Source organism: Haemaphysalis longicornis, unplaced genomic scaffold (assembly GCF_048455015.1).
Source record: "Haemaphysalis longicornis isolate Haplotype H1 unplaced genomic scaffold, Haemaphysalis longicornis Haplotype H1 scaffold_2, whole genome shotgun sequence".
Lineage (NCBI taxonomy): Eukaryota > Metazoa > Arthropoda > Arachnida > Ixodida > Ixodidae > Haemaphysalis > Haemaphysalis longicornis.
The window spans coordinates 74,161,331-74,233,419 of NW_027526295.1; the positions used below are offsets into that span (position 1 = coordinate 74,161,331).

At 47.1% G+C, this 72,089-nt stretch overlaps 1 protein-coding gene across 1 annotated transcript; it reads left to right on the plus strand.

The window, feature by feature from the left end:
• Positions 1–17,243: 17,243 nt before the first annotated feature.
• On the plus strand, positions 17,244–37,844 carry LOC144167188 (longicornsin-like). Its single transcript, XM_077696537.1, has 3 exons — positions 17,244–17,321; positions 28,542–28,586; positions 37,657–37,844. Exons 1-3 carry the CDS (start codon positions 17,279–17,281, stop codon positions 37,806–37,808), a joined length of 240 nt encoding a protein of 79 aa, XP_077552663.1. The 5' UTR covers positions 17,244–17,278; the 3' UTR covers positions 37,809–37,844.
• Positions 37,845–72,089: the final 34,245 nt, after the last annotated feature.

Genomic DNA, 72,089 nt, shown 5'->3' on the forward strand with positions numbered 1-72,089 from the left:
AGGTCGCACTATTGGAAAAATCAAGGCGAAGTACTACTGGCCCCGCCTTGCATCCGACGTCACCCACTACGTCCGGAGCTGCCGTGACTGCCAACGGCGAAAAACGCCCCCACGAGACCCGCCGGAATTTCCAGCAAATCGCCGTCCCATCGAGGCCCTTCCAACAGATTGGAATGGACCTTCTGGGCCGTTCCCTACGTCACGATCCGAGAACAAGTAGATTGTTGTAGCGACAGACTACATGACGCGTTACGCCGAGACGGCCGCTCTTCTGAGGAGGACAGCACAAGAAGTCGCGAAGTTCTTCATAAACCAGGTTGCGCTGCGACAAGGAGCCCCTGCAGTCCTAATCACGGACCGCGGAACGGCCTTCACTGCGGAGCTTATGCAAGGAATCTCATGCAACAGCAACACGGATCACCGAACAACGACGGTGTACCACACCCAAACGAACGGACTTACGGAACGTTTAAACAAGACGATCGCGGATATGCTGTCTATGTACGTTGACGTTGAACATAAGATTGGGGACAAAGTCCTCCCGTATGTCACGTTTGCGTACAACACGGCTATCCAGAAAACTACGCAGATGACTCCGTTCGAGCTTGTCTACGGAAGACGGCCGACTACGATGCTCGACGCCATGCTTCCGCACGTAGAAGACGACGACCTCAACGCCGACGTCCAAGGATGCCTTCAACGTGCGGAGGAGGCCCGCCAGCTCGCTCGAGTCCGTATAACCCTTAAACGCCCGCAGGGAAGCTAACTCCCACTTCATTTAAATGTCTCCATAGCCCGTATGGTTGCATATTCCATCACAGTATTACGGCGGCATACAGTGCTATGCTTTCCAAACATCAGAGGGAAAAACGTTATTTTTTGTTCATTCGACTAGGTGCTGCTGCAGTTTTTATGAATGCATGTAGCATTTTTCTATCCGTCCGCCTTGCGCGCATTTAACACCATAACGGCTACGAGATATAGATTACGAAGTAATCCACTGCGAGAAAAGTAAGTAACTACTATTGGTATGATAGTTTCATGGTATATCTAGGGAACTATGGTGGTTTTAGATGCGACTGCATCTCATTCACTCGCCTTGTCCATGCAGCGTCGTCGGCGTCGTTGTCGTCCGTCCCTCCCTCATTCTCCTCGCCGCGCGAGCTGCGCTCTCCGCCGCTCACCCCCTCTCCTCTCCGATGCCCCTCTCTCGCGAGGGGCATTGGATTGGATTCGAATGGATTGGCTTGGCTTGGCTTGGATTGGATTGGATTAAAGTGGATTGTGTTGGATTGTGTTGCGTCATAGCCGCGGCAGACGCACTGGCGGCGGCGCGTCCCCTCACCGTTATGCGCGCTATAAAACGCGGTGCCTGCCCCGCTCCGCTCCATCGTTCCAGCGCCGTTCCTCCGCTGTCCAACGCTGCAACGTGGGCCCCCTATGCGTCGCAACTACACAGGGGTTTCCGCGAGGGGAGGTGGGAGCTTTTGGTCTAATTTTTTGCTGTTATGTACTATGAGTAAGGCTTGAATCAAATCTACCACATGGGAACATATTTCCCTAGGGGCTTTCACCGCATTTCAATTTCAGAGTCTGACCTTCATTGTGACTGCACAATGGCTTCAGACAATGACAAGAGCGACAATGATCATGATGCACTGGGTAATGCTTGTGACTCACTATACTTAAGCAATAGAAGCCTACTGCTTTCTTTTTGTTTAGTGTTCAGAAAGCTTTGAGGCAAAGCTGTCCTTCATAGCAGCTTTTTCTTCACAATTTTTTAATCAATGGCAACCCGAAACCCACCTTTTCAAAGAAAGCAAAAAAAAATTATTGGGGAAAATTTTACAAATTGAACGTTTTTCTATAGATAATGTGGAAGATAAAAGACAAGATGCAAATTTCGGAATGGGGAAAAGCGATACAAAGGTAAAGCCTTATGAGGTTTGAATGCGACCTTTGTGGCAGAGAAGGTGAGGCTTGGAATAGTTTGGGCGATGCAGTTTTTTCCTAGTGGACAAGTCAGGGACAGTGCTGTACAGCTGGTCAAAGTCGTCAAGAAAGAATCATTATGGGTAGAAAGATGGAGCAAGGGCCAAATCTTGAATGGTTTGATAGGCAAGTTGTAGTTGGGTCAACCGCTATGACAGGTGTGATGTTGTGGAGGTTACTGCAATGAGATCTGGCTGGTTGTATCCTATGCCACTGCCCCTTCCATGGTGTCACCTAAAAAACACATGGAAGGTTTTGTGACTGGCAGCATCAAGTACAACACCAGGGCCTAACGTAGTAACTATACTGGATTTGTTGCAGCACTTCCTGCCTCACCATCTCATCACAAGTGTGCACGTAGCACAAGAAAACAAAAATGCGCTGTGTTGCAGTATTGCATCAAAATTCTGCGCTGACACTTGCAATACTTGCTGATACTTGCAATACATGCAAATTAGATCAGAACACTAAAGAAACCAACGTAATTGTGTGCCTGTGATTATGTGCATGCAGGGGGATGTCCCCTCTCGATTTCAAACATTTCAACAAAGACAAAAAAATTAAATTGTGGTGCAGGAGCGGTCTCCCTTTCTTGCTGGTTTACCACTTCCCCTATCCCTTCGTAGATATCCACAAACATAATAGTCATGTGCATAAAGTACATAAATACGTTAGCTCCAGTTGGTTCTATCATATGGAACACAAGGAGACGACAGCGGTGCCTTCTTGGCGAAAACAACCTGCCAAATTCTAACCTCCGTTCATAAAAGTATTTTCCAGTTCCTATTACTTACCGACATAATACTTATGTGGATTTAGCAAGCTGACACCAAAACCACACAATTTTGATCCATCTTTCACATTCCATTTTCTTCTATTTAACCTTACCTAATTGTGGCTTTAAAATGTTTCCCAAAAGTTCATAATGCTCTGCAGCATTTTCTGGCACGCATTACGCCTTTCTAAACAAACATATGGTAAACACGCAACACCCATAGAACGTAAAGTCAATACGTACCACTGCTTTTCTTCACCACAGTATCTCGTACATGCCTGCTATACTCACCTGAAGTATCAAGTGATCTATTTCTAGAAGTATGCATATTTCAATGAGCAGCACTTACCGCTGAACACAATGGTTCTCCGAGAACTGTTTATCGGTCACACATATGATAGAGCGCAAAAAACTACAGGAGTAGAGCTTTCCCCGGTGGAGCAACATTAGAATATCTACCGGAATTACAAATAAAAAAAGATAAGTCAGCTTCAACACTGAACTTCCCAAAACCCAATTCAAGCATTCTACCAGGAACAACTCGACGTGTGGGCCCGCGGATCTAGCATGTTGGCTAACATGCTTATCGAATTTATCGCTGCAACTAACAAACTACTTAGCTACTTACTACCACAGATTAGCAAACAGCTATACGGGCAGCTCGACAATGCTAAGCTTGTGGTACACTGTATTTGGGGTATGCCAGCAGGGAGTAGAGTGGTTGGAAAAAGACAGCGCAAGCCTCGCTCGTCGCGAAGCAGGCGAAGCAGCGGAAGGATCTAAGTCGTGCAAACAATTTTTATTTTTTGTAGGCACGCGGCGTGCGAACTACAATAAAAAATTGTTCCCACGTGGCGTGCGAACTCAAAAATGAAAATTGCTTCCACGGGACGGCTGCACGGCTTAAACTGCTCCCGCCTTCGGTGGCACTTTCTTGATAGAAACAAGTTGCTGGTAATTATACCCTCAATTGTTGCTACAGAACAAAGCCGGCGTGAGAGTCATAATTGCAGCCCTTACGGGAGTCCGTATCGCTGAAGCTATCTGCCCATCTAACGATTGTTAGATCCTCATTTGATGTCCACCGTTCCTATCGCAATGCGCACGGGGGGGACGAGTTTTTCTTCTCACGGATAAAAGTTGGCCCAATACCCCTCTGGCTTGTTCCAATCGTTGCGAATCAGTTTGCTTCAATGTTTCACTCCCTGACGGCAAACATATCGTATTTGGTTTCTTCTACCGTAGCCCTAGCAACACTTCTTTCATGCCGTTTAACATATTATCCCAAGAAGTTCAGAACTTGAAAACGAAGTTTTTTCTTGGCGGCAACTTCAATATGCCCGAGATCACCTGGGTAGATGTGTCCCCCGTACCATCGTCTAACTCGGCACTTTCCCTAGAATTCACCAATCTGATAGCTACGAACGGAATGTACCAATATGTGGACATCCCGACAAGACGATGCGGGGATTGCGCTTCAATGCTTGATCTCTTCTTTTCGAACTCGGACGATTCAGTGCAATCCATATGTCCTGTGCCTGGTATAAGTGACCATGATGCGGTGTTAGCAACTGTCGCATGTGTGTGTTCGTTACCTGTTATCGGACGTCCGCGTAAAGTGTTCATGTACCCAAGAGGTAACTACGATCTAATGATACGGGCCCTGGAAGACTAGTTTCAGGTGTTTGTCGAATTTAGTTTAACATATAAGGTAGTTCAGCTTTGGAAATGTTTCACGGGCAAGGTATTGGACCTCATTGATTCTTATATCCCTTCTAAAACGATTTCTAATACACCTAAAAAACCAATCCCAGGTTCACCAGGGAAGTTAAAGTTCTACTAAATAAAAAGCGCCGACTTTCTCGCAGGTATAGAGCTGACAGGAACGAAGACTTCTTTTGCCCTCTTGATGCCATAGGAAAAGAAATTAAGCTAAAGATCAAGGTAGCAAAAGATGCATTTTTTCATCGTTGGATAACAAGCTCAAGTAAAGTCCTAAAGAGATGTGGAAGTCTGTGAAATCTGATGGCAAGGGGGAAGGTTCAATACCGCCAATATCAAGTCCCCAGGGTGAATCATTGACTATTTTCCGCCCCTATCCCTGACGTCCATGCTTTGCCGATCCCAACTATATCGAAGTAATGCCTGAAATCTCAGTCTCCTAAGAGGGCCTGTGTAAACTCTTGTCTAAGCTAAAGTTAAACCCAGCCACTGGACCAGACCATATCCCGTGCTATGTTCTCAAAACATGTGCTTCCGTGATTTCTAGATACATTGTTGTTTTAGATGCGACTGCATCTCATTCACTCGCCTTGTCCCTCCATACGGCGTTGTTGTTGTCCGTCCACACCCCTCTCCCATTCTCCTCGCCGCGCGAGCTGCGCTCTCCGCCGCTCACCACCTCCCTCTCCTCTCCGATAGCGAACACTTTCCCGCGAGGAGCATTGGATTGTATTCGATTGGGTTGGCTTAGCTTGGATTGGATTGGCTTGAATTGGATTGGATTAAAGTGGATTGTGTTGGATTGTGTTGCGTCATAGCCGCGCCACGTTGCGTCATAGCCGCGGTCGTTCCAGCACCGGCGTTCCGATTTCTGGCACGTGCATAGACTTGATCTTCGCTGCAAATTGCACGGTGGTCCCGTTACTTCCCCATCCACTACCCGTACACTTCAGCGACCACAAGGCCGGCATCGTTAACGTTACGCCGCGTGTTAAATAAAGAATACATCATACGCGTTCCTCACACGTTTCACGCAATTAGAGAATCAACCCAACGGAAACACCAAGTGAACCCCCAAGATGCGTCGCATCTCCACACGGTTCCCCTCGCGGGAAGGTGGGGTAATTTTTGTTTAGACTGTCTCTTGGTTCTAGTGAACTTCCTCGGAACTGGAAAACTCCGAATGTCACTCAGTTGATAAAGCGGGTCTCCGTAAACATGCACAAAATTACAGACCCATATCGCGAACTAGTGTGTTGCAAAACATTACAGCATGTGTTATACTCAGCCATTTTTCACCACTTAGAGGCGAACAGTTTTTTGAACCTTGCCCAGCACGGCTTTCGTGCGGGTTTTTCGTGTGTCACCCAGTTGGCTGAATACTCTCACGATATCTTTTTTTCATTTGACGCTGGCAAACAAGTTCACTGCATTTTATTAGACTTTAAAAAAGCCTTTGACACTGTCCCACATTCTCTATTGCTCCTTAAGACGTCCTACCTTGGCCTTCCTGATTCCGTGCTTGGCTGGGCGCGAAATTCTGTCGGGTCGCTCACAAAAAGTGGTTATCAACGGCTCTGAATCAGATTTTCCGGCTGTCGCTTCGGGGGTGCCACAAGGATCTGCTTTAAGACCACTTTTATTTCTCATCACATCCAAAATAAGGTTATACGCGGATGATTTCGTGCTTTATAGGGACATAGAGAATGACGTTGATCCTTCCTCCCTGCAGTGAGACCTTGACTGAATCCTTGCCTGGGGCCATAAGTGGCCCATGAACCTTAATCCCAAAAAATGTAGTCATATTAACTTCAGCAGAAAGCGGGCTATCATTATCCAAAACTAGCACTTAGGCAGCGTTACAATTGAAAACGTAGATCACGCTAAATATCTTGGTGCATTCTTTTCATCAGACCTTTCATGGAGTAAACATGTTGAGTACATCACCTTAAAAGCTGGACGTGTTCTTAACTTCATGAAAAGAAATTTTAGTACTGCTTCTGAAGACGTCAAACAAATATTGTACTCTTTCAACGTATGTTCGATTTTAGAGTATGCTATTGTGGCACGGGACCCAAACACTAAGATCCTGATAAATAAACTGGAGGCAATTAAAAATCGCGCTGTACGATTTGTTACTAACTCTTACACTTACGAAATTAGCGTTTACAGACCTTAACGGCCTATTTCATGTGGCACTCTACAACTGCCACGAGCCTTTTGTAGGTGTTTATTTTTGAAACAGATTGTGTGTCAGGAGGTGGCAATAGATCGATATCTGTACCTTCATCCGCCCACGTATGTATCTAGACAAAGGAACAACAGTAAAAAAATTGCCGAATGTCATTGCCATGCATCTACATTCCAAGCGTCATTTTCCCCCGGTCTATTAAAGACTGGAACGCCCTACCCGACACTGTTGTTGCAGCCCCCACTGAACTGTTTTCCGCTGCACCCTGGCAACACTTCGCATGAGCAGAACATGACTTGAAGAATTTTTTGCTCTTTTTTGCATTTCTCCGCTCTTTACGCTACAATCTCCGTATGTGAAGCCCTGGCAGCACTTCAGCATCGTCACATGATCTGAAACGTGTTTCTCTCTCTCTCTCTCTCTCTCTCTCTCTCTTGACTGTGTCGCTGTCGTCTGTTGTTCGCGCTGTTATTCTTTGCGCTTTCTTTCCTCGTAACCATTATGTCGCGCCTGTGATTCTTTGTGTTTATTTTCCTGTATCACACCCCCTACAACAATGCCTCTTGGAGAATGTACGTATGTTAATAAATAAATAAATAAATAAATAATAAGTACATAAATAAATAAACATATAAATAAATAAATAAATAAATAAATAAACTGAAACTGAAACTAAATAAATAAACATTAAGGTACGTAGCATTACCTGGGATCCGTATCATAAAGTAATAATTGCCAAGCTTGAAAAACTGCACAGAAAGGCGGCTTGGTTTACATTAACACGTTACTCGCGCACTGAATATGCTTCAAATATTCTTGAAATTCTCTACATGCCAACCTTAGCAGATCGCCGTACTCATGCGGGGCCGAAGTTTTTCTTTTCACTCACCCAGAATGCCTTCAACATTACAACTGCACAACACCTAATTCGAGGATAAGGTAGAGACATCCGAGTTACAAATAGCCGCGCTTACAGAGTACCATGAACACAGGCATTTTCTTTTTTTTACGCACAATACATCACCGGAATGCAATACCAGAACCTGCCGTCCAATCTCGAAATGGTTCGGAATTCGAGCACCGCATTCATGCAGTCCCAAGAACAGATCAATGCTAACTATCTTGTTAATAGTTTTAATGCATGTTTGCGTACATGCGGGTGCAGTTTGTCATTATATTTGTATCTCAAGCCTATATTTCATTCAATTGTTTGCTCTATATTTGCGTGCGTAGTTTGTGAACAAATTATGCGTGCACGACTATGTAAGTGCTTTTATGTTCGTATATTAATACAAGTATTTTGTAACCCCACCCTGCATCGGCCTCACAAGCCAACGGTATGAGTAAATAAAAAAACTGATTTACAGTAAACAATTATTTCTTCAGACTTTTGCATATTTATCTTACATGTTATATTAACATATTTGACATAGTTACAGGCATATGGTGACGCGGCCTTTTATATAGTGAGGTTATTTCTGGCCTATTAACCCCAAGAAACGAAGGTCGCTGGGGTGATAAAAAAAGAAAAGTGTTCGTAAAACAAAAAGGCGGTGACTTTAAGAGCTCCTTTTACAGTCCGGCAATATGGCTGACTACAAAGCAATCCACAACCCCCCCTACCCCCCTACCCCGCCCCCCAGGAAATGAAAAGACAAATATAGGACAATGCCAAAAAAAATGTCCTCAGCGCCTTCCACTGGCTCGGCTTCCCTTTTATTTGCTGGGCATTACGTGCGGACTGCTGTTGTTCGAAGCATGATTTTTGTTTTGTATAAAAATTAACAAGGCACTTTAAAATGATTGGATAATTTCTGTTGTTGTGCCCACAAAATGCAATGGTGATTAGACAATTGCAGCACTATAGTTCTGTTGCCGAATAGCATGTGATTTATAATGTGCGCACATTCACTACGCGTTCGCCAAGCTGGTGTAAAAATGTTTTTACTAAATAAAAGCGCATTCTGCTAACTTATTTTGGGGAACGGTGTGCTTCTCTCTCGCGCGCAGCTCGGCAACAGGAGAGCGAAATAGCGATGCTCTGCCGTCGTTTCCTCTGTAGCCAGATCGGCAGGCAGGAACGCAGTAACAGCATGACCGTTCACACGAAATTTTTTGGCACTCAGAAAATGCCAAGTTAATTTTAGCGGCACACGACAAGTAAAGCGAACGCGGTGAACGTCCGTTGTCTGCCGAACGCCCTCCGACCGCGTCCCCGGTGGCCCTCCGATCAACGCTTGCGCCGCGGTGCGGTCTTTTCGAGCAGCTCATGAAGCTCTCCCATAGCGTGACGGCGTGGATGGCGGATGCCCGTGGTAGCCGTTCCTTAAGGTCCAGGCTCTTCAGTTGCGTTTGCGACGAGCTTTCCTCTTCCGCGGAACGTTCTTCCCTAGCAGGTGGTAGAGCTTTTCGGCCACTGGGACGCACGCCGTTTTCCAGAAGCCGACCATAAAAGCAAATAGTTCCGAGGAACCACAAAAACGTTGCATTTCACGTCTGTCTTTGACGTTTCCGGAAAGATGCTGAGTGCTCGGAGTTTTTTTACATGGCCTGGTTGCCTCTTACGTCTATTAACGACCAATATAGACAACCTCTGAAATTCCGGAATGACGGTTGTCCATTTTTAGCTCACAGCCCAATGCCTTCCAGCCTGTACAGAACGGAGTTAAAAGAAAACGCTCGTTGTGCTATGCTGGTGTAGTACCTGAGAATGGCAAATTTGTCGAGTTACGCCAGGCACCAGAGATTCCAGCCCTCATTGTGTCCAAGCATCGTTGGAAAGCGGTTACTTCTGTAGAAACCCCAAGAAGCAGGACCCTAGCCCTTGGATGTATTGATGGTTTGTACCGGCGACGTCTTTTCATATACTTTCAGCTGTTGCAATCTGGCATCAGATCCAAGTTGAAAAAGGCCTCCGCCTTCATTCTGCCAAAGAACTTTGTAAACTGGGAATGGAGGGTACTATATATTTTGGCAGACTCAGCATTCAGGGTGCTGGGGTGGTCCCAAAATAGTTTGATCAAATCGTCGCATTTCGAGTTTGTAAAAGAAGCTCGTATTGAGAGGCTCTAAGAGGTATTCGCCGGTGGGCTTATCAACATCGTGTCCAACGGGTGTCTTCAAGCCAAAGGCACCGATGAGCCAGCAGAAACTTTGGCAGCACTGCAGGTAGTAGCACGAGAGGTATTCCAAACTTAGTGTCCAATTACCTGTCAAAACACGTTCATGCGCGTCCAGAAGGATCTAAATGCTTCGGTCGCTCATGCGTTTGTTGATCCCACTGACAGAAATTTCGAGGGCTTCAAGCGTCGCCCCCTGTACTTTTACTATGCCAAACGCATCAGGCCGCACCGGCCAACCAAGCCCTCTCCTCCTACTCCAACCACTCTCCCCCAATCGCTAGCCTTCCCAGCGCTTTAGTCATGTGACCGGTTCATCTTGGGCGACGCATGGGGGAAAGCGGCAACATTAGCTAAACGTGCTCCGCCGCGGGCCTGAGTTTTCTAACGCTAGCGAGAGCGTCGTTACTCCGACAACCTCAAACATCGGTTGCCTTGGCAACCAGGCGCATGCCTTTCTCGAATTTAGTTACAGTCGGGTGATCCCGGTTCAGCTGGGGGCCCCACCTTGCGACATATGGAAAATGCAGGCGTACCATTCACTCCCATTGGAAAGCGGGCGATGCGTCTGGCATTGTAAAATACAGGAGGCGATGCTTCAAGCCAATTCCAAAATAGCGAATTCCGCATTGCTCTCCTCATGACCAGTCAAGGTATCGTCTGCTCGGTTCTCTTGCGCTGCACCTCAACAAGGTCTCTACCAGATGGCTGAAATTCCTCTCCCTACCACTTCCTTAGACAAGGCGTGTTGGTTCATTCACGGAACGCGGTTATATGTTAGTCTGGCAAGAGCGCAAAAGCAGCAGTAGAGTCTACTCCAGAAACGAAATCCGCGTCTTTAACTCTCAAGCACACCGCGAGCGTCTGGGCTAGGGTTGGGATGATTAATGTTTTGGCCACGAACGCGCACTCTGCGGACTGCCTCATTTTAATTTGTCTCGAAGTAACACGGCGCCGTCTCGCGGTGTCGACACCCTGGCACGTTCCCGTCTATCCTTTTTTTCGTCATTCTTTAGCTATGTGGCTGACCTTTTGGCACCACCAACGATTTGCTGCACGTTGTAGCCAGTTCTGAGAATTGCCTAAGACGGTCTCAGCTGCTCCTAACAGGGTTGGCATGGCTTTGTTGACTTGCCGCGTTTACCCGCATATAGCTTCGGTAATGTTTGGAAAACCTCAAAATAACATCCTTGGGTTCTCTGGTGATACTGTTTTTGCATTTTCCTTGCATATTTGAATGACTAGCGCCTCTTAAATTGTGAGATTTTTTAGAGACCGAGGCCTGTTGCAAGGTTCCATCCTGCAAGCCACAGATGAAACAGTTGTGCAGCATCAATCCGAGTAAAAGTAATGTTCCTTGTAACACAGTGTGCCCCACTTGCGGCAGTATCAATAAGACTGTGGAGCGGCAGCTCCAGTCTGCCATCACATTGTTAACGCCAGAACAAAATCAGTGATAGCATGGCCTCGTAGTTCATCCAGGCACTGAAAGAAACAACGACTAAGAGGTCGAATGGCTGTGGATGTCAGTGTTCCTCGCGCCTTCGGGGACATGCGTGCATTGCCGGCCTCATACGTGGACGGACGACCCAACGCGAGCAGAGCGGCGTGCTTCCGTGCGCTCGCTTCAGAGGCATTGGCCTCCCAGTCGAAGTTGAGCCATTCGGAGTACGAAGCTGGTTTTGTAGCGAAAAACTCAGTCGCGCTATAAAATGTCGCGGTGTCGACAACTGTGCCAGCCTACATCGCCAGAAAAGTCGTTTCCTTGGGGCCAGTTTAAATATTTGGCCTTATTGCGGCATGTCATTTTTTGCTGAGGCACAAAAACGTGGCTCTCCAAGACGTATATTTTCTCATTCTCTGCAAAACCGTGATACGTCTTCATCGTATGGGACCCACACCAGCAATGCAATACCGTAGTGAAGCCATCCAACAAGAAGCCGTCCAATTCACCTCTCGTCGACATGGCTAACTTTTCACGAACCTGAGTCCTTCACCCATAATGATAACCACGCTTTCTCCAAGCCGACACGTAAAATCACTCAACTTTTTGTATCACGCCTTTCACCTTACGAATCGCCTGTCAGCTACCAATACGTAGCATTCGCTGAGCTGTCATTACAAAACTCCAAGCTCTCATCGCAAGGGTGTCCCTGGCGAATTGAATTAGTTTTTTCTGCACACAAAAAGGCCACGAAATTTTTGTTAGGCCATCTGCGTACCTTCGGATCAAATACATTCTTGCAGCATTTGCGAAGGACTAGGTGAACGTTTCTATGTTGGTCATTATATAGACGTTCTCGTGCATTTCGCATTCATCTGGGCATATGATATTATGTGCGCGTGTGTGCATGCTTGTGTGGGTATTGAGGTATATAGGCCTCCTGTGCTGCTCAGGGGGCGCTGCGCAAGCGGCTTCCGGCGTAGTACAAAGCTGCGTAGATCCCATAGGATCACGTGTTGACAGAAGCAAAATGAACTCAATGTTCCCGATTGTTTTGCGACATGGCCATCATCCCCTCCCCGACGAGTCTTGTCTCTTCCGGCGATTAACTTGGCATTAGTGGGAAAAGCTTTGCAGCGCTAATTACGTTTACCGCACCGACGAAAGTGCCGGGACGGTGATGGCGCTCTCCAACTCGCATGTTCACTGACCATTTGAAGTAAAACTTCTAGTTTAAACTAGTACTCTAGGTGACAAGAACTTTTCAGCAACAGCCGATCAAAAAATAAGAGGGACGCAATCGGCAATGATCGAGCTTTAAAAAGCTAGCGAGTCCGGCGGACCGATGGCTCCGCTGCTGCGGTGCGCCGCTCTTTTGCGTACCTGCGCACTAGGCGTGCACTTTCATTAAACAGTGCTCGTTTGCGTCGCCGTTACGAATACATGGTGCAGCGTTAGCTTGCTGTTTTCTTGCGTGTCTCAGTGACAAAATGCAGTGAGCGTCAGAAGCGTGAAATCTGTTTTGCGATTCCGAAATTAGTGGCGGTAAAACAAAGTGGTCGGGCGAACAGAGAGGCCGCTCGCTTTCCTTGTTTGCTCTCACTTTACTTAATTAAGCTCTTGCATCATATATTCCCAGTTCACACTTAATAGGCTAGAATGAGGGTCAGCAACGTTTTGAAGTGTAGGGCCGAGTTGCATGCAGCCGACACGGCGGAAGGCTGGACGGCAAATCGGGTGGGAGGGGGGGCTTTGAACGCAAAAAAAAAAGAAATAGCAAATTGCCGATAAAATTTGACAATAATCTGGTGAAGTGTGAAGATGAGGGACAATTCAACTGGAAGCGACCAATTCGCTGTTCTTGTCTAGCTGCCTATCTCCATTTGAGGACAAAACTGGCGTGTCGGCGTTCAGAATGTTAGCGACGACCCCTGCTCTAGAAGATAACCAACAGAGTCAGTGATGATCGTATGTAAATATTCGGGGCCGCGCGCCGTGTATGCGGCTGTGATATTATGAAAATACAATAGACGTACACATCTTTGCAGGCAGCGGGCGTGGGATTTGGTGCTTATTTTGCATCCTTCAATAGTGCTTAATTTGTTTATTTGACGCTATTGCCTCCCCTACTCGCTGCCGTTGTACCCTGCCGTTCGTACATCGTGCGACGTAAAACGTTACGCAAGAATAATTTAGTTTGCGAAAATATGAAACAAAATGTCCACTCGTTTCAAAGGCGGTGCCAGGCCAGCAGTGTCAGCTGAGTCGGCTGCGCAATTCTTGCGTTCGCTTGCATGCTCCCGCTGAAGCAACCTTTTGCAGCTACCTCAGGATATAGGATGAGCAGCGTTCCGTGTTTATGCTACTCGTGAACTTTCCTTTGTCGACCGCACGCAAGAAGAAAGAAGGGTAATGGTCGTCAAGAAGTTAGACCACCCGACCTGGCGATACTTTCCCACGCCGCGACGACCGCGCCAGCTCGCTCAAAAGAAAGCCCATAAATCGGCTTATTTTAGCGGATATAATTCGTTTAGCCTCCTCAACTACTGTAAGGGCTATATCATACAGTATGCAGTCATTTAAAGGCGCCACAAAGCGATTAAACTAAGTACAACCAACTTTCACTCTGGCTTGTAAATGAAAACGCATGGAGGGTGGCGAGGGCCGTCTGCTTTTTTACTACCCAGAGGCGTCGGCCACTACGGGCGCTGCATGTCGCCAAAACTCCAGCGCAGGAGGCCTATACGTACATACACAGCGTTGAAGTGTTCGCCCTATTCATGTACCAGAATTTGAATATAGGCGTGCTTCTTTCTTTCTGTTCGCGCTCACAGTAAATGCCGTTGCATCAAATTGTTTCCTTCCTTTTTCATGCACGACTTGCTACACCAATGCCTGTTTTATGACTTGTATTTAGAACGTACTCCCTACTCCTGATTTGGGCGCACAAGGGTTGTAGCAGTGCCGTCTAATTATTAAAGGGACACTGAAGTGAATTTGTCAAGCTCCCGGTTTTGCGTGCACTGCGTAGACTGCCTCAAATTACCACACTTTTCATCGTTTATCCGGTTGATTATTTTATAAAGCGGGAAATAAGAAAAACTACCATGCGCAGTCTGTGGCGGCCCCACCAAGTAAAGGCTGTGACGACAGGAGGAGATGCACCTTGATTGGACGCGGTCCAAGGTTAGCATTCAAACAATTTTCGGTTTCGGTTCTGTAAAACAACATGCCTGACATCCGACAGCATCGTTGGATGGGCATTCTTGATATCTCAATAATCGCCATACCGCGCTTCTGCCATGTTGTCGGCTGTAAAATGCCTAAGATAAACCTCCCAGGACGGCTTGGAATCGTAGCAATCACTAGCCGAGACCTACGCAGCGGATAAACGCCCTCCGCGTCACCACAGACGCTCAAATGCCATGTGCTTTTCCCGCATATTCGGAGCTTGCCTCGCTCATGCCTGTATCGTAAAAAGCGTGTTCGCACCAAGCCAAGGGTCTGCTGATTCTGGCCTGTCCCCACTGCCCGCAAGGAGTCGGTGCTTGTGGAAACAGCACGCCAACGAGAACTCGCTAGCGCGTCAGTGTCAGCCTGCGCGCGTTCTGCGAACTCGCTCGTGGAGGAGTGAACGTTATGGCCCAAAAAAAGGTGAACTCAGTTTAGAAAACATTGGCCCCAAACGAAAAAATCACCTTACAAAAAAGAAGTATGTACCCTCGGGGATACGAAGTTGCCACTTGCAAAAGTGGCAATCTTAGCACTTCAGACCACTCGGCCCCGAGCCAGCGCTGCCGAGGTTGGATATGTATAAGGTATATAATGTCCAATCAGTTTACACTTTTATTTATTTTTAGCATTTGAAGTACCTTACGTGACTATTTGTTGTATAGCGCTCATGCAGTAAGCGTCCCCCAACCTTCCACAATATTTCACGTCTAGCAATTACATTTCTTAGACTGAAAAGCGTTAGCAGATGAGATGTGCGGTCGTGCTGTTGACCGCTGTGCTTGCTCACCCAGCGCAAGAAAGTGCTTCCTGCTCCCTAGGTTTGCGCTGTGCGGTAAAAGTTTCAGTTGATTTTATTTCTTTAGTACCTATATTGATTTCGCTGACTCTTCTCCTGCCTTCAAGTTGCCTTAGGTTTTCCTACTAGCGTACCAGTCAGCGAAGCGTCGCATGTGCACTTGTGCAGCGCTTGTGTGGAGCGACCAGGACTCGGAGCTTGAGACACTGTACAAACTAACAAACAAAAGAAAGGCACATTCTTCCATTCACAAACGTGTTGTGGCTCAGTTTCAACTGAGCGAACGAATTGCGACGACCCGTCGGCGGCCTGTGGACTAAACGCTGGGCCGACTGACTCTGTCGGAGGGTCGGCGAGCCGTGCAGTACCGCAGCCAACTGCCAGCTCATCTCCTCCTGACGTCACACGAAAACGCCACACAAAATATTGGGGATAACGCAGGCTAGACGTAATGTCGCTAGATTTTGATTGCGCACTACAAAAGATGCTATAGCCAATAACGATTGTCATCAACTGTTCTGTTCAGTAATATCTGATTTCTTTTGCGTGTTTGTCGTGGGTCTGGCCTAGTTTGGACGTCGCAATCAAGACATTTTTGGTGAGTCTTAGAAATATATATATTTCGGCATGTTTTATTATAACGCCGTTATGAACTTACTTTTAAGTGCGTTTAGTAGCCGTCACTGAAAATATTGGTCTCTCTGCTTCTCCAAAGTCTTTCTAAAAATGTTAGAAAAACAGCAATAGACGCATTTCTATGAGCTAGGTCCCAACAAAGAAGCCAAGAAATCCAAGACAGACGAAATGCCCCGCAGTGTTTAAGCTACGATGAGTGCGTTGTTGGTAATGACACGACGGGAGAACCTTTTCCCTGAAGTTTTCTGTACAGCCGTCAGTTGAAATATATGTACGGTATTGAGCAGTAATAAACAGCGAGTATTATATTAAAAAATTGGTTTGGCTAGCCCGAAAGCTGGTCATGAAACAAATATTTTTATCATGTAGTTTACACAGCAAATTACTCGGAGGACCGAGACCCACAGGCAGAAAATCGTAAACTAGTACCATAAGGGTAATTAGACCAACAGCGATATACACTGTACACATATTTGCTTTGCTAGGCTACTTCAGTGCATTTGCTTCGTTTCCATTCGGTTGTCAACGTTGACAGCCATGACCACTATATTGCTGAATGGCGGTGATTGAGGACTTTACCGGAATAAATAAGCACAGATACAGGATGATGCGAATCCTAAATCATGTCCTAAATCAGAGCGATTCAGCAATATGTACAACCAATTGACTAGCCCCATTTTCAACCTCGAGGAGCACAATCGGCCACACACCACGCAACACAAAACATCCAGTCTCAACGTTGCCTAATTTACGATTTTTTAAGACTTCGAGAGGTGACCGTCGAATTAAAATACGGCGTGCTTGTACTTAAAACTTCCGTGCTAACTAATTGTCCAGATTTCGGCAAGCGCGTGCCGTACGCCTCATTAGAAGTTGCCGAAAAAAAATTACCCATCAGTAATTATGCTTCCTCCGCTTAATCAAGCAGGTTGACAGCCTACCCTTCGCCTGCTTCGTTTGTTATTTTTGTTTGTTATAAATTACCTGTGACGCGATGCCAACAAGCTTTTCTCCGCGCTTTTTTCGTCCGCACTTTTTTCGTCCAAAATGCTTTCAGACTTGCTTCTGCTGCTTCCTTCTCTCGGCGAAGCGGCAGGTCCGAAACACTTGCCGTTTTGGGGACGTCTTCCTAGTGCGCGCGGGCTGACGCCGATCAAGCGTGTTTATTTCACCCGGCCTGACACATTACGGACGCGAAGCACCAAACTCGCAACTTGCGAAGTGCGTCCCTACGGACGCGCGTGACTCGGCAGCGCTCGTACAGAGAATCCGGAGGAGCGGCTGTCGGGATTCCGTGGGCGAACATCTCCCCAGCTCATTCGCTGTACCAGACGGCTCGAGAAGAGACTGCTCCGAGACGTTTCCGAAGATGGCCGGCCATACCCTTTTGCTGCTGCTGCTGCTTGCCGCAGGTAAGCCTTCAAAGGCCATTAACCTACACCGACCATCGGGCCATGGCTTTCGCTGCGGGAAATACTAAATAACGAAAATCTTGTAAACAACAATCTTTTCCAAAAATCATTCTGTCGCCTAATCAACAGCGCTTTAGCATGCTTAAAATATTCATTCTCCAGCAGTATTAGGTGGATTAAAGGCGCCCTGTGGGCAGTAAAACTTTCCCAGCCTTGTGAACTGGAAATTAGAGTCAAAGCTTAACTCACTCAACAAGCTCACTCATTTTGCTCCAGTGCGAAGCGTAAAGTCGGAGGCGGCATTAGATGTCATCACCTCGAGCCATCCATAAAAGGTCACTAAACACTGCAGCAACCACAGTCTTCCAAGCTCTTCATTTGCAAAGTCGAAAATTTGGACGACTCTGAACGAAGAAATATTGCCCTAGATTATGGGTCATTGACCCCTCCAGCAAAACAAGCGTGACTGCTTGTGAAATACCACCGACCGATACACGCCAAAAACAAAACGTATTCTTGGGCAAGGAAGGTTGCACTTATCAGGAAATCAAGATAACAACATTGCTTATCTAGTCTTGAACAACCAAATTTATTTTGGAGTGGCTTTCCTAGCGTTCTTTGCGCGGGCGATTCCGGACATGGGTCTCGCAGCACTGCTCCAAGTCAAAAATGCAAAAATGCGCGCCAAAGTGGTAAAGCGACCACAAGTTAATAACCGCCCCAAAAGTTCTATCAGATGTGCCCTGTGAACTTGTTTGCGGTAAGGAGCAACCAAATAATTCATTGAGGTACTTCCTGGCTACGTAATTTGAAGGCGATACCATTGTGAAAGATATTCTCATTTACTTCTACACAGTATTAACGTCTCTTCGTTGCCTTTCGTTTCTTTCTGCTCTGCCGCAAATTACTTCGACCCGGTTTTTTTCTTCTTACTGTCCCCACTGCCGGATGACCGTATTCTCCACCCTTGACCACTTAATTTGGCGCTGCTCTGCGTTTTCACTGTACCGGCCTATCCTCACCAATGCTATGCCTCCCAATGCCTCAGAAGATGACCCTCCATTTGAAGATCCAAGTTTTATCAGAGCCCTTGGGCTGTTCGGTGTAGAGAATGTCTGTCAAGATTAGTGTAGACCGGGGCCTACTCCGGTCGTGAAAATCACATAATGGTAGATCTTAACCTTAGCCTGGCCTCTGCGGTCTGAAGGGAAACCCTGTGCGGTCTTCATGGACGCATCTCTTTAACTGGGCTACTCCTCCCTTTACCCTCCTTCCCCTACCCCTACTTTGGCCACATGGCCTTCCCTTAATCAATAAAGGACGACAACAACAACAGCTTCTACTCAAGTGAAGTCGCTTTCAGCTGCCACGCGGAAAGCATTATTGTCCAAATTTTGGGTTCCCAACTTACAGTTTTGCGAATTTCGGGAACCGGGCACGCTAGTTCCTCGAAGCTCCCCATTCCTGACCAATACTCTAAGTCGCTATCTGCCCCCACATAAAGTAACAGTAACGATAACGACTCCTCTATAGCTGATGGCGACGTGCGGAGGCGGTTCAGTAAAAGCGCATAGGGCTGGTTTTGTGGAGACTCGCGTTTGAGCCGCATGGTATCACCCATGTGTTTATATGGTATTTACTCTTATTGCGGCGACCATTTTCTTGGCTGGACCGCAAAACAACAACAACCATAACGGTGTTTTTGCAAAATTGGTCGCTTAAGGCTTTCGGCTTATTGAAGACTAGAAAGGCGAAAGACTGATTGTTGGGCGGGCATATTCCACAAAAGAGCGAGCGGTCGTTAAGGCATCTGGAATACAACGTGCTTTAAGCACATAATTTATATTTTACCTATTTGTTGTTTTGTTTTTGTTGTGTTTGTTTTATGTTTTGCTTTTTCCCTTAACGCGTTTGGCAACGGCGCAAGGGGGTCTAGTCTAGTCAAAGGATGTACTACGAAGTCACACGCCCTGCCTCACTCGCAGCTATGCTTGTTGTGGCGCCTCACATAACTCCAGGTAACGGTTACTGAAACTTGGCGCGGTTACAAATTTGGGTTGCAATGTCTTTCGTGAGCAGTAGAGGCGTGGTTTTGCTTAGGTTCACTGTCTGTTTGTGCGTCGCATGAGGCTTACGCCAGTGCGTCGAACTGTGAGCGTGTCTTGGGAATTGGTGTGCGGGGGCGCTTTCGAAGGGTTTGCGTTTTTCAAGAAGTTAATCTTTCCTCGTCTACCTAAACGCGCAAATATTGCTCTGCCTTCCTGTCACTGTATTCAACCCGCCCGGGAGAAAACACTTGAAAGCGCGTTACAAACCACTAAAACTTCTGGCGCGGCTCATAGATGTCCACATTATTTAGCAGCGGCGGTGTGGTGGTTATGGTTGTTGTGTGGGATCAGGCGGGGTTGGCCTGGCTGGATACGCCGGCTATTGCACCGCCGGAGCTCATCCTATAATTAGTCAATGTTAGGGTGCTTTCACCACGAGTCTGCTAGTTCTGTCTCCTGAAAAAAGCTAAGAAGGCGCTACACCTGCCTGCGCAGCGTCCAATGTCCCCTTGGAAAGACGATGAGGTCCAGAGTGGTGTGCGAGGCTGCCAACTTTTGAATCACTGAGAGCATTGCCGTACGTTCTACAGCATGGTCTGAGCAACACATTACATATTGGCGTGCATCCTCTATCACTGCACATGACGAACATGGAGGCGATCGCACGAGGCCCACCTTGAATAGTCATGCTGTTTTCTTCGCTGAGCCCGCTCGGATGCGGTAAAGCAAAGTTGCCTCCATTTTCGTAAGGGCCTTTGTGAAGCAAGGCTGGTGATAGGGATCTCCCAAGGACTTCAAATGGTCGACTCTACTCGCCTGAAATCGTTCCAGTGATCGGTGGAAACTCACTGTCGGTGCAAATGATACCACATTCCGTGCGAACTGATCAGCGGCCTCACAGCACAGGGAAACCTGTGGTACATTTGGGGGGAAGGTACGTACGAGAGTAGCAGCGTTCCTTTTACCGGGGCCTCACGGTGGGCTCTTTTTCGCGATAACAAATGAAAAACCTCGCGATAAGAACGGTGTCAGAGACAGGTCAGCTAAAAGCAAACAATAAAGCAAGACATATGTCGGCTTGAGCTATTAAAAACAAAAATGTTTAAAGTGATGGCGCGCGAGCAGTAATAACTCGGGAAATTGAATTGAAGTGATCAAACGTTTATTGCATTGACCACTGGGAGAGGGAGAGAGAATTGAAAGAGGGGTAGGAGGAGAAGAGAAGGGGGATCTTACGTCGCAATGGCGACGGAGCACTATCGTTTTTCGCCAACATTTGTTGTGAGGCAAGTAGATGCGAGGCCAACCTTTTTGCTGTAAGACGCTTCTCCTACTGAACTTGCTGCGTTTGGCTTCCCTTACTTTTACTACAGGACCTTCGATAAGTGGAGTCAGCATTTCCTGGGTGGTAGAGTTATCCAAACCGATGGGGCGACAGGAATGAGTCAACGGCGCTGGATTCCGCTGGTCCACGACAGATATTTGCCTACGTCGTTCGGTTGCTCCATCGATGACCAAACCCGAAAAACCGAGTAGTTTGCGACGGCAGCGACAACCGGTGGGGCCGCTTCGCTGTGATGAGAATGGACAAGCAACAGTTTTTTGCACACGGCGATCTGTTAGAATGCGGGACTTCCCCCCGTAGATGGTCGGACGGGAGTCAGTGGGTTACGATAAAGCACAGCCTCCTAACGGCTCCTTACGGAAGGGTCAGAACAACGTGCTACAGCTGTGTAGGCCACGGCCTGAGACTCACGGGTTTTTCCCGCAACGTACTGCGGATGCCGCCAAGACCTCGGGATAAAGAGAAAAGTAACTTCTGTTGGTATACAAGTGACTCATCGCTACACAAATGCTCCTCGTTTGTTGCTCTTGAGTTTGCCAATAGTGCGTACCACCATGGCCGTAAAGCTCTCACCACATGACATGTAAGAGAGATTTCAACCGAAAAACCTTGTTCGGTGTCGTTGCTGAGTTACTGGCTCGAACAGGCTTATTGCATACGCACTTCTCGCATGACCAGCTAATGCTATGAAGAAGAGTTGCACTCTACGACTCAAATTCTAGCGCGCATCAGTAGATTACGTGCATAAACATTGGACGGATTCAGTGAAGAATGTGGCTGATACCCACAGGCATGTATTGCCTGCAACGTTAAAATGTCGTTAATCCAGGGGCGGTATTCTCAAGTTTTGTTCGTTTCGTGTCCGTATGAAAGTGTACGTTTTGAGCGAGCCCTGATTGGCTACTGCGTGGAACCACGACTCCTCGGACAGGGCGGTAGGCAGCAGAGGATTTTCGCAGGTCTAATATGAATGTACCGGTCATCGCCTTGTTGTTGGCTTGCCGGCGGAACAGGAGGTCAAGAAGTCATGTTGCCCAGTTGGAACTATCTGCGGAAGCATTCCGCCTCTCGAAGAATACTGTGCGGTGGCTGACCGACGAGCTGCAAGACTAACTTCGCCGGCGGCACCGAGGACTCAGTGGCGAGGACCATGTGATATGCGTCTTACATTTCTTCGGTACCGGTGGCTTTCAGTCAGCGGTCGGTAGCAAAGAAGCGATATCCCAGTGACCCTATTGGACTGCGGGAATCAGGTGACGCTTCGCTGCTTTGTCCGGTATGCACAGCTCCAAGGTGATGGGAACCCCAAGTGGGCTCATAACTTCTGCACGATTCTGATTTCACGGCTCGTGGAACCATGTGTATAGATACTATAATGCAAACTTTAAACACAAAATGGCTGGCAATATGTTGCGAATATTATGCTTCATCTCTGCCGGAGTTTTCCACTCTCTCCCTGCGCTCCCCTCATGGCCTTCGCATTGATACGTTTTTTGCCTGCCTCAGCAAATTTGGGTGATGCTGCTGAGGCCCTTTGCTGCCACCGTAGTATTTGCGCCAGGAGAATCACCATCATCATGGTCGTCATCTTCACCCTGCTCGTCTCCACTGTAGGACCAAGGTCTCTCATCGACCCCCGCCCCCTTCTGTTGCGGGGGTCGATTGCTTGCCACGGAATTTTAACCCATCCATCCATCAAGTTAACGGCCCCTCTATCGCTACTCAGTGGCTACCTAGGTGGTCGTCCACCAGTTGTCAGGTTGTCATAGTGGGCCTCCTCGATTTACCAGTCCTGGACGGTCCGCGGGCAGTCCGTGGACTGCCCTCGGACCGGAAGCCTCATAGGAATACATGGGAAAAATGAGCGCCGGATCGCGTCTCGGGCAGTCCGCAGACGATCCGGGACTGATAATCGAAGAGGCCCATTATCTCTCTAGATGGCCACCCAGAGTTCACTTCTTTTTCCTAATTTGAACTATGATATCTCCCAGCCGAGATTATTTGCTCTGTCGAAGCGTTACTCTACCATAAATTACAGCGAATTTAGCAGTTTCCAAGGCCAAAATTGTTTCGCCGTAAACTTTTTTTTCCGCTACAGAATGAAACATGGTCGTAGCATGTGACTAGGTAAGAGCGCTTTGTAGTATTTCTTGGAGCAGCAATCACCCTTCTGCAGGCTACGTTGGCAACTTAGCAGTTACCGAACACCCCGACTTCCGCATATGTGCGTTGTTACAAGGAACAAATAACCGACGCAGTACACAAAATTGAGAAGAGGGGATATTTACTCAACGCGAAGGTCGGCATCTATCCAACCTAAAATTGAACCTGAAATGTTTCGGTTCAATTTATGTTAAAATGTTTAGGTTCAAATGTTTAAGTTCGAAAAAGCTGATGGCTAATCTTTACTAAATAACGGGTACTTCCCCAACACACCCACCAACAAATAATCGTCCACATCAATTTTGTCTTGAGGGGTGCAAACTTGTCTTTTGGCTGCATGGCCGCTTTAAGAGAAGCGAAGAGCTTGCTTGAGTCTTTAATGATATCCCTTGGATGCTGTGGTATTTAGTTTATAGTATTTTAACAACCTCCCTTCCCCCATCGCCCCTCCGGCACGGCGCAACGCACTTGCCCGCTTCAAGACAAAATATTGCCGACGCCCGTGCTCAAAACCCCGATTATAAGCGACCGCGTTGCCCCCACTGTACCATTCGAGGAAAACCACAAAGCATGACATGTTTTCTATGTGGATGCACCATTTATTTCTGAAAATGAGGTGTTGACACTTGAAGTCCAGCGACATCCTTGTCATGCCAAAAGCGTTCATCAAAAATTGGGCTAGTTGGTACATATCGAATAGTTAAAATGTGCGCGAGGAACCAGGAACACACCAAAAGCGCTCGGTGGCGTTCTTTCTGTCTGTCCCCCCTTCCTTGTGCACTTTTTAACCATTCAAAAAAGCCCACAGCCATCTTCGTCAGATATTCGTCTGGTACATTTCATATTTAACGGTTAACGGTCTTGAAACTCATGCTTCAAGAGTTTATAGTCGTCTGCACCAGATTTGAGTCTCTCGCCATTTCCTTCCTACGTTGTGTCGTGAATGTCGGATCCCTGCTGCATCACGTTCCTGAAAGTAATTGTTGATTTGGTTTCGCTGAAAATGCATAGGCTTTGCAGGAAATATTACAAGGCTGCTTATGAATGCAGAGACAATGCTTTAACGGCATTAAGCACGCTTTTTTTTCAAATTTGACAAATAAACACGTAGTATCGCCAAACTTTCTGTAGTTTTACGGTTTCGTCCTTGCGACACTCTACAGCTTTGAAACAAAGCTTCCACTGATGACCTGATGCTGCAATAAAGGTCAGGTTCTACAAATTGGCCGCACACATTTTTTTGGGAACATCAAAAGGGTGAAAACTCATGGAGGTGACTCCATTTGGATCGTGTAGATCAGCCATCGTCGTTTGGCCATTGTTGGTAATTTTCATTGTTTGGAATTTCACGAATCTCAAGCTGTGCGGCAGGTTCGAAAAAGTCGTGCTAGCAATGCCTCCCTCCTAGAAGCCTGAGTAAAGCTATTTACTCTGCCCGTAAGACTTCCGTACACACCTCCGTTTGCGAAAAGCTCTGCTAGATTACGACGCTTCCGCTACAGCACGGGTGAGCACGCCGGTGCGGTCGCCTGCTGGAAAACATGTGGGCGGTTTACGCACGGAGGCAGCTGCGTGGACTCATTAATCTCGCACGTAGCCTTTGCTCCTGTGGGAAACAGGCCCTTATCAGGGACTTCTCACGGTGCCATACATATAATATTCCCCAGTCACCTCGGGCACCAAAAACGTGTGCTCCTTTCTGGGCGCTCGAGCGAAAGTGTGCAATATTGCGCTTCTTTTCGAAGCGGACATTTTTTTCACATTCCAGGTGCCTGCCTAAGGGACGACAGCTTAGTGTTCAGCACGTTCACCTCGCAGCTTTCTTTTTGTTCTGTTTGAAAGTGTGCAACTTTTAGAAGTACTAGTAGAGTTACTCAAAGAAGCCGCAGCAGCTGCGGTTTTTGAAATATATGTGACGTTTCTTTGTCATAAATAATATTCTCAAAGAAGCTTCAAGGAACACTGGAGTGACACGAGAGTGCATGCATTCAAGCGAAAAGATAATTGCTTCTTTTTTATACAGTGGCATAACTCTGCAGCCTGTCTAGAATCGTACGATGCCTTTTTAAGATGGTTGTACTCAGGAGAATTCGGTATTTCGAATATATACTTTGTGTACTCTGATCAACATTGTATGAAAGAGGCGCATCAATGTTTTTCTAACCAGCTCAAAAATATCTTGTATAAACCGAGGGAAAGTGTGATAATTAAAAAGGAGAGCCTCAAAAAAAGAAAAAAACCTTGGGGAATATTTTGAAAATTAGTATGGCTAACACTACGGCGAGATCAATGAGAAGACGAGCAAAGGCGAGTTTCACAAAAGTATTCACACCGCTAAGAAATCCAACTGTGACTAGCCACGACTCAGTTACATCACAGCTATGCACCGCATAATTGTGGGCGATCATAAAATGGTTTGTACTAAGTTCGCCTTGTGAGAGGAGCCGAAATAATGTGCGCATAACAGTTGTTGTACATGCTTACACCTCCAAAGGGCCGTAGTTATGGAATTATACGCCCCCACAAACATACGTCTGCGAGTTGAACTTAACTTTTTAATGGCGGAAGGTGCAGTACCGACGAGGTGATGCAAGGGGCCCACCAGTAAATGTCGCTGCCCGAATTAAAATGCCGTTGAGTGAACAACTGGGCTACTGCGGCGTCCCAAGCCTAATTTTAAACGCATGTTTCTGCGTAGCGTTCAGTAGCACCTGCATCGCTTAAATAAAATACAAGAAAAAGACTGTGCTGATTGCGATGCCTGTGGATTGGCAGCGTAAGTAGAAATCGGAGAGTGCATCAAGCACGCGCCGCGCGATCGTCGCCCAGCCACCTAACACGCACCAACAAGCTAGGCCATAGTGCTGTACGCAGCGATGGAATTCTTAGCAATATCAGGCAAAATATGTTCGTCTACACAAAACACGCTTGCGTATGAACTCCCAAGAATATCCCGCACCAATTTATTCGCAAAACTAAAAAATACCGCAGCAAAAGTCCAAGACATAACGACGTAACAGTTACCCGTAGCTTGACGTACCATGAGTTTGTTGTAGCTTGCTGTGACGTTGAAGTAGCCATGAATAAAAATAGAAGTTCGGTTCTTTCAAAAGACTGTTTCGCCCCGATAACCGCCATATCAATTTTATCGCAAATTTTAAAGGCATAATCGAGACATTCAATAAAAAAATATTCAACAGTGGCAAATCCACAGCTATTTTCGGGCGATGCATCTACGATATTACTGAATCTTGTTTTCGCGATTAGCTCCCGCCGAACTAAGCTACCACCAAAACCTGACTGGGAGATTGTACCGGGTCCTGTACTTCTGGTTTATCGTATCATTTCAATGCTAACGCGTAGCTAAAACACTAGTAGAAATGATTTAGTCCCGGCCATAATACGTCAGTCCTGCCCATATTACGCCACTATGGCGCGAAGTTTATAAGTTAATATTTGAGGGGGTATTTTTTTTATTAAAAACGTTTTTCGAGGCTCGAATGGAGCGCAGTGAGCTATTAAAGCCTTCTTCTTTCAAACTGACCAAAGTTGTATGTTGCCTTCATGTCTCCTTTAACTTGATTTTAGGGCTACGGGCCTTAACAAACAGAAGCTCGCCCACATTTTTCTTTTCGTGCGACTCCAAAGACTCAGACAGTGTTACATGCTCGCGAAAGTGTACTGGCTGATGCCTACCCAGAGATGTTTTGGTTTTTGCGAGTCTCAATGCACATACAGTGTTACGTAACCACCAAGAAGCGCATACCTTCAGTGGGGTTACCTCCATTTGTGTAACAACGCGGGAATATATGGCGTAACGCTATGATATCGGCGATTTGACCTCTGTACGTAACCGATTTTGACCAATTTTGACCGAGAGGTGTCGCCCTCGAAGCTTCCATTTCTACTTTATGATTTGACGCATGCATTGTTAGCCTGTGCGCTACACGCGTGTTTTAGCTTAGGTTCAACGAAAGTTTCGCGACCTCTACTTGCACAAAGGGGTTGGAGTACTGAATAATAACATTTGGCGTTAAAGATTTTCTGGAAAAAAATTCTTCGGCACACTTAACTCTGCTTACGTGCGTTGAAGGCTAAAATCAGACTTTATTTATTGCAAATTATTTGCTGCTGCATCGTACTTTGCTTCTCTATGTTCGCTTTTCTTTCTTGCTCCTTCATGGCCAATCATTTCGATCGGCTTCCTTTTTGCTGTACGAGGTTTGCTTCTCTTTGTTAGCTATCATTTCTTTCGTCTTACGGCGCCAATTACGTCAGCAAGCTGAGTGTCAAATATACCTCAGCTTCATTAGAATCAGGGTTATGCGCGCTTGGTGTTCACCTGTCCTTCCCACGTCCCATCACGTTCAGGTGCCACGCGGCGCGCCCAATTCATAACAGTTTACGTTCCCAACTCATAGTTTAACCCATAAAAAAATTGGCCGCTTATCTGTTCCTTTGTTGCAAATGTCGACAAAGACGATAGTCTTTGCCGACATTTGCCAAGTAAATGCCTCCCTTCACTTTCCCGCTCACCTCTCATGCTGTTCCTCTGGCGTCGCGCTCCTCTCAAGGTAAAATCGCTAAAGTTTTGCTCAAGTCGGTTTAAATTTACCGCGTTCCACTCCTCCACGCCGGATGCCTCGATGCCAGCGCTGCCGTACGGCGGAGACGCGCGTGAATTGAGGCGCCCTACTTCAATGCTTATAGTACCGCGTTTCGCTAGTCCACGTGCGTTCCAAGCAGAACGTTGAGCCTATCTAGTGGAACCGCTCGTAACTGTTGCCGGTTGATTTCTTAAAATGTCGCCAGAAGCTATAGTGGCGCGAGCGACAGCAGGCGACAGCGGAGTGAATTTTTTTCTGCAGTGGATGTAGTATTTCATTTCGCAAAAATCAAGCATCTATGATTCCTTATAAAAGAACACTGCAAATATCACTTGTGTAATATTTTGTTGTCTTATATTTGCGTAATGTCTTGTTTTTGTTCAACAATGTTGACAAGTATGAAAATTACACCAGACTTAGACGGGCAAGATTTAGCTGTGACTGTGTAAGACTATTGCGCACGCCTTGATTTACTTTGGCCGAGTGGCTGAATCGGGTCACACACACAGACAAACAAACATACAGACAGACCAAAATTCCTGGGTTTAAGTAGCCCAAGAAAGACTATCATCTTTAATAGACAGTAAAGTGTTTTCTTCAAAATAGACTTGCTGAACATGTCATGGGAGATGTAGAAAAACTTTATTCTGTCATGCTCCGGTGAAATTACGGCTGTAGCTATTCTACGCAAACACCCTACCTCCAGACATTTTGTGCTCCTAAGAAAAAGCCTCAATAATAGCCGTGTGTTATATATGGGGCAGTGGGTTCGTTCGGAGCCTAAATGCTTTTGTGTCCCACAGCGCCTCGGGAACTCGGGCGCTGACATTTTTCTCGGCGATCACTTCAACTTCAACAACAACGTCTGACAATGTTTATGCTTTGTGGTGTTCAGTTTATTTCCTTGTAATTGTGGTTCCGGTTTGTTCTTTTGGTGGCGTCTTGTCTCTCTATGCAGTCTACACTAATACCTTGAGCACGAGGCTGTTTTAGGTACCTGACATAGAAAATGTATCTTGCTAGATAATACAAGCATTATTGGTACTGTCTATTCCAGTGACCATTGTGGCCGTAGCAGAGGAAGCTGCTCATCATCGAGCACGTAAGTTCCTGAAAGTGGTATTTTCAATTTTGATTACAACAAACGTCACAGCGAGCAGTGCACCATGCGGTGGCACTCACTTATTCTTGACCAGCACAAAACAAAATTTAGGGATTCAGGCAGCAAAGCGGGACGTAGACTATAAGGGGAGCCGTAGTTTAGGGTTCCGTACTAATGTAGACCACGTGGTCATTGTATTATTTATTATTAATATACCTAAAAGACCCCAGTGCTAGGATTTTTTATGCACCAAAATCTCGACACAACGGTGCTTCCCTTTTCTGCCGCCAGCAGAACATCTTAGCCATTGAGCCACCCCGGTGAATGTTTCAGCGGCTATGAAGAACAGTGCACGAAAAACTTCCTCGCGAGCTCCTAGCTGCGAATACATCATCACATGTAATCCGAAATTCAATGTAAATGTTTTTTGATTGGGTTTTTTTTTTTTATTCAGAACATTTTAAATAGCTTCTCTGCGGTATAGCTTCCATTTCGCAAAGGTGCATGCGAATAGTTTACCCGTGACACGCTGTTTTTAGTTATGCGTAAAGAAGATTGGCCGCTTGGCAGCCCTTTCAATAGGAAACATTTATCACTAACTGTCATAGAATAGGCTACCCTTAGATTGCCAAATACGACGTAAGCTACCACCGCGAACGTTCTTGAAAAGTTTCTAAGCACGCGTAAAAAGTAAGAAGGTAACAACTATTTCACTTGCATGTAAGCGCGAGTAAAAAGAGAGGTAAAACGACGCAGCTGCAAGAAAGCAAGACATGGTGTTGGCCTCACGCTTTCGGGGTCCTGAAAACTGATTTGCCTAACATAATCACTGCGGAACACGTCAAGGGAACACGGGCAGAAGTTAAAGCGGCTACCATTCTATACCGCATGCAGTTTGTACCCGCCGTAATGCACGTGCTTTCTTCGTGAGGCTACCGGAGCTGACAAACCACGCTAAGTCGTAATTTGGAAACTCACCGTTAAGTACGTCCTATTCGTTTAGCTCTGGCTCGGACGGCACCTCGAAAGAGAGAGAGAGAGAGGACAACTTTATTGTGTGCCCGGTGGGAAAAGGAAGAGGTTGGAGATCCTCCTCGGTCCTCTTCCCCCTTTTAGGAGGCAGCCAGGACTCCTTGAACCCCGGCGGCGTCTCGAACACTTCACTGCGCACGCGGTCGCTGCTACGGGGATGGAATGCGGAAAATTGTGGATTTTTTAAATGCGGAGCGCTTTAGGTGTCCGGCTTGTCGTCGTAGCACGTCCAGGGTCACGGTATATAGCCACCACCGTAGTAACGCGTAACGCGTTGTCGCGCACCCAAACACAGGCTTCTGAAGGATCACCGCTTCCCCTGGTCGGTATAGAACCTGGGTCGCTCGCTTTCGTGTTCTTTCGTGCCAGTACTCCTTCAACGTTATGCAAACATGACGTTTGGCGTGACTAACTGTATTCGCGCAAGTGAAATTTTTAGTTCAATTTTGTGTCTGGCGTTGTTGGTCGTCCAATTTTATTGTTCATCGTAGTGAAGAAAATCCGGGCAGTTTTTACAGCGCAGCCGTTGCAGGTCGAGACTTTTCGTGAGTCTGCTTTGTTGTTCGTGTGTCACGCAAAGGTAGCAGCAGGTTTCCAAGCCCGGCGGCGAGGGAACCCCTGCGCCCAGTATCGGTGGGTCTGGGAACGGGCTCCTGCGAGGCCGCCGGTGGCTTCCCAGACCAACCGATAGAGGGCACAACGGTTTCTCCGGGCGGTTCCTCTCCCTTCCGCTAGGGTGCAGGGTGGGAGGGAGCCTACCGCTACTGAAGTTTAGCGGCCGGTTTCCGCGAACAGTTCGAGTGCACACAAGCGAAAGACATCTCCCCTGTTTCAGCATATTTTACATTCGCTGGAACAGGGTTTAATCCTTGAAGACGTTCTGTGCTGGAACAAATTATGAATGTATCCTTTACAGTTTCGCAGTAAGCAGCCATATGATTGAGGGCCCTAAAACCAATTATACATTTATAGTTAGGCAGAATGAAAGCAGCATAGCCACGCAAATAGCAAAAATAAGAAGCCAGGCTTTCCTCCTACAAACTCTGCACTGCAAACAATAAGGCATAATATAACGCAGCTTCAAAGACGTGTTAACAGGTTATAAAGTAAAAGCTTACACAATGCAAATACGAAAAAAAACGTATACGTAAACATACTAAAAAGTACTTTTAAAGTTCGATACAGTCGCAGCGTACGCAAAGCTATTTTATTGTCGAAAGTTCATCCACTGTGGTAAACTGTAGGCCTTGTGGCAGGAATCTGGGCCAGCATAATCTGAATTTCGCATAGACAGAAAAAAATTAAAGCCGTTTCACTCGACGTGGTAGCTGTCAATGATTTGAATGGTAGCTGTCAAGAACAATGATTCGCCAGAGGGGCTGTGGTCTCGCTGTCCGCTTATTGCTACCACCCATCACGTCCTTCGCCTCCCTGTCGCCCTCCTCTCTTGAATCTGAACAGAGTTCTTTTGTCCAATGCAATTCAAATTTCCCGCCTCCGCAGTGCTAGCCCGCCCCCCGCCTGGAGTAGCGCGAGCGGCAGTTTGTTCCTTTTGTGCTTGCTTCCATTTCGCACGCGCCAGAGCCTTACTGTGCAGTTTGGAACGCGTCGTTCTTGGCAGCCACTTTGTTCGCTTACTATCGTAAAAACCAACCCAACAGGAGTTTGTAACTAAATGGACAGGGAGGCTTCCGGTTATTTACACAGATTTTGCCTCAAATGTACCTGCAGCTTTCTTTGCGCTAAGCAACGGGAAGATGTATGACAAGCACCAGCGGTACAGGAGTTTCGAGCGGATATAAAACCCCTTGTTTTTCGAATCCTCCGTTCGGGTCCGTTACGCCGCTACGTCATGCGGTTCTGGGTACGTTACGTCGCTACGGCGCCTGATTGCAGCGGTGGGTAGACAGCGTGGCGGCGAACGAGCTACGATGAAAAGGCGGGACCCCAAAGTGTTCTGCACTTAAAAGAGAAGCAGTTTATAGAGCCATAATAAGGTAGCGAATTGGGCGAGTTGTAGTGCATTCAAAATGGTCAGCGCAGACGAAAATCGGACAAGAAGAGTAAGGATGACACAAGCGATCTCTAGCAACTGAACTTTTATTAGAAAAAGCACTTGTTATATCGGCAAAAAATGAAGATTAAGAAACAACAAACAGCTCAAAAAAACTTATGTCACGCAACTACTTAAACACCCGACTTGTCTAGGAAGACAACCTCATCATCTGTAAGCGAAATTGACGCATGGCTCACGCACGTGTCTACGCTCTTTAAAACCTTTTAAGCTTCGGCTATTTCCCGCGTGCGCTGGATTTTCCTTTTCATCATCACGACTGTCCGATTAAACTACTGAGCGCAGCCTCACTCTGCATTGGCGGAACAAGTGCGAGGATAGAACGCCATTCAGTGAAGCGCGTGTTCTCTTTGGCGGACGTTTAGGCATCGTCCCGTCCGCCCGATATACTTGTCACCGCAGGGAAGCAGCGGAATAGAGTACACTACTCCAGAAACGCAGTTGGTGAAACGTTTTTCGGGCTTTATGGTGCAGCTTTCACCACCACTAGTTGCTCCTCCTTCTTGCAACCTTCTATAAATACCGGCAGACACGCTCGCCAGCTTCTTCCCTGCATGAAAGACGACATTGACGTCATATTGGCTGGCAATCTTTTTCATGCGGTGCGGACAGAATGCAGATACGGAATAACAGCGATTTTTCTTCGCCTATCTGGGAGCGTTGCCGCTGCATACTGGCCAGAGATTTGTTCTTGTTTCCGCCGGTTCAGCAATCGTTGCGACACGAAAGCAAGAGACAAGCGCGGGAAACGTACCGCTTCCAATCTGGCAATTTGGCGCGAAAAACTTTCGTGCACAACATGAGCACAGGATTTCTTTAGCGCTGAGCCGAGACACGAAGTGGCCAACCCGTTTCTGACAATCTTAGAATGTGCAGAATGAAAATTTAACAAGGGTTTTACAGATCAGGGGAATATGACCCGCAAACATGATCCTTCGGAGGCTTCAGAGACAAATCTAGGAATTGTAGCACATCATTTCGTGGAACTTCACACGAGAAAGTAAGGCCTTCGCCCCTTTGAGCATTTTCAAAACCTCGATCATAGACCGGGTAAAATTAACACGTTCCACAAACACCAAATAGTCATCCACATATCTAAAGATGTCGTGCGGGCCCTTCGATATCAAGTAAGTTTCTGTCAACTGTAAGCTGTAAGGCTCTGTCAAAAGTTGACAGAACCATACAGCCTTACAATGAGGTTGTCTTCCTAGACAAAAGTCGGGTGTTTCAGTGGTTGCGTGACATAAGTTTTTTTGAGCCGTTTGTGGTTTTTAAACTGATTTTTTTTTCTTATATAACAAGTGCTTTTTCTAATAAAAGTTCAGTTGCTAGAGAGCGCCTGTGTCATCTTTACTCTTCTTGTCTAATTTTCGTCTGCGCTGACCATTATGACAGTTATAGAGCCATAACGCTTCGAAACTCCTGAACCGCTGGTGGTTGTCATACATCTCGCCGTTGTTTATCGCAAAGAAAACTGCAGGTGCATTTCAGGCAAAATCTGTGTATATAACCGGCAGCTCCCGCGTTCATTCAGTTAAGAACGCCCCTTGGGTTGGTTTTTACGACAGTAAGCGAAAAAAGTGGCCGCCAACAGCGATGCGTTCCACACTGCGCAATAAGGCTCCAGAACGTGCGAGATGAAAGCAAGCACAAAAAGCACAGAACTCGCGCTCTTATTTTAATTCGCATTTTTGCCATGCGGCATATAAATAAAAAATAAGACATTAGGTAGAATAAAGAGAAGGGGTACAAAAGCACAGGTAGTCAAGAAATTGGTGACCCTGTACAAGTTTAAAGGTAAGCATCGAGTCCGGTCTCGTGTAAAAAGTTCAGCAGCGACCTGCAGTAGCGGTCTTCGTGCACCCACCAGTTCAAGTCCCCGGTTTATCCCACCAAAGACCAACCACTCTTAGCGCACTGTCCCGAGCTGTTCTGGTTCCTGTGCACGTCCACAAGAGATGATTGACATCCGCTTCAGCCGCTGAGGCCGGACTTCCGCTCACGCTGTTCCAGGGAGGGGCGTGCGAGCACTGCGAAGGCGGAAAATTTGAATTGCATTGGACAAACCTCCGTTCAATTCATCAAGAGGGAAGTGAGAGAAGAGGCGAAGAGCGTGCTGGGTGGTAGCAGTGAGCGGATAACGGCGCTACAGCCCATAATGGATAATCACTGCTCTGCACTTCCGACAGCGTTCACTGAGTGAAACGGCTTTATTTTTTCGCACATTCTCAGATGGCCGCACAAGCTGCCAGAAACCAAACTCTTCAAGCTGACTAACGCTGCACATCGAGATCAAAGCTCGCTACTCCTGGGCAAATAAAGTTATTAGGTGCAGAGCACTTTAGGAGCCCGCCTTCTAGTCGTGGCTCGTCCTCTCTCACGGTATCACGCTGCATCACGCACCTAAGCAGAAGCTTCGAAAAGATACCCGCTTGTCCCTCAACTCAGCCTTCCAGCCAAAAGTTAACAACATACTACAACAAGCAGTTTATGTCGGTCATACCATTCGACACTCCTGAACCGCTCGAACTTGTCACACATGTCCCCATTATTTAGCGCAAAGAAAACTGCCGGTACATTTAAGGCAAAATATGCGTAGTTAACCGGCAGCCCCCGCGCTCATTTAGTTAGGAACGCTCTTTCGGTTAGTTTTTACGATAGTAAGCGAAAAAAGTGGTCACGGAATACAAAAACCGACGCTTTCGAAACTGCGCAGTAAGGTTCTGGCACGTGCGAGATGAAAGCAAGCACAAAAAAATCTTGCGAAGCTTTCACTCATGCGCAAGATTTGAATCGCGAAGCTGCCGTAGGTGAGCATTGATGGGCACATAGTTTCAGTAGCACGCCCTCCCTTTCGGTTCGCGGTCTCTTCCTTGGCCATGCGAACTATCCGCGGTCGGGCCATGCCGAGAACTGCGAAGACGTTTCGCGCGAGGTCTCTGGTACGATAGTGAGCGCACTTGCACGACGATGCGAGCACTGAGCGCATGCGCACGCTCCTCTCGAGTGTTGCGGCGGCCGCTATCACGTGTCTTTCCGTTGTAGAGTGGGTAATGCGACAGCTGCGCGAGCGACGCCTACTCGAGGACGTTCCTCGCGGGGAGTTTTCAGTGCACACTAATCCCGACCTTACGGTCAGTAATAACAGCTCCGCTGTTAAAATTGGCTCCACTCCACGCCGCGGTGAAGGTGGTTGGACTGCGAAGCTGTAAACGACGCCCACAACGATTACCGATGCGGCGTCACTTGAATTCACACACGTGGCTCTAGAGAGTCTGAAACTAGAGAATCTGCCAGTCGTTACCTGCGATTCTGGGGGCGGGGGGGGGGGGGGGGGGGGGGGTGGAGGCGGCGTCCCAACGCAGCAGCGTCGGCAGAAACAAAACGGAAAGGAGCATCTTTCGAAAGGTGAGGAGCAGGGCGGCACACGCGGCTATAGCGACATGTGTCTCGCATGTGTCTGCCTCTCCCTCACTCTGGTTTCATGTGTCGCCTCCAAAAAGCGCCCTGCTCCTCCTCAGACGCTGAATGCAAACCACCGTCTGTCTCCCCCGTCTCCACGTATGGACGAAGCTTAGTCGGAAAGATGACTGGCTCTCGCTCCGCTTGTCTTCGTCGCCCTGTGGTGCCGGTGGTTTGTTTGTGTAGCCAGTAGTAGCGTGGGAGTTTTCTGCTGACGCGTACACGAAAATTTCCTTGGCTGGTTCGAGGTATACTGCTTCGCAGTAAGAAAACAGAATTCCCCCTTGTACTGTTCCAGGCAGAGGGCGCGCGAGAACTTCGAAGGCGGGAAATTCGAATTGCATTGTACGAAACCTCTGTTCAATTCATCGAGAATCGTGAGGCAGTCATGGGAAGAGCGTAAGGTGTGGCAGCAATAATCGGACAAAGTCACCCCATGCCCTCTGGCGAATCACTGCGGATTCCGAATTCTTTCACGTTGAGTGAAACTGAATTAATTTTTTAATGCGTCGCGTGGAAACACATTGATGCTTGCAACCCGAGTGTAGCACTCGCACCGTGAGGCCCATTGCAGAAGTGCTGAGAACTTGACATCGCCTTCACGCGTGGAATAATAATGCACCCGGAGGAAGAGAGACACAGGGACGTTTTATTGAACGGAGAAACGCAGAAAGGTCACCATATCAGCTAATAATAATAATAATAATAATAATAATAATAATAATAATAATAATAATAATAATAATAATAATAATAATAATAATAATAATAATAAGGGCAAGGGGCAGAAGCGCAATTAAAAGTAGCCATGTCTAAGCCGTAGTGTTCGTGGGATGGCGGCGAGCTACGCCTTCCATTTCATTTCATTTATTGCACCCTTAGGGCTTAACAGCATTGCAAAGAGGTGCGGGCACTGACGAACAGTGTTCAAGAAAAAGCACATAACCAAGGCACTGCAAGATTTCAAGTGCCGAGCACTTTAAGGGCCCGGCTTGTTGACTTAGCTCGTCCGCTGTCACGGCGCCACGCAGCCAAACGGAGGCCTCGAAAATAAAACCGCTTCCCCTTGTGATCGAACCAGGGTCCCTCGCGTTACGAAGCTAATATTTATCCCATCGCGCTACCGAGGCACTTTCTGTCCAACAGTAACTTTACACAAATACATACGGGTACAGTTCCCATGCTGGCACGAGAGCACAGCCGAGGGTCACTACGTTGTCACACATGGGCGTGCTGACCCAAAAATATATAGAAATGACCTCGGTTACAAGCAATAACAAGCTTGTAGTATGGGAACATATCTCACAGCACATCTAGAAAAACACGCCATTGGCAAGTTTTGACTCCGCGTTATGCAAAACACAAAACGACTTGACGAGAAGGACCAAAAACGAGCTAGAGATGCTGAATACTGCCCCATGCAGTAATTAGCGCAAATGCCTTCAAGGACCACTCATCCTGTGAAACGTATACGCTACTAGCAATAAGTGGGTGAGACAAACACGTGTTTGTCTCGGCGGGTGCCCTCCTCTGTATCAAAGGAAATCGCCGCCCGGCCACCTTGCCCCAGCACTTCGCGCAGTGCTTCGTCCGATTTGGGTTCCTCTGGCACACTCGTCGTCCAGTTGGCTTTTTGAACGGAGTGCCGTGAGGCGCGTTTTGGGCTCACAGTGCGCTCAACTGCGTCTACCCGTGCCCTCCAGAGTGAGTGGAGGCCCAGCATGAAAGCAATCGCGAAGGACGGACATTCCGCTTCCGCACTTAGGTACCTGAGGCTCGACCACGCGTGCCAAAGAAAGTTTCGATCTCGTCTGAAAAGCAGTAAGCAGTGCAGCATGCCCCGAAGACGTGTTTAGTCGTCTCCGTTTCACCGCACAAGGTGCATCCTGTACTGTAGTCGCACGAGTCCTACTGCGCCATAACTGGCAGCACTCCGCACTCCAGCTTAAAAACGAAAGACGGCATCTTTCGACGCGGTAAGCACAAGAAGGGCTCGCGCATGTCTCAATACGCTCGTGCCTGGCGCACGTGTGGGAGGTAGCCGGTATAGAGGAGGAGGAAGGACTTTCGCCAGGATGTCCCAGTAACGCCTTCATGGCTTAGCGGAAACTGCTCCTCCAAGGTTACGACTGCAGAGGCGACCAGTTTGTAGAAACCAGTCTGGTTCAGACCATGGTTAAGGCATTCTGGAGCGGCGGACCACCTGGATAAATTCGCGGCATCAAGGAGCTGTAATACCACACGGAGAAAAGAGTCCAGCTTGTCGCAAAACTGCAAGAAGCGCTGTACGATCACGTTTAGTTCTACATTTACATGGGCAACACCTCCTTTCTGCAGCAAAGAATCGAGAAATCTAATCCAGAGTAGCGAAAAATCGAAGCGTATGTGACCAGCAAACTCGTAAATGAGATACTACACGTTCGGTAAATTCCTGAAGTACTACGCAGCGACGTTAGCAATTGTCCCAGAACTGATTTTGACCGCCTTTTCTTCCCTTTGCAGGACGTGACTTCGGTTGTGCCCGGGGAATGATCTTCGTGTGCATGAGACGGTGTGCACGGATGTACCCGGGCAGCACGGGCTACTGCCAAGGCTTCCGATGCATGTGCGACACGCACATTCCGATACGAAGGCCCCCGTTCATCATGGGATAAGCGCGAACACCGTGGCTTGGAGGAATAAACCCTTGCGTCCAGTCCGGATCTATCTCTTCCTACGCTGATATTGCATTTACTGCCTGGGATTCTCCACAAGATGCGCGGATAGAAATGGCAGTCAATGCAATGTATACTGTACAGTCGGTAAAACGCTTGTCTATAACAGCGATTTCAACTTCAAACAGCTACATCCAAAAACTGCCGAAACATACTCGTTCTAAACATGTCGGAGGCAAAAGCGAAGGGCTAAGACTTCACAATTCCGCAGTAGTTTTATTCAAATCCCGCTCCGGCGGGGCTGGAGAGGGCTGAGAGTACGAAAGCTGTGTTATAGACAAGCCTTTTACCGGCTGTACAGTGCGGTCCACTGTTAACGAGAACAGGTGAGAGCGCGGCTGATGCGCTCTGCGAAGCGCCGGCGTCGGTATGTGGCAAGAATCAGAGGCAGCCGGCGCATGCGCAGTGACTGCATGAGGCGACAGTAGCCTTCCAGTCGTCTGCTACGGCGCACCGCCGTGCCGCTCAGCTTGCGATAGCTGAAGAATTTCGCCCTCGAAGGATGCTGAGCGGAACGGCCAAGCACCGTAGCAGACGACAGTGAGGCTCCTCCTGCCTGATGGGGTGGGTGCGCATACACCGGCTGTCTCGGATTCTCGCCACATCTCGGCACCAGCGCTTCGCGGAGAGCATCAGCCGCGCGCTCGCCAGTTTCCTTTAACAGTGGACCGCACTGTACAGTACCTGCCAAATTTGTGAAAAAATCGGAGCCCATTTAAAACAGGAAAGTCACATGATTTGCACTTGTAGGAATTGTTAAAATGATATTTCTCTTAGTGAGAAGCGAAGTTGCTACCGGAAATGGTACAGTGCTGTGACTGAGTAAAAAAGTAGGTGCAGTACTAAAAGTGAGCCCGGAAACGAATGGATTTTGTGCAGCATTTGACAGTAACAAAGTCGTCATGGTGAACCATTTCTTTTCTGGTTGCAGCGAAGTCATTTGTCTGGTTGTTTTCAGAATGGCATACATCGCTGGTTAAATGGGGAATCATTAGGTCGACCCTCACTTCATACAAATTGACGCTGTAAAATCTGACTACGCCGCCTGACATACCCGTAGTGTAGACCCACCATAGCCGTGGTTGCCGATGATAAGGTTTTTATCTATGAATTTCCATTTTACCCTCACGGTTCCGGTCCGGTAACGTCTTCACTGGCTTGATGTCGGAATGCTATCTTGCTGATGCAGAACGCGGGCACGCAAACAAAATACAAGTTCAATACATTTAAGGACATTGCATCGAGTGTCCCGCAAAGGATTAATTTTTTCCTAAATGTTTCCGCCCAGTCGAGTGGTTGTTTAAGATGAGTAATATACATAGAATGGATAAAGCGCATCTTTCAGTAATAAGTAGTTTTACCGCTGCTTTTCAACTTGGCCATGAAGAACCATCCTGCACTGCAGATATCGCTCCTACACATCAGCATTCTCTGCAGACAACTTGACGCTCTGGATCTGGGTTAGCTTCACTGGGGACAAGCCGGATATCCTATAGCAAGCGCTTAACGCCCCTCAAGAACATTTGCAAGTTGCCAACCCAGCCTGCGCCCCAGTCGCTGCTTCTAACCCTTATGAAATGCATTACAAAAGCTATGAGCTTCCTACTCTTAGATGCCACCATCTACATCTCCAATAAACACACACCGACTGTCCACCCTTCGCTAATTTTAGGACATAATCACTAAGAGATGTTCAGGTGCACACACCATCCTTCCCCTTCATAGAACCATGACACAATTTACCCATATATAACCCCAAGTGGCTCATACACGCGCCGGCCTCAGGGAGCGAGATACCACCCCCATCGTACAAGTAGTCCTCGTCTGCAAGATTACACACGACGAACCCTTCCTGCTCCTCAGTTGCTCCAACACCGAGAAATTTGGCATCATTAGAATATAGTAGCCGCACTCAATAAAAAATCTACACCATCTTCTCACGTGGGAACCCTGAGGGGATGCAAAGCCGTGGAATAGTAGCGTGTTAATTGGTTGTTAGAGTAAAGACACGTGTCGTAGCGTATTAAATGTCCTCTTTATTTATCGAGTAGTGGGGAACGTCTTCCGGCTTCTCGTTCTCGAAGCGACGAATCCGCTGTTCGACGCTGGCGTTTCGAAGCGTTGTCACGTTGCCGAACGCCAGCGTCCATTGTCAGCTAATCGGACGGCGCAGCGTTGTCTTGACAGAAAGCAGCAACTGAAGGGAGCAGCGGCGCGGACCTGGTTATCTGAAGTGGAGAGGAGGAGTGGAGAGGAGGAGCAGCGCGCACAGGTGGTTTGGAGAGGGGGGGGGGGAGCAGAGGAGCAGCGCGCTCGCTATCGCACAGGTGGTGTACAGAGGGAGGGGAGAGAGAGCGGCGTTATCACAGCTGCTGTGGAGAGGAGGAGAGGTGTGGACGCCGGACCCCGGACGACGGAGCCTCGACTAAAAGATGCTTTGCATCTAATACCAAGCCACAGGCTAACACACTTATTACCGATAGAAGGTATCAGCTGACGGGCCAGCGGAGGCAAAGCCTGGCCGAACGTTCGGAGTTCGTGGGAGCACCCGCTCGCCTTACGAGGCTCCCGCAGTAGGCCTCAGAACGTTGTTTTATCGTCTTCGGTGATACTGCTACAGCAGGCCCCCACTCTGGTGGCGGAGCTGTTAAGACAGCCGGAAGGATACTTTCGGAGGTCGTTTTCGTCGTGTTGGGGGGACGTAGCTGCTGGGACGACTGGCGAGGATGAAACCGCAATTCGAATAGGGTTTTCGGCCGGTTGTTATGAGCGGTTCTTCGGCTAACGCTGGTTTGAGGCGGTCGACAAATGCCTCGTCCAGCCTGCCACCCAAATGAAATGTTTATAAGCGCGATGAATGACGCGGTACGATTCGTAAGATAAAGGACTTCCGCGCAGAGTCAAGGGGAACGAAAATGTAGAGGAACGTCGCCAGCTCGGTGAGAACATTGGGGCCGTACACTGCTTGCAGCGTGGTGCTAACGCCCGAAGTGATCGAAATGAATCTCGCGGCTTGGTAATGTAGTCGTGGTATCAAGGCACGGTGATGAACCTGAAGGAGTGAAAACCTTTTCTGGCATGTGTAGCGGCGCACCATTGACCTGCGGTCGTGCAGTGTAGATCGTGCTTTAAAGTAGCCGACGACTCAGCGGAACAAACGGTAGTGACGTGAACCAATGAGAAGCGTCCTGTGGTGCCTGAGTGCTATCTTGAGTGAGCAGTGAAAACGCTCTACGAGCCCGTTGTCAATAGCGTGCTAAGCCTTGGGCGGATGCGGGAAGTACCAAGAAGAGTGAGCATGTTATTGGAGACTACCGGCTAAGACTGGCTACTCCGGTCGCTGATAATAGTTGATGGGACACTACAGCGGGCAATCCAGCCAGCGATGAATTCCTTCGCGATGATTTTGCTACGGATGTCTGGAAGAGGGAACACCTCGGGCCAACTCGTGACACGATCGGCACACTTTAGTAGGTGTTATTACTAGCAGGTTAGTAGAAAGGTACGGCTGAAGAGAAGGAAGGCAGGAGGCCGTTCTGAGTAGTGTCTTCTTTTAATACTTCATCCTCGTTTTCTACATTCTCCCTCCCCCGCAGGAAGATCCAAGCCCAGTCCTACGAACCCTTTTTTTAACGGTAACTATGTGTTCCCGTTTGCTAGAGGACAGGTACCCAAAATGTCTGCGTGCACCTTGTCGAAACACTCAGCTGGTGGTGTAAGCGAGCCGAAAGAGGCCTGGTGTGTCGGTGAACTTTTGACTGCTGCCATAACAGACAGCAGTGCGTCCACTGACACACACCCTTGTTGACGCCCGGCCAAACGAAACGCTGTGTCAGCAGGCATTGCGTAGCTCATATTGCAGGGGGCAGCAGTTTATGAATGGCATCGACAAAAGTGCGTCCGAAATTCTCCGGGACGAGCAGACGTGGGTGGGACGTGGAAACGTCGCAAAGCACCGGGACAGCACACGATGTAATGGGTATTCATAGGGGTGCAGCGCGCCGGGGTTTTCGTGAAGCGCTATTATTTCGGTGTCGCCTTTCTGCGCTGCGGCAAAGGCAGTGAAGTCGATGCTAGCCGAGAGATTGAAGCAATGTCACGTGAGAGCGAATGCGGCGGCATTGTCCTGTCCCTGTACGTGTCGTGTGTCCGTTGTGAATTCCGCAACGAAAGACAGGTCAAGGGCTGGACGAGGTGGAAATTTCGTAGAATTTGACCGAATGGTAAAGGTCAAAGGTTTGTGGTCAGTCTGAATTTGAAACCCTCGACCCTCCAAGAAGTGCAGAAAGGTATGTACAACAGTGTACAATGCAAGGCGTTTTCTTCGGAAAGTGCTGTATCGTGTCTCCGTGGGCGACAACGTGCGGGAAAAGAAAGCAAATGGTTCCCAGGCATTTTCCGAATACTGTTGCAAGACAGCTCCGATTTCAGCGTGAGATGCATCAGTCATTAGGCAAAGTGGAGCTACCGGCCTCGGATGAACGGGATGGTTTGCCTCGGACAGCTTTGTGTTGATGTTCTCAAAATCGCTCAATGCTTCTGCAGACTAAGCGATCGGAGATGTTTTTGGTTTGTTTCTTTGGAGCATGTCTTTCAGCAGCCGGAAGAAAGCGGCACAGTTCGGGGTGAAGCGGCGGTAAAAATTTAAGCTACCAAGAAACTCGCAGAGCTTACGGATGGAAGATGGCAGCGGGAAATCTTGGATGACCTGGACGTTTGAAGGCAAGGGGCGAATGCCATTCTTGGCTACATGGTGGCCTGTGAAGGTCAACTCGTGAGCGTCCAGCTCACGTTTGGCCCTATTGATGATAACGCAGTATTCGGCAAGGCGACTGAAGAGTTGGCGCAGGTGCTGCTTGTGGTTGAGAAAAAGTTCTTGCTGGGCTAGTTCGTGAATAAAAGTCAAATTGGCAGACTTCATTCGGCCGGTTTCCCTGGCACTGTCGTAGCCACTGCGGCAAAGACGTTGCTCAAAAAATTGAAAGGAGAGAGGAAGGCCAAAGGTATCTCCCGTCCGCAAAAAAAAAAAAAAACGGATGTCATGCTGTACATGCACAGGGTGTCCCACAACAAGAAAGCGGTCGCCGAAAGGTACTGGATCACCCTTGCGTTTTCCGCCCCGTGGAAACTTGTGCGCCTGTGCTCGCGCATACCGGGTGAATGCAGGAAGAAGGCATGTGGGAAAAAACGGTCACATCGCTACATCGATCGCGCTGTGCGTGTTCTGTACGAAATCCCGCTATCTTTCGGAAGTGTTTACGTTGGCCAAACGGGCCGTTGCGTCACAAAGAGGGCTAGCGAACATGAATTGTCCCTTGAGAAAGATAAGGGAGCCCATTTGCCCACTCACTCTCGTGCCTGAGGTTGTGAGCCATGGTTCAATGAGATAAAAATACTGAACAAAAACAAGAACAGAGAGGAGAGGGAATTAGCCGAACTGTATTATATCAGGTAGAGAGCGACTGAGTGTGTATATAATACCTCGTTTGCACTGTACAATAGCGAAATAGGATTTCTAAAAAACTTGCTGTAAACATATGTATGATTGTTATCATCTGTATATGTGTACGGTCCTTTTTCCTCGCCCTCTTTTTTCTTAAGGAATATAAGCACACGCGCAGCGGAATAAAGTAATTGGAAGTTAGCGCCTGTCTCGTCTACTGTTTCATCGTCCGTGCTTTTTTTGTTGCACTTCAAATCATGGCAGCTGCATATGGTGTTCTTCGTCGCTGGTGAACAAAGCAAGTGATCGACGTAAGAGCGAAGGAGAAAGGCAATCCTCGGGTCACTGTGTCGATGAGCTGTAAAGTTTGTGCAGCGTCCCGAAAGCCTAAAGGCATGCGCACGTACTCTAAAAGTAATAACATTGCGATGATTGCCGTCTCAGGAATATCCGCCGGCTCCACAGAGAATCTTATGGGAGGCCTTAACAAGGTCGATCATAGAGAAGAACGCCGTCCCATGCAGCGGTGCTGAGAAGTCTGCGAAGTGCGGAAAAAGGTAACGATCGGGAACAGTGGCGTTGTTTAGCAGCCGGTAGTCCCCGCAGGGACGCCAGTCTACAGGTGACGACCTTGGCATGAAGTGCAGTGGGGATGCTTAAGGGCTTGACCAAGGTCGAACGATTCCTAAATATGCATTTGTTCTAACTCGCCCAGTGCAGCCTTTTTGCTCTGAGGTGGTAAGTGAAGGGCTCGAGCGTCAGTAGGTGGGCAGTAGTAACAATTTGGTAAGTGTCGTCATGTCCGACTGGCAGCAGGAAGAGGGCAGGTAGCAGAAGAGATGGGAATGCCTCGAGAAGCTTGTGGCAGGCAAACTTCGGCGAGGCCCTTGCGACCGTCAGGAGTGTTTTCTTCGACGCTATAGCAAGCGCAGAGATGTGCCTTCTAGCAACAATGAGGCGATTGCGGTGCATATTAACTAATGTTCTGTAGTGACGTAGAAAAGTCATGCCCAAAACGGGACAGGTAACATCAGCAATATGAAAAATTTACTGAAATGTTCTTAGGAGGCCAATTTTGACGTACAGTGATTTTTTTCCGTAGGTGGTGATGGGCCACTTGTTGACAGGCGGAGCTTGTTGGGGCTTGCCTGCGCTTGCGAAGCACAGCTGAGGACGGTATGACGCCAACCTCCCCGCCGGCGTTGACGAGAAACCGCAGTCCGGTGTTTTGTCCGTCACAAAAACAAAACTGTCCAAGCTTGCCCAAGTCGCGCTAGGCTTGATCCACAGCGAAGCAGCACGATTTCTTTCTACGGGAGCACTAAAGGACACATCACCACGCATTCGTACGAGTTTTAGTTTGTTTATTTACATGTTCCGTCGTCGCTCTGCGCTGTGCTAGTAGTAGTCATCCTCATATGCATCGATATCGTCGTGTTCCTCATGACAAGCACTGCATGCGCAGTATCGATTGACGAGACAGCTGAAGCGCAGCGGTTCCGTGAAGCAAGTGTTGCGCTAGCTTTGGCGTTGTTGGCTGCTAGGCAACGCGAGGCGCACCTCGAAGCTTACGCCAGTTTTTTTTTTTTTTCTTTTTTTGCTAAACCCATAGGGCGAGCCGGGAACGCTCGGCGCTCACAATCACTGGGCATTTTCTTGTTATTTTTAACCCATTATGCCCCACACATTACGTCAAGCTACAACAGCTCCGCTCTTAGCAAGCGGTTGACGTCGCAACTGATACAACTCGCCGCTTCTATTGGTGCGACAGGGACCTCCATGAAAAGTGCAAGCGGCCGTGCACTTTCGTGCTGCTTCTCTAAAGTGACGTTGATGTTAACACACGCCTTAATTGCCTTGATATCAGGTGACGGTGAACCCGCGGCGCGAGGAGCGGCCGTGCGAGGGAGAGCGCCGACGTCGGATTGAGAGAGCGGCAGTCTGGTCTGACAGCTTCATGATTTCCCCGTGTAACTCCTCGTGCAGGCTCTGCAGTGCAGGTGAAGACTGTGTTGTGTGCGCTGCTTTAGTTTTCGTGATTGATTTGACTGATTGTAGGGTTTAACGCGCTGACGCAACGCAGGCGATGAGGCACGCCGAAGTGGAGGGCTTAGGATTAATTTTGACCACCTGGGGACCTTTAACGTGCGCCGAAATCTCGCACACACTGGCGTTTCTTGCTTTCCGCCTCCATCGGAGAAGCGGCCGCCGCGGTCGAGGAGCGAAACGGCGTCCTCGTGCTCAGCAGCACAACGCCTTAGCCACTGAGCCACCGCAACGGGTCTTTAGTTTCCAAGAACGTTTCGCAAATGAAACTTCCCACACGCATCGTTCCACGGAAGTCCATGCGTTGGAGTTGGCAAGTTGGGCCAGCTCGGAAACGAGTAAACTGCCAGCGGTCGCCAGCACCATGCGGGTGGAGGTGGGCAAGCGTTGTAGAAAAATCTCTAGAAACAAAGCTTGATCGAATGCGGCTTCCTTCTCTCCGAAGAGCCGTGAGGGCTTGCGACAAAAGAGCTCTACGGATCGCAGAAACTGCGATCGTCGCTGTTCCGACATCGTCTCCCTCCCGAGATACTGTGGTCTTGCAAAATCGGTCCCGCTCGGTAATCCGGGCTGCATCTAAATTACAGAGCACTGCAGACTCGGTCGAAGAACACGTCGGTTGCCCCACCCACAACTATACAAAGACAAAAGAAACTAAGCTCAGACTTTTACAAACCAGCATGTCCTCCGCCAACACTGATGCACCTTATGTTCCCAAATAACACGAAGCCCAATGCAAATTCTGTACGCGATCAGGAACACTTTGGCACGTTGTACTTGAATGCACCCAGAACCCTGATGTACCACCTCCATCCCCTTGCCATTAGTCCGAGCAATGGGAGACGCTGCTGACCAGCTCCCTCCATTGCTATGAGTTCCTGCTGGTTTAAATAGCGCTAGCATCCAGGATGGCACATGGAAACCTGTAAGAAGGCTCCACTCCCACATGTATCAGCCAAATAAAGATGTTTTCGCTCTATTTCTCCGACATTGTTGTCTGTTTGATGAGTTTCTCTTGTCAAGGTATCGAAAGAAGCCGTCCCCGGTGGTGAAAGAATCAGGTCGCGAAGCTCCGTTGCGGTCTCGGCAACGGGGACACGGGGTGATGTTGACTCGGCGACATGATTCGCGCTATGGCGAACTGACTGTTTACTTGGGAGAGCCAGAATTGTGGGTCTACGAGCCTGTACAGGGGAAGCCGCCGCGAACGTGAAGCCATGTCCCCCTGCGCAGCAGAGGATGTTCGATCGCTGCCATCAGCCGCTGTGGCTCCGATCTGAGCCTCCAAGGCGTTGCGATTGTCGTCAGCCGTGTACGATGTCCCTGATAACCCATTTTGTGGCAGCACCAGGCAATAAAAATGCAGAGACACAAAACAACACACATATTTCAGACAGAAGGCAGCAGCAGCCGGTCCAGCGGCTGCGATGCCTCACCGAACGCTCGGAGTCCGTTTAAGCACTTACCGCTCGCGCCACAATGGTCGCGCAGTGAGCCTCGGGTGCTGCTTGCTGTATTCGGCTATGCTGCCGCAAGAAGTAGCCAAGATTGTAAATAAGCCCAAATTATAAGTAGCTGATGATGTGCTCATTTGTTCAGAAGCACTTGTTCATACAAGCATATTACTAAAGACAAGGCATTTTCCATGCGAAATAATGACAGTCAATTTTACACAAAAATATATTTACACCTTATTCTGCAAATGTATTGTGAAGTGCAGTGAACGACATGCGGGTCACGTTTTCGTACAATGGCATGTGGAGATAGTTTGGAAGAATGTGCGCTAGCATACTGTAGCCATAATGTGTTCTACACCGCGGTAAGACCAATTTATTTGTTTCGCGAGTCGTGGAGGGACTGTAATATTGTGTGAGCGTTACAAAATTTGAGAACAAGGGGTCATTTCGGCTTACTGCTTTCTTATAGAAGAAACCAAATCTTTAGTCGAACATACGGTCAATTCCCACAATTTTATACTGCTCGTACAAAGGAAAAGTTAGGAGAACATACAACGCGTTCGCAACCGCAAGAACCAGTTTCTTCTGTACATTTACAAGTTTTTGCATACTTGTTGAATGGCGTTCACCCACACTAAGAAACAGCAACTCAAATGTGAATAAAAAGGGCACAGTGATCCTTCTGTGAATTTTAGACCTATGCTTTGTATAATACATAGGAAACGTAGTAATGACTTTGGTTTGTGCTATTTCTCTATAAAGATTGTGCTATTATGCTTAAATTTGTGAACAGACGTGTTATTATGTACGCTGAAAATCGGGTGGCTGAGGCCCCTGTCAGGCCACGTCCGCCTTTAGTCTCGGCCTCCCCTTGGTTTTGCCAAGAAATAGAAATGAAATACTCAAATACTCAAATAATAGAGATCCAATTTAGTTTTTGCAGGTAATAGACCTTTGTTGCGCGAAATTATCCCGTTAAACCTTGAAAGTACGACACAGATTTTGCTCACATGGACGTTCCATGACATAATACCTGCAAACACTACGCCAATTAACGTCAAATTGTCGACATATTCAATGGCAGTATTCTCTAAAAAAAGAGGAGGCGGGTTCAGCACATGTTTTCCTTTTGGATGAAATATTACAGACTCAGTTTTTCCCCTATTTATTTTTATGGTAATAAAGAAGGCCATTCTGGTAACGATGTCAACACCCTATTGGCCATGCTCATTAGTTCGACAATGTCACGTGAAGAGAGGAATACGCTGGTGTCATCCGTATAAATTATATATTTCACGGCCTTACTAATGTTGCACATATCATTTATGTACGCGTTAAAAAGAAGGGGTCCTAGAAGGTTGCCCTGAAGTACACCACATCTAACCTTTAGGTTTTCAGAGGGACAGTGGTTTAATACAACGTATTTGGAACGGGAACTGAGGTTGGATGTAATAAGTTGGAGGGGGTGTCCACGTACGCCCTAGAGCTCCTGTTTTTTACTGAGCTCCCGTTTTACTGAGCTCCTAGAGCTCCCGTTTTTTACTTTTTTACTAACGCTTTACTGAAATGGACGAAGATGCCTAAGGTAAGAGACTTCGGTTCAATTTTTTTAGATTATACGCCTTTTGGTTTGAGTAATGCGTGCTTAGTAGAGCTGTTTATGGTAACGCCATACTGGCAATCAGCCATCACAGAGTACTTTAAAAGGAAGCTATATAATCGTCGATGAATTAAGCGTTCAAGCTTCTTAGAGAAAAATAGAAGCAGTGATATTGGCCTACAATTTAGAGGCACATTTTTATCGCTTTTTTGTTAATTACCGCTACCCTTGCACCTTGCATGCCAACAAGAAAGTGTCCCAAATTGAGTGCTGAGTTATATATATATATATATATATATATATATATATATATATATATATATATATATATATATAAGAGGCAAGGTTGATTGATTGAGTGCATGGTTTAACCCGCCGACGCAACGCAGGCGATTGGCGCGCCGTAGTGGAGGGCTCCGGATGAATCCGGATTAATTTTGACCACCTGAGGATCTTCAACGTGCGCCGAAATCCCGTACACACTGGCGTTTTTGCTTTTCGCCTCCATCAAAAAAGCAGCCGCCACGGCCGGGAATCGAACCCGCCCCCTCGTGCTCAGCAACGCAACGCTTTAGCCACTGACCCACCGCGGCGGGTACAAGAGGCGAGGTGCGATTAAAGGCAGCACGTTATTTATAGGCAAGCTTTCAATATCACATGAATCAAGGCTTTGGGCATCTTTCAGACTACGGCACAGTGAAAAATCCTCGACTTCATCGGTAGGTTCAAGAAACAGAGATGGTCCCACCCTGTCGCCAAGAAAACGGTAAAAACCAGGGTTGTAATGACAGTCGCCTACTTAACAGAAAAATTTATTGAAAATATTGGCGAGGCATGAGCCTGTCAATTCTTTGCCGCCAATGTTCAGGCTTTTGATTGGCTGAGAAATTGTGCTGCTATTTAGAAATGCGCTTAGCCTCTTCGAATTTTCGTTTGGGTTGCAAGCGAGCTATCTATCGAGCCGGTACTGGTAGTAGGCAAGCTTCGATGACCGGATTTCTTTGTTTAGCCAGTTTCACACAAATTTGTATCGAATTAAATACTGAGGTTTTTACTTTTCATAAATTCAGCGAACAGTTTGTTTTTCTTTTTTACTTGTCGCACAAGGCGAGCAGTCATCCATGGTTTGCGAGAATTTTCGGAGGACACGATATCGATTATCGGGAAACATTCCCAGTAAATAGGGAGAATAAGTCGGAGAAATTCATCATAAGCATCGTCAGCTGTGGCTTTCTGAAAAACAGAAGACCAGTTGACTAGTGAAATGCAATTTTAAATTGGTCAAGGCGTTTCTCCGGTATAAGCTGAGGACGTGCTTTTAATTTATGTTCAGGGCTACATTCCTTTCGAACAAGAGCAACAATAGGTAGGTCGTTGCTTATATCAATTGTAATACGACCTGCGTGAAACTTGTTTTCGTCATTAGTTAGAATTAAGCCCTCACTAGTAGATGCACTAGGGGTTACACGTTTGGGGCCCCGGATAATGTTACCAAAACTTGCCGACTGTAAAGTAATTATCCCTTGTTCTTGCAGGAAACTGCTTCAGCTCATATCTATAGTAAAGTTGCTGCCTATATATGTCAAAGCATTTTCAGGAAGAAAGGCCAATTCACGCTCAAAGCAGTGAAAAAACTTACCTATGTTGTCATGAGGAGGTCGGTAAATGCCAGAAAAGCTAGGTAGCCCGAACTCACTGTCAGCATTGCAATGTTTGTATCACTAATACATTGCTCAGATAATACATTACAGCAGTACTAATTTCTAGCAAGCAACGCAACACTTCCACCGCGCTTTGTAGGACGATTAAGAAAAAATGGCCAGGAAAGCGGATGACGCCGATATCCTAACGATACCACGTTTCTGATAAGAGAACAAGATCAACGGCGCAAGTAAGCCATATAAAAGGGATTTTAGCTGGTCTGTTCACAGCTGATTGCATGTTGATATGTATAATCTCCAAGCACGGATTGATTTCATTGATTGATTGATTTTAACGCGCCCACGCAACGCAGACGATGAAGCGCGCCGTAGTGGAGGGCTGCGGATTGTTTTTGACCACCTGGGGATCTTGAACATGCGCCGAAATCTCGTACACACGGGCGTTTTTGCTTTTCGCCTCCATCAGAAAAGCGGCCGCCGCGGCCGGGAATCGAACCCGCGTCCTCGTGCTCAGCAGAACAACGCCTTAGCCACTGAGCCACCACGGCGGGTCCAAGCACGGATTGCGGTTTTGAGAGAGAAATTCTTCAAACTTGGTAGGTGTGAAAAGCGGTGTCACTTCCATTGAGCAAATGAGGCTTAGGTTGCTTCTTGTGAGCTGGGAGACTGCGTCACTGGCATCATTTTACACAGGTTGGCCTCGGAATGGAACCGAATAGTTTTAAAGTGTTCGGTTCGACGAGCGAGAATCGCCCTGTTTTTGGTACACATGAACTCCCATGACACTTCCTTTTTCCTTGCTAGTGCATCGCCAAGAAGCCTGCGGTGCAAGGTGATCATTCACATATATCGCAGTCGAGCCATCAAGCCCAAAGTCATGGTTGATTAATCGCATCTTTTTTTGCCTTCTGCAAGGCTGCATTGCGATGCGCATGTGACGTGAACTGAACTACAATGTTCAACCTTATCCGGGTGCCTGGCTGGTGCGCGGTAGCAGTTCTTAATGTCTGATTCAGAGATGTCTTCGTGAATGGTATCCCCAAGCTTAGCAAGAATACCGGTCACACTTTCGCCCTCTTGCTTTACGACGCCTTGAATATTTAGTTTAGAACAGCGTGAGTACTGCTGGGCTCGATTAAGGCACTTCTCTAGCTTTTCGTTGCTTTTAAGTGCGAATGCACTTCTTAAGCGAGCCTGAAGCGTCCGCCGCCGTCCGCATTCCGCCGCCGTCCACATAGCAACAGCTGCGGGTGCGCGCGCTCCTCGTCTTCCTTGGCAACGGGGGGAGATGGGCGCGCGCTGCCTGGCCGCTGACATGGCACATACCCACGTGGGGGATTGGCCAGGAATCTCCTCGTCTTCCTTGGCAACGGGGGGAGATGGGCGCGCGCTGCCTGACCGCTGACATGGCACATACCCACGTGGGGGATTGGCCAGGAATCGGGCGTGAGAAGGGCTAATGCACCCGCTTAAAGGAGTACTGACACGAAATTTCAAAGCTGAGATCCGCTCTAGCAATCAAGTACAACGACAACACAAATATGTGTCTGTGAATAAATGCATCTTTCTTTCTTTGTAGTTGTGTGTGTGTGTGTGATCTCTCTTTCGCGAACATTACCGAACCGCGCAAATTCAACTCCTGCATTCGCACTTTCACATTCTTCCCCTCGGGGAAATATTATCTAAAGTGGTGGATTTCGCTCGAAGTTCCTAGTTTTCCTGAGCCATATTGTAATATTTCGGTATCTCATTTTTTTAGTCGTTCTCCTAGGTCAGCAAGAACCGCATGCGCGTGCCCAATGCTACGATCCATTTCTTCCTGCTCGTTTCACACTTCCCTGATGTCACTTCGAATGTTTCGCTCAAAGGATTCTCGCGATGACTTCGATTCTAGCTTCACTTCATCTTTTAACTAGGAGAATTCAGCTCGAATCTCCTCCTTTATCTTTGCCGCGTCCTCAGCCATACGTACAAGTAGGGCAAGTACACTTAAACTCAAATCTTGGCAGCAGCGACGACAAAAGGAGCAATCCAAGAACGTGCAGATGCACGCATTACCAACCTGAAGAAACGAGCAGAAAACCTTGAGGTGCTGCGCGCACTTTGTCGTCGCCACTGCCAAATGCCGATGACAGCCAGCAGTGGCTCCTTTATAGCTGGGTGGTGGCGCGTCACTGCTGCAGGGGCTGCAGACCACGAACGCCGCTAACAGAAACCGCCTCCTTGTGCCGGGTGTCCGTTATCGCTGCGCGCCCGAGTAAGCGCGCTGCTTTGGAGCGTCTCCTGCGGTCTGTACAGCTGCGCAGAGTTGATCTGCAGAAACGAGCAGAGAAGGGTTAGGTGCTGCTCGCACTTTTTCGTCGCCGCTGCCAAAATCTAACTTGATAATTACTAACTTAATAATAACAAAGAATTTTTCAGTGTCAGAGATCCATACAACACCTAGTCCTGTAAATAAAGGAGGTGCGTGAACGTAGACCATGTCTTTGCTGGTTCCTTGTTACTTTTGCTCCAGCAGATTTAGAAAACCGTCAGAATTTGTTGTCGATTATGCGAGTCGTACTGGCTGATTGTATGGTTTCTTCTACGTCCCCTCTTCCTATCAGACATCGTGAATAGGCCCACTTAAAGGGGCCCTGAAAGGCGTTTTGAGCACACTAAATGAACTAGCGCAATCGTTAGATTGGGTCGTCAACGTCACCTGTGCCAAGTATTACTCTTTTACGCGCAGCGGAAAGGTCACACTTTTGTTGCAAAGCTTGTCGCTTTTTTCTCACCCTTCCCTTCGTGTTTTTGGACGCCGCCATCTTCACATGTCTACGTCATCGATTCCCAGATGTTCGTCACGAGCTAGACATCCTGCCATTGGGCGCCTTTTTCACGCACTTCCGGCAAAGAGATGAGTCGTCTGCTCAGCGTCGGCTCGCCGGCTGATCTGCCAGCGTAGTGCTTGGACATTTTACGAGAAACGAAACAAGTGTAAACAAACGCTTAACCGTTTGTATTGAATGAAACACGGCCATAACACGACATGGATATTCTCTTACCTGAGTACGTTCCATATAAAAAGCGTTGAAGCCTCGTGGCACTTCTTTCGTGCAATCGCAGAGAACGCCCTGAGCCGAATGCCCCGGTTTGACGCACACATTTTATTCAACTTCAAAACAATCCAGAGATTCGTTTCGAACGAACACAACGTCACAACATGCGTTGCAATCCTGAACCGCGATTGAGAGACGATGGATTGCCTCCTCGTGCCCGTCGTAAATTCGGCACTCACCTCGCGCGCGGTTTGCGGGACGAACAGCAAGTCACTTAACTCGGGCGCACAAGCCGAGATGGCTTTTAGCCACGCACACTGCACATACCCCATGCGAGGTTGAGTCATACGTCGCTTGAGAAAGATAATCCAGAACATGGGAAGCACTATCCACCCGCAGAAGCACGACGTCGCATTTCATCGCGAAACAAAGGCGTCCACAACACACACACCATGGCCTCCTGTAATGCCAAACGCATCTCGCACTTCCCAATGGGAGTGAGTGGTACGCCTGCAGTGCCCACATGTCGCGAGTTGGGGCCGCGAGCTGAACCGGGATCACGGAACCGTAACTGACTTCTAGAGCGGTTGGTGCCTTGTTGCCAAGGCAACAGATCTTTGAGATTGTCAAAGAAGAGGCGCTCGCTCCAGCGCTAGAAAGCTCAGAGCCGTGGCGGAGCATGTTTTGCCAACGTTGCCGCTCTCCAACACGCGTCTCCCCAAGCTGAACTGGTCACATGATTGAAGTGTTTTGTGCACGGGTTCTGTATCGGTTTAAATTGTCTTTTTCACATGCCGCCGGCAGGAATTACCACCGCCGCAAAATAAGACCCGGCACCAGCGCCGCCACATCTGATGCGGCACTTTTTGGATAAACAGTGCGGGGTGCATCAAAGAGAACGAGCGCACGATCCTCCCCGTGCGGCTGCGAGTTCACCGCCGATAAAAAGTCACGTGCCGCCGATAGCAACTGCACCAACGTACACCGCGAAAGGGCAAGGCCAGGCCGCCTCACACATGCGGCCAGATTTTTTGTTCGCTTTTCCAGCCTTGAGCGGAGTACGGGGTCCATGGTGTCAACAGAGCTTGCCCGCAGCAGACGGCAGTTTGAGCAGCGCAACAGCGGAAGTACGTCACCGCTGAAGAGCGCGGCATCACGGGAGGCAAGGCTCGCGCGCCTTCAACAACGGAGAGTAAGTCGAAAGGATGAGGAAACGCGGAGCAACGATAATGCGCGGTTTTTTATTTACGGTTTCTCAGCTAATACTCATCTCTTTAACAAACTTCTTGCGGGAGGAGATTGCTGATACATTGCTTTATTTGGTTACATGTACATCCATGCATCGATGGAAGGTATTTCAGGACCCCTTTAACAGAAATGCAAAAGACATTTTACAATGCAATCGCAGATGTTTCTGTAGTGGTTTATTTTGGGTGGTAATATACGGTTATAAAAACGGGCAACGGGTGTCTCCCACAAGTACTCACCACCCTCGAATCCCACACATCGTCCTTCCGAAATTCCTAGCACTGTCATTCTTTGAGTCAACAAATCCATAACGTGTAGCGCGCTTTCTTTCAAGTGTTCTACTAGTGGTTTGAAGAAACCGGTTTATTGTGTCGGCTGAGATTAAACTGCCATATGAGTTGGAGAGCGCCAAAGTACTTTTCTTCAGTCTTGATAAACGCTGTCGCCTCTTTCCAGGTATTCTTTCAAAAATTTCCAGCATTTCGTTTGTAAGGAGGCGTTGAAAACAGCTGAAACTTTCGTGGTGGTTACTTACCCTCGAAGGAATTCTTTGTGCGGCCAACTATAAACTTTTGTTTGGCACCATGGTGATTGTTTTTTTTTCAACCCCCCCTGTTTGTAGGCATGGTTGACTTGCTCTGCTGTATTATAAATCCTCATTTTCCCACCAACTCGCAGAACTTTTCACCAGTCTAATGATAGCGGCCTGACTTTTATCAGACAGATGAATACCATCTCACCGTGTATAGGCCAGTCGTTGCATATCTTGTACCTCCAGAAGTAATTTATCTATCAAAATGGAGCATCAAAGGTCTTAGCTGACTGATTTCGTCACTCTGGTGTGTTACGCTGAAGATCTCATGTATAGCTCTTCGAATGACCGGAACTATTCATCACTTTTTGCCGGGTGGCGCCTGTGCACCAAGATTGCCGTGTGCGATGTTCCGTCATCAATTTGAAACTGATTGTTCAACCTTTAGTTGTCTATACGAGAATAAATGCGATTGTGGTAAGTGTTTCAGTTAAATCGTATCCTTAATATCATTTTGGTATTACCTTTCACATATTACCAGAGTCGATAACAGCGCTGCCGCCATTCGTCGTGGTAGCTCTGGGATGCACCCCGTCATGTCCTGCTTGTTTTCACATGTCTTAAAACCAATGGTTGTCCCCGCGATGTCTTGGCAGTTTTTCGGTACCTTGATAGGGCACAACAAATTTTTTTATTATCTAAGAACTGGTGTACCAACGCACGCTGGACGTCTATTCCATTCACCGTGTCCTGTTTGCGTGCTGGCGCACGTGATTAAGGGTATCTGTATAAAGGCAGTGCACTGGAACAGTAAGAGTTTCGGCAGCTACACGGGTCGGCCGTCCGTTTTCTACCCCCTTGAAACGTTCCTCTCACACATATCGGCATGCGTCGTCGCTGAAAGCACAGGTAAGTAATTTTTGCAAGACCACTGCAGAGTGCGAGTCTTTGCGGTGAGGCTGCCTTGTTTCTACGCAGACGCAGACAGCCTCGTATGCATCCCGGCGGCTGCCTGTCGTCAGCCGCTATTCCTCGGGTGATAGTCACTTGAAGAATATCGGCATGCACGTGACGAGTAAGCCAAACCCGTCTATGCCAAACCCGTCTCCTAAGACACTTAGTCATCCATCAGCAGCATCTGACACCACTGTAGGAGCTGCTTTTTGTGCTGCGTTGGCAGGTGTAAGAATATCGATCAATTTCTATCTCGACATAAAAAGCACGCGGAACGCATGCAACTGCCGCAAGGTTTGTAGTTGGGCAAGTTGTTATATCATTTAACGAAACAGCGCGACACATGGGACAAAGGGAAGGAAATACGTACACAATCGCTGACTTACAACTGTTTATTTGATTACAAAGAACGGAATATATAGGCATGAAGCTGTACAGCGTGAAACTGTACAGCATAAGTGTAGAGGACAAGCAATTTATCTATTCTGTCACGAACCACCCCACAATCGTTGGGATATACGGCCCGTTCCTGATATAAGCACTGAAGCCGCTCTCCTCCAGGCTTCTTAGTTGTGTGTGCAGAAACTGAAGCACACAATCGAGCTCTCCAAAAGGTTCCTTTCTGCCTTTCTGATGAGAATCTTCTCCAGTCGCCCAAATGTGGCAATATTGAACCTCGATGCTGTCTTAAAATGTTATCTTCAGGATATCAGAAAGAATACCTCCAAAGGATTACGTCTTTACGCCTCGAGCTTCAAGACCGGGCTTGTTGATGCGTACTCGGTAGTGCAATTTCGAAAGTGCACTTGTATCTCTCAATAGATGTGCAGAATTCAGCGTGCGCGGTCCCCAAATTGTTTCTCTCTGAAACTTATCATTGCTTTCTAGGTAACAAGTATCGACCGGCGGAAGTCTCCCGATGGCCGAGGAACCTTTTTCCTTGGCAAAAAGTCAGAAATGGTGGAACCTCTCCGCTATGGCATTACCGCTGTTCTTGACTGCTCCTGTCGAGTCACGCGTTTGTTCTTGGCTTTTCTTCATTACTGTTTGATCAAGCGTAGCCTACTTCGGGTCCCACCCTTAGTTTCCACGTCTTAGGCAAAACCAGGCGAGTGAAGTCCAGCCTATAAAAACACAAGAAACACTGCAGCTTACAGAAAGAACGCGAGACTTTTATTTCGAGCAGCCAATATCGTCACGGCGTGTTGAGTTGGCCGTGTACGAGATTTATGATGTCGCAGGAGCACTCGGGGGGGCTTTATGACGCTACCCTCCGTTTAATTTCTCATATCCGTGGCTCTAAACTTCCAGCGCCCATAGGTACATAAAAAACACGTTTGGGTTCGTCTGGGGATAGAACCCAAGCCTCCAGATTTAGAGCCCAGTGCTTAACCACTGCGCTATCCCGACACGTTGCCAGTGACGGGTCCAGCGTTAGCCAAGGGCGCACCACGTGATAGGGGAACGTGACGGCACGTAAGTGAATCAAGTGCGTCACAGCCACATGGAGCTATGACTATGAATACACTGTCGCCAGAAATGTGGCCGGCCCGTCTGTAGAAGTATTTCTCACCAAACGATACAAAACCCAAAGCGAAAACAGAGAAGCAAACGCGATGCAGCCGTAAAGTATTTGATAAGCATCGTTCAGCTTTATCTTTCACAATCACGTAAGCCGCGTTTAGTAGCCGATGCATTTCTCATGTTCGTAGCTCAAAACTCCCTGACTCCTTGTGAGAAGGCGAAGCAAACCGGTAAAGCATGGCCTGACGCCTTTTTGCTCGCGAGGGCGCCGGGCGAACGATATGTCGTTTTGCAGACCACTCATGGTGACCTTTGTTTTCAGTATGCGCGCTTTCAGGTGGTTATTTTAACATGATGAACTGCGAGATCTCTGTTATGGCAGCCGTGCTGTGCTTATTTCGGAATAAAATGCATTCATTTTGCAGTTCTTCACAGAACTGTTTTCTGATTAATTATTGAGCTCTGCTGGTGTCCGAACTTCGTAAAGTGGAATGGCTGCTTTTTTTTATGTTTTTGTTTTCAGGTGGCTACCACACATGACGGCGATGACTCAAACGAGTCAACGACCATCATGGTATTCAAGCTTATTCCCTAGAATAGATGATGCTGGTGAAAGACGCTTTATACTCACTTTTCAGGGAGCCAAAAAAGCAGGCATACAGCAATAATAAACATTTCATCTACCTTTCAGTTTGCGAGTTTCAAAATATATCAGCTCAGAAATCTTGTGCTGCGAACTATTCAAGAGATGTTGAGCTAAGCCTACCGAATAGCTGGGTGATTAAATACTACATCAAAAAGAAAGGAGGTTTGCTTAAACAAATCCGCTCACGTTTCCTCAACTGTTGTTGATTGTTGTTTGCTGTCAAAAATTCATCTCTTCGGCTCTTTCCTCTATTTTCAGAATAATTTTTCCTGATTGCATGATGATTACATGAGCCCCTTAAGTGTATTTTTTGAAATGCATGCGCTCACACTACAAGCGAGCATTTCCTTCTATTTGACAATAATGTCCCTGTGCTTACCACGGTTCAGAAGACCTTTTTCCCTAGCGCTCCTTCCAATCTGTTCCGGCAAAGAAATGACAAAGGTAGGTGGTAGTTATCCCCTTATACAATTATTTCTGCGATTAATCTGCCACAGCTGCTACTCCACCTTCACGTGCAGATAGCCTAACCAGCTCCTATTCTCTTGGGCCTCCTTCCGTCGCTATCGACGATCGTCCATTTTTCTCCTTGAGGTCTATTTTTGCATCTCTTATGCACCCCTCGAAACATAGAAACGTTGGGTATTCACCGTGTTTTAATGACGTTTGCTAGCTATTTTCACAGCCCTGCTTGAGATCATTCTAGGGTACCTCTCTATTGCCCTTAATACTTTTCTGGTTTCGCCCTTATTTTGCCATATCTGCTATAAACACCGAAAATCTGGCACACTTCTTGCTATCCTCGGTTCATTAACGTGCTTCTAGTGGGCTTACACCTGGTGCGTAATCGCCTGACTTAAGAGGACGCAGAGGCCTTTTTTGTGCGCTAGGGTACCTTCACTGGATTCCCGTGTAAAGACTCTGTGACATATGATGCCCACATGATGCTGACACGAAATCATACTCAAAAGAAATGCCATATTCAGGTCAGGTGTATTGTCTTTACACGTAGCAACACAAGCCTTAGAAGAACCGTCACCCGAACCACCCACAGATAACAAGACCCCTTCATTCGTGACATGTGCACCACACAACAAGACCACTCTAGCTTTTAGTACCGCAACTACCATGCCTATCATTACGGGAACAGTGAATGTAGAAACGGTTATCGTTCAGATAAAACTGTAAGGGAAGATACAACTTTACTTCCCACAAGCGGGGGCTCCGAAAAAAGTGAAATTAATTCACTTGACAAAGTCCGAGCCCCGGTTACAGACAGAAACGGGCATCACAGAGTACATCTTTCCAGAGAAAATTTTTTTGTGGCATCATTAACACAGTTCTTTGAGACACGAGTACAAACGCAGGTGTGTGCCACAATTCCTTCCCGAATAGCACTTATGAAAGGCCAGGGTCAGATTCCTCAGGATTGTGGCAGTTTTTTTTTTTTTTTTGCTCTCCTGGCGGCGCTAATCCCACGCCCTTCGCTGTTTTTACCAGGAAAACCACTGGTAAATGCACGGACTCTTCTGTACACAACGTAGCACCCGGCAACAATGCAGGAACACATGACCAGAAATACCTGAACGCCTACTAGGGGCACACAAACGCCCCCAAGACGTTCGACTCGCTCTTTGCCAGCCCAGCGGAAGTTTCGGTCGCGTGAGCATTTCTCCTGCGTACGGAAACGCGAAAAAAAAACCCGAGGGGACAAAAAATCCTGAAAATTTCTTTCCAGAACATAGGTCAGCGATTACCAAGCCAGTGGCAGTTCTATTTGACATTACAGACAATAGGAGTGGGTATGTGTGAGGGAAAGTAGTCAAGCTGTGACCGCGGTGGTCGATTGTTTGAGAGATTAGCTTTGACGAACTCAATTCGTTTCCCTCAAGCTTCTTCCTGCCTTCATTTTCACCAACCACCCCTCAACTACCTCCAGCCTTCTTACTACTCTGCCCTTCTGTCCACTTTCGCTGAGGCTTCCCGCAGACAACCCCACAGCGTTTATGCAAAATGACACTACAGTCAAACCACGTTATAACAAAATGGTATTATCAGGACAGTAATTTAGTTCGCTATATCGGATATCTGTTGTAACAGCGGAGCTAAGAATCGGTTCTTACCAATGGGTGATCTGGCTCCCGCAACAATCCCTGATACAAAAGCGCACTATTTTAATCTTTGAACCTACTATAAGCAAGGTAACCCCTATCTTTCCCCTTGTGACATTTCAAGCTCAATGAACCAGAAAATTAAACGGGAAATTACAACAGAACAAAGTTCATTTGGCAAACTCAGGCCTGCGTTCCCATTTTTTCGAGGAAGGATGCAATGTTTGTCAGGTGGCTATTCACAGCACTGAGCAGAATGAACTTTTCCGCCGTGTCCACGAACAAAGAGGCCTTTTCTACTTCTGCAGTTTCGGACGCGGGGGTCTTTCCAAGTAGCTTCTCAGCCTACTGGTCAAGTATTTGTTCGTTATATCTGATAGTGCGCGCAGCTCTCACCGTATTTTTTTTATATAAAAAATGTGTCATTTAATTGAAGCGTAACCAACCAAAGTTGGTATTTAGTTCGCAACAGCCGATAATTTGCTGTATCAGTGTTCGTTATAACGAGGTTCAACTGTGCTAGTAGTACTAGCACAATAAAACACGACGCCAACCTTCTCTTATCCTCGCCGCATCAACAACAAATTAGGCTACATGTCATATTCATTTTCCTAGTTAATCTGCCTGTCCCAACGGAGATGTCATCTGCTCACTTCAGCGACATTTCCTAGGCTGCCTCGAAATGCAGAGAATTCGTGTTGAGCGGAAATAGAAACAGTTTACGAGGAAGTAGTGTCGCAAAAAAGGAAAAGCGCTCCTTCCAGAAAGCGTAGCTAGGATGTGCAAACGGGCTGGCTGACACTGGCTAACTCGCAGCTACTATGTCGCGCAATGAAAAGACATGCATGCATCCCGGCTAACCTTTCTAAAACCTTGGGCGCTGAAAAACTGAAAGTTATTCCTGGAAGTTTAATTCTACACCATCCCACTGAAGCAGCTTGGGAGCAAATCTCTGACGCAGCTTTCGTGACCGTTACCGTCAAGGTGAGCAAGCAACAAGGTAAACTCAAAGCGTTATGCGACAGGCTCTTCCTTCTTCGAAAATCTTTATAGCACGTAAGAACGTTTCCAGTCCTAAGACGAGCTTACAGACCGTATCATCATCAGACGTACCGTGACGTACGCGGCTGAGCGAAACTTCACGGCTTAAAAACTTGGAAGCAGGCAAAGCTCATCCATCCCGTTCCGGGTATATATGCGCAGTCACGAGTTCGCCGTCAGCCTCATCACTTGTCGCGAAGTTCGCGATGGAGCCCCGAGTGCTTCTGTGTCTCTTCCTCGTGATTATGGGTGAGTTGTAGAAGGAAACTTAAATCGGTTCCTACAGGAGCATTTGCGCCAGGGTAGCAATGCGTCTGACACAAGCGTATGAGACAAAAAAGTGACCGTAGCGTTAACAGTCCTATCGCAATAAAGAGGGAATTGCAGGCTGTTTTAACACCTACTTACGCGCGGTTTTTTCTAGTAAAGATGAATGTGAGTTTCAAAACATATGTTCTGATGGGCTAGAAGAAGTGCAGATAACTCAAGAGTGCGTTGTAGACGTGCTACTTAAATTAACTATCAAGAAATCGACTAGACCGGATAAAATATCAAACAACTTTTTGAGACGCTACGCTGAGCAACATGCACGCTTTTTGGGTCGGTTATTCATGTTATCGCTCAACTCCGGTGTTATACGGGATGACGGGGGAATAGCCCGTGTATTACCAGTGCACAAAAAAGGCGACCGATTTGATAATACCAACTACCGCCCCGGGCTGATTACCAGCGCATGTTGCACACTTACGGAGCGTGTTGTTGCAAACTATATAAAGTCTTCTTAGATTAGATAAATTTGTTTACCCCCTGCCAACACGGCTTTCGGAAGGGAATGCCAACGACCACGCAACTTGTCTTCACGGTAAATTAAATTGCTCGGGTTCTTGATATGTCCGGTCAGGTTGACACGCTATGGCTGGATTTTAGTGAGGTCCTCCATAAGGTGCCTCACTCGGAACTAATTTACAAGCTTGAACGATTGAACTTGCCTTTTCCTATTATTCGGTGGATAAGTGCTTATCTGAGGTGCCGGATACATTTTGTAGAAATAAAAACTGTGCATCAAAAGTGCTTCCTGTAACCTCCGGGGTACCTCAGGGTAGTGTTCTGGGGCCACTATTGTTTTCAATGTACTAGAATAACTTGGTTGATGTGGTGCCTGAAGATGTAACCATAAAGTTGTTCGCGGATGATTGTATTGTATTCAAAGAAATAGTGTCGGAAGATAGACATACTGTATTACAGAAATCGCTTGCTGGTATTAATGACTGGTGTGCCCGCTGGGGCATGGTTCTAAATGGCGATAAAATACTGCTTCTTCTGTTACAAGAAAGAAATGCCCTACTATTTATACCTACTTACTGCATGATAAACCCGTTTTAGAAGTCAGTAAGTATAAATATCTAGATGTCACCTTTACAAATAAGCTCACCTGGTCCGAACGCATATCTGAGATCTCAAAATCCTCCTTACGAAAGCTTTGGTTCCTCAAAAGTTTAAAAAATGGTCCAGTAAGTAGAAAGCTCCTCGCATATAATGTATGCATCCCCAGCTTCCTCGCTCAAAATTCCGAATTCTCAGGAACCTATTGGAACCACTGAAGAAAAGTGATATTTTGAATGCAGCAGGAAGTCGCCTTGAATATGAACGCCGTAAAGACAATTTCCAGAACTCTAAATAGTTCTTGCGTTACTCCCTGTCAAATGTTACCGCCCATAAATTTCAAGTGGGCTCTCGAGCGTAGCAGAGTTAGGTTCAAAACTTGAAACTCCATACAATGCAAGGTTTCGCCCTCAGCAATAACAGTGTGAAAAATCTTTAAACTGTGCGCGCTAACTCTCGAATAATTACTCCAGAAAGAATTGCGATGAGACGGAAAGCTGCACCTGCAATTGGTCAAAACTAAAATATGCCGCAGTTGTAGGGCACTCTATTACTATAAAAGATCCCCACCAGCTGGAAAGTATTCAAAAAAAGGCGGTAAGATTGATTTTTTTTTCCAAAATATAAAAGGTGTGATTCTCCAACATCTGCGATGAAACTTAACAACATTCACAACATTACAAGCACACAGGAAAATTAGTCGACTATCATTCTTACATAACTGCATAACTGGCAAGTTAAAAATAGCTATCCCCAAATTGTTAAAGTGCCGACTACCAGGACCACAAGACACAGCCATAAGTGCGCTCTAACACCAATTCTCGCTCGCACAACTGCTCTTAAAAACAGCTTTTTCCCACGCACAATGTCACAGTGCAAATCGGTACCGCCAGGTGTGTTCGAATCCGGCAAATTTTTACAAGAACTAGAGCGTGTCTTCTTGTTTTCTTAGGACTGAAGTGAGGTTATAAAGTGATCTCCCGTCTTTTCTTGTATTGTGTGATGTACTTTGATGTATCCTAGTGTGTTTGTTGTACCTCCTGCGTTGTCTGTGATGATGCTAGTCTTGTTTTGCTTAGCCTTTTTTTGTATTGTTGCCCCTCCTGCCTGGGCCTAAATATTGGCCTGCTGTACCAATAAATAAATAAATAAATAACTACATAAATAAACATGTGCATGAGTGCTCCGAAGAGATTGACAACCAGTGGAAAGGTTCACGTCACTGTCTGTTTGCCCAATACGTCCGACTCGTATGCGAGGCTGCTGCACACTAAATAACAAACAACCACTGCTTGCAGTGCTAAATGTCCGCAAACGGGTTGCAATAAAAAGTTGCGCCTTAGAATCCGGCCACTTTTTTACTGTTTTCTTATAACGACTAAATGCACATCCAAGTTTACTATCCTTAGCTTCCTGGCTGCAAAATAATTCGAACAGTTGACCTAACATGCATCGACAACCTAAGAGAAGACTTCTTTATATATCACATTGTGGTGACGGTTTCATCGACACGAAAGTACAGTATTGTTTTCAAAAATAGTCCCGCTGACATAACCCCTCGTTTGCTACATTAGTATGGTCTGTGCATTGGTGACACAAGAAAAAGCCCATACGCAGATTCAAAACATAAACTCGTGAACCATACTCAGTGATATTTTAAAAACATGCAGCTGCGTCACCCCCACGCCTGTGACGAACGCCGGCCCTTATTATCGATGTTTCAGAAAAAAATGTGCGATGTGCCGTGTACGAATTCAATGAAGACGCATGGTAACACATAGATGGACACAGAGAGAGAGAGAGAGAGAGAGAGAGAGAGAGAGAGAGAGAGAGAGAGAGAGATAGAGATGCTCTTTATTAAATAGGGAAAGATGAGTTCGCCGGCATGGTACTCAGCGGGGAAAGGTTGATGATTGATTGATTGTAGGGTTTAGCGCGCCGACGCAACGCACGCGATGAGGTGCGCTGTAGTGGAGGGCTCCAGGTTAATTTTGACAACCCGGGGATTGATTGATTGATTGTGGGGTTTAACGCGCCAACGCAACGCAGGCGATGAGGCGCGCCGTAGTGGAGGGCTCCGGATTAATTTTGACCGCCTGGGGATCTTTAACGTGCGCCGAAATCTCGTACACACGGGCGTTTTTGCTTTTCGCCTCCATCAGAAAAGCGGCCGCCGCGGCCGGGAATCGAACCCGCGACCTCGTGCTCAGCAGCGCAACGCCTTAGCCACTGAGCCACCGCGGCGGGTACCCGGGGATCTTTAACGTCCGCCGTAATCTCGAACACACACCATGGGTGAACTGAAAGCAAAAACAAGCCCCGTGGCCGGAATCGAACCTAGGTCCTTCGCGTTATGAAGCCGGTGTCTATCCGATTGCTCCATTTCGACATAGTCGCAGCGAACGCCCAGCAGCTGGTAACGATTCACGCCGCACACCCCACACCCAAACATTAGGCCTACAGACATCCGAGAGCTCCCGTGGGTTTTCAAGAAAAGTGGTGCGTGCATCCAGAGCAGCACGTACTCGTAGTGTGGAATTGGCCAACAAAATAATCCACTACGAGAAAGCTTCGCGTTAAACCATCGCGGTCGTTACACGGAGAGGTGCATTATTTTTGTACCTGGTCATCAAAAATTCATGGAACCGTGGCCACGTTATCATCATCTAAAAGGAACGGCGCTGCAGCAGTCAAGCATGCATGTGTGCGCAGCTTTAACCCCGGTAGTGGAGTGGCGGAGCGATTTGCAGGCCGGTATTTACGTTCCACAGTCCTTAGCCCTGCACCGTGAACTATGATTCAAATAACTACGAGAAAACCGAATTCCTTATGTTGTTGGGGAAAATTAAGCATTGATGGAAGGCTTCGCCCTCATCCAAGATAGTACCGTGCTTACTCGCATAATGATCGCACCCCTGAAGTTTGTCATCAAAGTTTGATTTTTTTTATTTCCCGCGCAATGAACGTACCCTGAACTTACGGCAGCAGTATGTCGTATGAGTGCCAAGTCTAGCTTATAATGGTCGTGCATGCCTGTTTCCTTCCCTTTCAAAAAGGAAATGGCTACGTTGTTGCGGCAGACTTGGCGATATTAGCGATATCAGCTAGCATGTGTTCAATATTGATGAGGAAGAAACTCTCACTAAGTGCACATAATGTACTCAAAAGAAAAAAACGCGCTCAGGTTGCTGCGTCGGCAGCTATGTCTGTTTTGAAGTCCCGCACTGTGACTGTAGCAGCCACTTATCGGTCGAACTGTTGTAAATCGCAGCAAACGCATTCCGACGCGTTCCGTAATTCATGAAAACACTGCATTTTGCGTCACTTTGCAAAGCGGCTGGTGGTGGTGTGCGAATTTTTTATTATGTTTCTATTTGTTACGTTAATTATGCTCATGTGAGCTATCGTGAAAATTTTGACAATTCGCTTGCGTTCTCTGTGCTCAAAAATTTTTCGCGGAACATTTACCCAGCCTAATGCACCCATCCTAAAGTTGCACCATTTTTTTAAAGTGCAATCATTACGCGCATAGCCACCCAAAAACGCGACACAGCTTGAAAAAAAAAACATTGTCACAACATTTCTTCGCTGCCTTCCTTTTTTTCTGCGAAAGCATTCAAAATATGCAAAAGCAAACCAGTTAAACATTCCCCATATACGAAATTATGCGAATACGAACATTTTACCTTTATTGGCACACCGCAGGTATAAAAACGGTTATAGGTATCCGTAACACATGGTAGTAAAGTACAGTATTACGTGAAGAAATGTTTACAGGGTTTTATCTCTACAAGACTGCCAGAAACGACAAATAAGGGTCCGTATGAATTCTGTATAAACGGAGTATACAGAAAACATACTGAAAATATATGGTGTCGTATTCGCGCCTTAATTTGGACATAAACGCGAAAATTGTGTTAATTGCTTCTATTCTGGCAAATCATTTTATTCCTTTGTTGTTGCAAAGATTCTCTACATGGGTACGCCAGGGTGCGGAATACTGGGTATGAATTGCTCATTCATAATTCCATATATACGGATTGTTACACCATGGATGCGAGGCTAATAGTAAGCTCACTGCTGACGACGCTTGAGAAGGACGGTATACATCATTTCAAGACCTGTGTGTCTTATATGGCAAATTGCTATACAGATAACCCCAAGCCTCAAAGGTAGAGGCTTTGTAGGCGAGATATCGGCGCAGTTACGCAAAGATGATATCGATTACTCGGATCAGTGCTGAAACCACAATCGGAAATCTTACTGTCCCCTTTGCACTGTGATACCAGATGTTTTGTAATACTTGATTACATGATCTAAGCTCTGATATAGAACTGACACAGGAAAGGTGACAGGACAAGCATTTCTCCTTTCGCCTTTCACTTGTCCATCTCCTCAGGTCCTCACCAACCCTCCCAGCAACAAGTTCCTTAGTAAAGCGAAGAATGTGACACTATCATTAGCGGCTGGTCTCCAGTGGGGACATTCGAAAGCTTACAGTCTTTATTTCAACCGTCTGCCCTCTCTGAAGTAGCTGTTGGAGTCGCCATCTTCAAATTATGGCAGTGCTCCCTGAAGGTGTGGTTCCTTCATCTCGTCGGTTTTAGCTCGGCTGGGATCTACTTTGACATAACGCATTCATCCTGCGTCTTATTCTCTACGTAAATTGCACTAAAACGTACCTCCAAGAAGCCTAATTAAAGAATTGTGTTCTTAAGCAGGGTTACCAGATTGGGCTATTAACAGCCAGATTGGACTATTTTCTGTTTGAGTTGGCGTCAAACTTTTGCTTTTGGCTGTGTGGCTATTTTTGGGCTTCATAGCATCGAGAACAACTCAACCCCCACTCTTCGACCATAACGCGTCTCCCCCAGACTGGTGACGCTAGGATGGTGCGCATGGGAGACCGATTTACCGACGTGTTTTCACGCTTTCCATTTCTACGCGCTAATAATAAGCGCGAAAAGTCCGGCACGCGCCTCCTCCTCGCGAAACCGGTGCATTTCGGAGTTAAGGTCTTAGGGCGGGGGGAGAGCATCCTTTTGCCGAAGCAGGCCCGACGCGGCGAAACAAGCCCTGGAGCGGCGATCGACTGACATTCCTTTGTTCCCGAACCGGGAGGCTGCACTCCAGGGCCTCCTCTCCTAGGGCAGGGGAAGAAAGCCTCTTACTCAAACTTGCCTAATGTATGAAGACATAAATAATGAAACTTCGAGCAACGTGTTGCCGTTCACGGGAGCTTCCTGACTGCTGACCACCTGGCTCCCGGAATCAGTGGGTGCTTCAGTGATGCGGCGTTGGCGTCGGGCATCACATTGGGCCGAACGAAGTGTGCTGAGCTCGTCACAAAGGCACTGGGACCAACGTATAGAGATGAGCTCTTGAAAGACATGTCTGGCATACCATATTCGCTAATTGTGGATGAGTGCACGGACGTCTCATGAACAAAGGAACTTGCTGTGGCACTTTTTTTTTTCGAGCAGCAAAAACGTTTTTGTTACACCCTTTCCCGGCCTGGTGCCTGTAACTGATGCATGTGTGGAGGGTCTGTTTTCCCAATTGAAGGCGCTGCTAGCTGGGAGCAAACTTATCTTTGTATAGGCCTCGGGACAGACGGGGCAAGCATGTGTGGACATCACAGCAGCTTTTATACTAAAATGAAGGCAGAAAACTCTCGCTTATGCTTGTAACGTGTGTGTGCCATTCGCTGCAGCTAGCCTGTAATGAAGCGATCGATGTGCTACCCACGCACATCGAATACCTGTAATGAAGCGATCGATGTGCTACCCACGCACATCGAATGCCTGAAATGAAGCGATCCATGTGCCACCCACGCAAATTGAATACCTTGTACGCAAAACTTTCAATTTGTTCGCGCAACCCCCTGAAAGAAAGCAAGAATTCAAGGAAACATACGTTGTCATCACGTCGAGCGATGTCCCGCATAAACTGCTAGGTGTGTGTGCGACAACATGGCTATGAATTGCACCTGCTTTGCGGTCAATATTGAATCAGTGGGATGCGCTGCGATTGTACTTCGAAGCAACAAAAAGTAGGAAACGCTGCTATGCAGCAAAAGTACTAAGCGAAGTGCACTCTCATCCGCAAAATTTACTTTTTGTTAAATTTCTAGGTTTAATAATTGACGAATCCGAGCGAATGAACAACCTCTTTCAGTACGAGGACCCAGATCCTGTCATGCTAAATAAGGAATTCATTTCATTTGTGAAAACGCTTATGGCAAAAGTTGTACTTCCTGGCTATGCAATGCCGGCCAACACGGAATGACAGCAACGCATATTACATGTCAGGGAAGGCGGCTTTGGACTCTTGTACTCTACTGTCTTTGAGAAGTCTTCGCTCTGCGATTCTGATAAAGTTTTTTTGTTGAAAAGGTGCCGCAAATTTATTACAGATTGTGTCAAAAGTGTGCTGAAGTGACTTCCTGTGAACCTGAAGCTTCTGAGCGACCTGCAGCTTCTTGAACCAAAAATCCCAGGCCATCTCCACTAACGTGAAACCTGGGGATGGGCGAAGCATGCAGTGTATAAGTGTATTCTTGGTGCCTTGGCGTTTTTGCCAACGGAGATGGAACCGTTGGGGGTAGAGGCATACCGATTTATCTCTTGTCTTTGAAGCACGAAGCTTTTAGCACGAGGCATAAACGAGCGTTCCGGTGTTTTTTTAGTACGCGTTACGTTCTAGCGCAAGGCGTAAACGAGTTTCCTGGTGTTTAAGTAGCGCGACTACATGAAATGACCCTTACGACAACGACAGGAACGCCGGCAGCCCCAGCCCCTAAGAGGCTTCGCGCATAAAAAATATAAAAAGTACTCATTCGATTTTTGTACCGCTCGTTCGGTGCTTTTAAAAAAAAATTCAATTCCGGCTCTAGAATCTGAGTATGGCTTGCTCCAAAGGAAAGTCGACGATCTGGCAGAGAGTACCCAGCTGACCATGAACGAATTCTGGGTGAGCGTTAAAAACACAAAAAAAAACCATGCCGGAAACCGGATATTCCCTCTGATGTCTGAGCTGGTGCTCTCTTTGCTATCACTACCCGTCTGATACGCTGCCGTGGAACAAGTATTAAGCCAAGTCTGGCTTACCTAAAACCGACTTTCAAGACAGACTGTCCAACGCGACATTAGAAGCTCTTTTTCACGTAAAGTTTGTTCTGGCCAGGAGCGGGAGCTGCTGCAAGAGTTTTGAACCGGACCAAATAGTTTTGTCCCGTTTTGCTTGAAGCATATGTATAGGGGAAGCATTTTCACTCCCCCTTTATAATTTCATGATGGCTAAGATCCCTCTATAGCCTACTGTACTATCTGCATACTCTCTAGCCTAGGGTATATTTGTTATGATGCTTATTCGATGGGAAAAAACAAGGAGTTTTTGTAGATATGAATGCATGCCCTGTTGTACATTTATTGTCTACTCATGTGATTTTAGGAAGCTTTGTCAGTTTCTGTATGCATAGATTGTGAATAGAGAGTTCTGTGTGCTGTTTTTCTCTGAGGGTTTTTTTTTTTCGTCAACTTATGCGATTCTATGAAGCGTTGCGGTTTATATGTGTAGCTGTATAGATTGTACATAGATGTTTGGTCTGGTGTGTGTCTCTTAAGGTATTGGTTGTGTTGCATCAAGTTTTGTGACTTGACGAAGCCTTGCCAGCTTCCGTATGTGTCTGCATATATTGTAAATAAATGTTCTCTAGGCTGTCTTTCTCTTAAAGTTTTGTTGGTATTGCGTCAAGTTACAACAAACTTTTTTTAGAAATCGGATACAGTCATCGCTTTACCCTTTTCTGCGACGAACTATATATATCTATGTAAACCTTGTGACACCATACAGCTCTTTCTGATTTGGAGTTGTTCCTGGAATGCGTACAGCAAAAGTTTCGAAAAATCGTACAGTTGGATGGCCAGTTACGCGTCCGGGATTCTGACCCCGATGATGTACGTTCCTGTAGCGCATGGCCTTGGTGATGGCATTTTGCCTAAAATAAATAGATAATGCGCGCGGTGAGATAGCCATGCCGTTTGCACCTCAATTTTCATGAGTGGAAAAAAGGTTCTTGCGGAGAAGTAAGTTTATATGCGCAAAAAATCACTTTGGGCTATGTCTGTACTTGAACTTTCTGTACTTGAAATGTCTGCACTTGAAATTTTGCATTGGGCTACTGCGGAGGCTGATTTGGCGGTTTGTGGTCCGAATGATCTGGTAACCCTGTTCTTGAGTTCGTTTTGGTGTGATAAGAAATGATGTTGCGGTATGTGTGACCGCATGTACGATACCTTGCACCACCTCCGCGTGCAACCGTTGCGAGGTTCACAGTGGCGGCTTGAGTGACTTTTCTGTCGCACGCAGTCAACAACAATTACAAGGCGTGTGCAGTGGTACTGTGCCCAATCCTCCGGAGTGTATGCGCTCTGCCGGGGCTGCTCGGTCATAGCGGCGGGCGTCCACTATTTGCTGTCCTCGGTGGGCCACAACGACACGGGCATATTTTGTCCTGGCTTTGAAGTTCTTAATTTGAGACTTATTTGGTGAACTAAGACGTAGCTAGGACATGGTTGAAAGCATTGGCTTTGACATTCTTAACCTAAAAGTTTTTAAACCAAAACGAAGCCAGCGGTGGTTGAAAGAATTTGGTAGTGCAACGTTGTATGCGTGGAAGTAGTCAAAGGTGTTTTGGTACAGCAACATTTCGTGTGCCGAAGTAGTCAATGACGTTGCATGGCTTTGCTGAACGCTGCTGAATGGCTAGGCTTTCGCCTGTCACAATTGGAAATAAAGACTTCTGGAGCCATTTCTGTTCCCATGTGGTAATTTCGCGAGAGTGCCAGAAAGCGAATCGCTTCTTGTGTGGCTGCTCGAAATGTCCACCCTAGTTAAAACAGAATTGCCGACGTACCCCTCACCAGTAGGCGGTGGTCTTTTTCAAAGTATCTGGCCAAGCCAGCTCATGGCGTTCCATTATCACTGCAAATTTTTACAATCTACATTGTTATAAATTGCTTACATAATGCCAAAAACCTTTTATAGGAACTATAGAGCTGTTTTTGCTTCATAAAAACCACCTCGTTCTGACAACACTTTCATCGCGGCCCGTAACACTGTGCGTGTATTTTTTCTGCCTTTGTGCAGCACGGGGACGGTGCATCAGCCAAAAGAACACAACATCATTGTGTTAAGGTCCCCAACCTTGAAAGATGACGTTTTAAGTGTCCATATTCAGATTGATGTTTAATGTAAGAGACGAACCTCTTCTAATGCAAAGAACACTCCCAGTCCAGTTCTTTCCTCGACCAAAGAGAAGGTTTGGCCCTGGAATGTGAAGCTTTTCTAGCAAGCCAAACAAATACCGATAACAGCATACGCACTGCGCTTTTCACACTATAAGGTGCGAGCTACCACGTAGGTTTCGGATGCCTTCTGTGAGATTTGACCGCAGTAGTTATCTGGCTTGTCGATCTCCGTTGAAGCTTGCTTGCGCTGTAACGAATTAAGTAGTAGTAAATCTCCAAATCC

Excerpts from the sequence above, each read along its gene's own strand:
- LOC144167188 (XM_077696537.1), top strand. The coding sequence starts at position 17,279 with ATGGCCGGCCATACCCTTTTGCTGCTGCTGCTGCTTGCCGCAG. Across the intron at positions 17,322-28,541 it reads GCTGCTGCTGCTTGCCGCAG|TGACCATTGTGGCCGTAGCA; the intron begins GTAAGCCTTCAA and ends TGTCTATTCCAG. Across the intron at positions 28,587-37,656 it reads AGCTGCTCATCATCGAGCAC|GACGTGACTTCGGTTGTGCC; the intron begins GTAAGTTCCTGA and ends TTCCCTTTGCAG.